Source organism: Salvelinus fontinalis, chromosome 37 (genome assembly GCF_029448725.1).
Source record: "Salvelinus fontinalis isolate EN_2023a chromosome 37, ASM2944872v1, whole genome shotgun sequence".
Lineage (NCBI taxonomy): Eukaryota > Metazoa > Chordata > Actinopteri > Salmoniformes > Salmonidae > Salvelinus > Salvelinus fontinalis.
This window is the reverse complement of record NC_074701.1, coordinates 11,000,361-11,069,178: the sequence shown is the minus strand read 5'-3', so window position 1 is coordinate 11,069,178 and position 68,818 is coordinate 11,000,361. Positions and strand designations below refer to the sequence as shown.

Here is a 68,818-nt window from a genome sequence, read left to right as displayed (position 1 = left end):
GCACTCAATGAAAAGGTGTTATTTTACATGTTCTTCACAGAAAATGAGCGAAGGCCAATGAGTCTGAGGTATCATTTTTCTTTTAGTAAACATTGAAAATGGGTCACACAGACCAGAACACCAGACAGCGGTTAAAAGGCCACTATTAAACAGAAAGACAATTTAAAAAATAACTGGAACATAATTTATAATAGCTTAGTCCTGTAATTAAAGGCTACAGATTTGTTCAAACGTAAAATCGTTTCATTTTCTGTCATCTTAATTAAGAAGGAAAAGTTCTCAAATTTAGGTTACCGTAAAATTATTTTTGTTCAAAATGTGTGGTTTTAAGAACCAAAACGCAATTACATTATGTATGCAGACAGTGCTGTTCTATGTTCTTATGAAAGAAACAGTTGGAGACCCCTGCTCTTGTCTTGCCCGAACCGTTCAAATTTGATCCATATTAACAGAGCTACATTATATTATTTTTATTGCAGAGGCGCGATTTCAGGATATATATAGCGGTCAAAAAAGAATCACATTGGATAATGCTAATTATTAATTAATAATAAGTATGCAATATTGTTTTAATGTGAACTTTTTTTTATTTATTTCACCTTTATTTAACCAGGCAAGTTGAGAACAAGTTCTCATTTACAATTGCGACCTGGCCAAGATAAAGCAAAGCAGTTTGACACATACAACAACACAGATGGAGTAAAACAAACATACAGTCAATAATACAATAGAAAAATAAGTCTATTTAGATGTGAGCAAATGAGGTGAGATAAGGGAGGTAAAGGTAAAAAAAAGGCCATGGTGGCGAAGTAAATACAATATAGCAAGTAAAACCCTGGAATGGTATATTTGCAGTGGAAGAATGTGCCAAGTAGAAATAGAAATAAAAGGGGTGCAACGTGTCAGGACCCGGTGTGAGAAACAGTCACTGATAGTCGGCAGAACCCAGAAGATGAGGCAGACACAGCAGTACTAGAGACGGTGGTTTAATCAAGGTAAAAGATCTTCAGGCAAAAAATATAAATTCACAACGTCAAAAGTAAAGCCAAGAGAAAAAATGAATATCCTCCAAAATACAATGAAAATCCACAAAGTGGTAAGAACAGCAGGGAAAAAATAAACCTCAAATGACTAATCAAAAATAAACAAGAACAAAACCAGAGTACCTCAGGAAAATCCAACTAGAGAAAAATATATGTTCACGGCATGGCTGGGGCTGGGTGCTAACATACAGACACAGAGCAAAGAACTGAGGCACGCTAAGGGTTTAAATACCTACAAGGAAATAAGGCACAGGTGCAAACAATAGAACAAGGGAAAAAACAAAAGGTTCAAAAAGGCGCAATGGGGGCATCTAGTGACCAAAACCTGAATAGTCCTGGCCAAAACCTGACAGAATCCCCCTCCTAGGAACGGCTCCTGACGTTCCTACCAGCCTTCTCAGGGTGGAGGGCCCTGAACTGACGAATGAGGTCAGGGTCCAGTAGGTCTTTGGCAGGAACCCAGGAGCGCTCCTCGGGACCGTAGCCTTCCCAGTCCACCAGATACTGCCAGGACCGCTGCACCCGGCGGGAATCCAGTATCCGATGGACGGTATAAGCCGACTGGCCTCCGATAACACGGGGCGGAGGGGGAGGTCTGCCTGCCGGGATAAGGGGAGAAAAAACAACAGGTTTTAATAAAGAAATGTGAAACGTGGGATTAATCTTAAGGGATCTGGGTAAGTGCAGGCGAAAAGTAACGGGGTTCACTCTCCTGGCAACCTTAAAGGGACCGATGAATTTCTGGGACAGCTTGCGAGACTCCACCTGTAGCGGTAAATTCTTAGTTGAGAGCCATACTCTCTGTCCGAGGCGCAGGGTAGGCCCGGGACGGCGACATCTGTTGGCTTGTCGTTGGTACCGCTGTGAGGAACGCAGAAGATTAAGACGGGCCTTCTTCCACGTAAGCCGACAGCGTCTGATGAACCTCAAGGCTGAAGGCACTCTGACTTCTGCCTTCTGGTCCGGGAACAATGGAGGAGCATAGCCAAACTGACACTCGTGCGGGGACATACCAGTGGAGGAGGAGCACAAGGTGTTGTGCGCGTACTCGGCCCAAACCATGAAGGACGACCATGTGGACGGGTTGTTGGAGACCATACATCTGAGGGTGGTTTCCAGCTCTTGATTCATCCTATCGGTTTGGCCGTTGGACTCCGGATGGTACCCTGAAGATAGACTGGCAGTGGCCCCTATGAGTTGGCAGAAGGCCTTCCAAAGTCCTGAGGCGAACTGGGGACCTCTGTCAGAAACCATATCTTGCGGAATGCCAAAGACTCGGAACACATGGTTAATCACCAACTCAGCCGTTTCCTTGGCAGAAGGTAATTTAGTCAAGGGGACGAACCTGGACGCCTTAGAAAACCTGTCGATGATGACTAGGATAGTAGTATTACCATAGGACGGAGGAAGGCCAGTAATAAAGTCCAATGAGATATGGGACCAGGGTCGGTGGGGAATAAATGAAGGGTGAAGAAGTCCTTGAGGGCGGAGGTGAGAAGATTTGCCCTGGCAGCACACGGGATAGGCCTTGACGAAAGTGGCAACGTCTTCTTTTATGGTGGGCCACCAGAACTTACGCTGGATGAACTCCAAGGTGCGACCTACGCCTGGGTGACAGGTGAGGCGAGAGGAGTGCCCCCACAGAAGGACCTGGGTCCTCGCTGCCTTGGGAACAAACAACCGATTGGCAGGACCTCCTTTAGGACCCGGTTCGATGGCTTGAGCTCGTTTCATGGTATCCTCAACTTGCCACGAGATCGGAGCCACGATCTTAGCGGCAGGAAGGACAGGCATCTTAGCGGCAGGAAGGTCAGTATCTTCTCGAATGGCAGGAGGGTAGACTCGTGACAAGGCGTCCGGTTTGAGATTCTTCGACCCGGGTCTATAGGTGAGGATAAACTGGAATCGGTTGAAGAAAACAGACCATCGAGCTTGTCTGGAGTTCAACCGCATCGCCTGCTGGATATACTCTAGATTTTTGTGGTCCGTAAGCATTTGAAACGGTTGAGAAGCCCCCTCGAGCCAGTGTCTCCATTCCTTCAATGCCATCTGAACCGCTAGGAGTTCACGATCCCCCACATCGTAGTTCCTCTCGGCCGGGGTAAGCCGGTGAGAGAAGAAGGCGCAAGGGTGAAGCCTCTTGTCTTCACCCCTCTGAGACAGGACAGCTCCAACACCAACCTCTGATGCGTCTACCTCCACCACAAAAGGTTCATCCGCCGTCGGTAGTGTCAGGATGGGAGCAGAGAGGATGCGCTGCTTGAGTCCTTGGAAGGCCGTCTCAGCTTCTTCTCCCCACAGAAACCTTGCGTTGCCACCCTTGGTTAAAGCTGAGAGAGGGGCTGCCACCAAGCTGAAGTTCTTGATGAACTTGCGGTAAAGGTTAGTGAAGCCCAGGAAACGCTGAACTTCCTTAACGGACTTGGGGGTGGGCCAATCCGCTACCGCCCCTACCTTCCTGGGGTCCATCTGGACTCGACCGGGTTCCACTACAAATCCCAGGAATTGTACTCGGGAGGAATGGAATTCACATTTTTCCGGCTTAACGTACAAATGGCTGTCTAGGAGGCGTTTGAGTACTTGTCTGACATGCTTAGTGTGTTCTTGAAGGGAGCTCGAAAAGATGAGGATGTCATCCAAGTAAACAAATACGAAAATGTTAAGCATATCCCTAAGCACATCGTTTATGAGCACTTGGAACACAGCCGGAGCGTTGGTCAGGCCGAAGGGCATCACCAAGTATTCGTAGTGACAAGTAGGCGTGTTGAAAGCGGTCTTCCACTCGTCACCGGGTCTGATCCGCACAAGATGGTATGCGTTCCGCAGGTCAAGCTTAGTGAAGACAACTGCTTCCTGGAGCAGCTCAAAGGCTGTGGCCATAAGGGGTAGCGGGTAACGGTTACGGACGGTTATGGCATTGAGTCCCCGGTAGTTGATGCAAGGACGTAATCCACCGTCTTTTTTGGCCACAAAGAAAAAACCCTGCTCCCGCCGGCGAGGTGGATGGACGCATGAGGCCTGCTGCCAGAGCGTCCTTGATGTAGGTATCCATAGCAGCTCGTTCGGGAGGAGATAGGGAAAAGATCCGACCCCTGGGGGGCAGGTGCCCGGAAACAGGTCGATGGGGAAATCGTAAGGTCTATGGGGTGGTAGTCTGGTGGCCCTCTGTTTGCTAAATACCGGTTTGAGGTCATGGTAACACTCGGGAACTCGGGACAGGTCGATGGATTCTAGAGACTCGGGAGGCGAACTCGGGGAACTCGGGAAGATACAAGTGGCTTGGCACGTAGGACCCCACTGCTTGATAGTGCCCACAGACCAGTCGATGTGAGGGTTATGGCTGTGAAGCCAGGGGTATCCAAGGACGAGAGGGAACTCGGAACACGAGATCAGATGAAAGTTCATCACTTCCTGGTGTTGGGAAACTGAAAGCCGCAAGGGGGTAGTGACACGAGTGACAAGTCCAGATCCCAAAGGGCTTCCATCCAACGTAGTAACCCTTATGGGGTCACTTAGAGGTTCAGAGGGAACGCCATTCTCCTTCGCCCAGACACCATCCATGAAGTTACCTGCGGCTCCAGAGTCTACCAAGGCTTGAAGGGGAAGCTCGTGGTTGTCCCAGGAAAGGGTAACTGGAATGAGCAGGCGGGAGTTGGATGGATGGGAGGAGGTTATGTTTCCCGTCAAAAGGTTCAAAAAGGTGCAATGGGGGCATCTAGTGACCAAAACCTGAATAGTCCTGGCCAAAACCTGACACAAAGGAGCAAAATAAATAAATACAGTAGGGGAAGAGGTAGTTGTTTGGGCTAAATTATAGATGGCCTATGTACAGGTGCAGTAATTTGTGAGCTGCTCTGAGAGCTGGTGCTTAAAGCCAGTTTCAGAGATTTTTGTAGTTCGTTCCAGTCATTGGCAGCAGAGAACTGGAAGGAGAGGCGGCCAAAGGAAGAATTGGTTTTGGGGGTGACCAGAGAGATATACCTGCTAGAGCGCGTGCTACAGGTGGGTGCTGCTATGGTGACCAGCGAGCTGAGATAAGGGGGGACTTTATCTAGCAGGGTCTTGTAGATGACCTGGTGCCAGTGGGTTTGGTGACGAGCATGAAGCGAGGGCCAGCCAACGAGAGCGTACAGGTCGCAGTGGTGGGTAGTATATGGGGCTTTGGTGACAAAATGGATGGTACTGTGATAGACTGCATCCAATTTCTTGAGTAGGGTATTGGAGGCTATTTTGTAAATGACATCACCGAAGTCGAGGATCGGTAGGATGGTCAGTTTTACGAGGGTATGTTTGGCAGCATGAGTGAAGGATGCTTTGTTGCGAAATAGGAAGCCAATTCTAGATTTAACTTTGGATTGGAGATGTTTGATGTGAGTCTGGAAGGAGAGTTTACAGTCTAACCAGACACCTAGGTATTTGTAGTTGTCCTCATATTCTAAGTCAGAACCGTCCAGAGTAGTGATGCTGGACGGGCGGGCTGGTGCAGGCAGCAATCGGTTGAAGAGCATGCATTTGGTTTTACTTGTATTTAAGCGCAGTTGGAGGCCACGGCAGGAGTGTTGTATGGTATTGAAGCTCGTCTGGAGGGTTGTTAACACAGTGTCCATAGAAGGGCCAGAAGTATACAGAATGGTGTCGTCTGCGTAGAGGTGGATCAGAGACTCACCAGCAGCAAGAGCGACACCATTGATGTATACAAAGAAGAGAGTCGGCCCAAGAATTTAACCCTGTGGCACCCCCATAGAGACTGCCAGAGGCCCGGACAACAGGCCCTCCGATTTGACACACTGAACTCTATCAGAGAAGTAGTTGGTGAAGCAGGCGAGGCAATCATTTGAGAAACCAAGGCTATCGAGTCTACCGATGAGGATGTGGTGATTGACAGAGTTGAAAGCCTTGGCCAGGTCAATGAATACGGTTGCACAGTATTGTTTCTTATCGATGGTGGTTAAGATATCGTTTAGGACCTTGAGCGTGGCTAAGGTGCACCCATGACCAGCTCTGAAACCAGATTGCATAGCGGAGAAGGTGCGGTGGGATTCAAAATGGTCGGTAATCTGTTTGTTGACTTGGCTTTCAAAGACCTTAGAAAGGCAGAGTAGGATAGATATAGGTCTGTAGCAGTTTGGGTCAAGAGTGTGCCCCCCTTTGAAGAGGGGGATGACCGCAGCTGCTTTCCAATCTTTGGGAATCTCAGACGACACGAAAGAGAGGTTGAGAGAGATCCTTGATGGACACCTGCTCCAGAGTGCTCAGGACTTCAGACTGGGGCAAAGGTTCACCTTCCAACAGGACAACGACCCCAAAACAACGCAAGAGTGGCATCGGGACAAGTCTCTGAATGTCCTCGAGTGGCCCAGCCAGAGCTCGGACTTGAACCCAACATCTCTGGAGAGACCTGAAAATAGCTGTGCAGCGACACTCCCCATCCAACCTGACAGAGCTTGAGGATCTGCAGAGAAGAATGGGAGAAACTCCCCAGATATGTGTAGCGTCATACCTACGAAGACTTGAGGCTGTAATCGCTGCCAAAGGTGCTTCAACAAAGTACTTAGTAAAGGGTCTAAATACTTATGTAAATATGATCTGTTTTTTTGTTTGTTTTTTACTTGCAATATTTTTGCTTTGTCATTATGGGGTATTGCGTATAGATTGATGAGGGGAAAATACGATTTAATCCATTTTAGAATGAAGCTGTAACGTAACAAAATGTGGGAAAAGTCAAGGGGTCTGAATAATTTCCTTTATGCACTGTTATGTCCACCCACGCTCTGACACTGGAAAAAACACAGTTCAGGCCCGGCTAATACTTATACGCTCGAGAGAGCATGCAACGGACCGAACTGGCCAGCGATGGGCTAGTTCGGAGCATCTGGCCAATCACAGGATGCATGATCCTTTACCAAAAAGTCATACAGCATTCCTGCACAAAAATAGGAAGTCCGCTAACTGCGCCACCAGAGTCTCTGGGTTCAGCCGGCCGCGACCGGGAGGTCCGTGGGGCGACGCACAATTGGCATAGCGTCGTCCGGGGTAGGGAGGGTTTGGCCGGTAGGGATATCCTTGTCTCATCGCGCTCCAGCGACTCCTGTGGCGGGCCGGGCGCAGTGCGCGCCAACCAAGGGGGGCCAGGTACACGGTGTTTCCTCCGACACATTGGTGCGGCTGGCTTCCGGGTTGGAGGCGCGCTGTGTTAAGAAGCAGTACGGCTGGTTGGGTTGTGCTTCGGAGGACGCATGGCTTTCGACCTTCGTCTCTCCCGTGCCCGTACGGGAGTTGTAGCGATGAGACAAGGTAGTAATTACTAGCGATTGGATACCACGAAAATTGGGGAGAAAATGGGATTAAAAAAAAAAAAAAAAAAAAAAAAAAAAAAAGGAAGTCCTGCAGGATATGCCAAATTGTTTTCAGGGCCACTTCCTGTGGGACAATTCCTGCAAGAATCCTTTAGGATCCTGTAGGAATCATGCAGGTAGTCTTTCAGGAAAACAATCCTGCAGGAAACCTGCAGACATTTCTCAAATAAATCCTGCAAGTTTGTTTCCTGAAGGACTATCTGCAGGAATTGTCCTACACCAAAAGGGACCCAAAATCCTGTGGGTACTGCAGGTAATTCCACAAGATTTCCAGGGTCATTTTCCTGTCGGAAAACCTGCTGGATTCCTTTCTCATCCTTCAGAGAATTTCATGTAGGACAATCATTCTTTCAACAGAATGGACAGATTGCACAAGATAAGATTGCATGGCAATTTTATTATCCCAATGAAGAAACAGCTGATGTGTTTGATTGTCCATTTCCCCCGCACTACATAAAATATTATTTGGAATAAATATGGTAAAAGCATATTTTGTAACAAGAGTGAGAGTAATGGTGACATCACATGAACAGCTTATGTGTATTCGTGTGAAGGGAAACAGATGACTGCAATGATACACTTGGTGTTAGTTAGTTGTAATGTGGCTGGTACACCAACAACATCTGTGAGTATCCATGTGTGTTAAGCTAAGTTTCAAAGGGAGAAATGAGAGGCTGAAACTGTGTGTGGTGTTACCTTCGCCTGCATTGCAGTCCAGTGCTGCCTTCTATGGTAGTCAGTCTCACTGTTTACCGGCTCTGTCTTAACTGGGAAGGACAGGAGAGAGATGAGGCAGAGTTCAGAATATAACTGCAGAACATCTTGTGAGTTACATGACAAACAGCAACAAAATAGTGTAAATGATATATTGTAAAAGACAACCTACACACCTTTATCTAGTAGACTACTGGACTAATTGATCTCATAATGAGACAATCGGAAACAGATGACTTCGTAAATGTATTATTTTCTTATGCACTTACCAACTCTAATGTGGTGTGGTCGCCTTCTGCTACACTGTTAGAAATACAAGGTAAAGGATTACAGCGAAATACTAGGTGTGTGTGTGTGTGTTTTCTGTGCTCCCTGTATTATAAGTTGTAAGGGAAAAGAAGAGAACTCACATGGTGGTGGTGAAACTGTTCAAGCAAGCAAAAAGTAAGAGAGAAAGTCATGTTGAAATGATCCATTTCTATATAAATCAAACTATTTGTATATTCAATTGTGACTTAATATATTTCAGTGAAAATAATGTGATATTTCATAAACGTTGTCTCTGTTCCACATTGCATACTTGTTCTATCTAGAGCGTATAGCTAGTACTAAAGTCAACTGTCATTTTTCAACTGCAATTCCAAACCTAAGAACGTGAAATGGCAAGTATGTACTAGATTTGCCGGAAGTTCTATAAGCATACTTGGGAGGTCTGGAAAACAAAGCCTGCATATGACCATACATTTCCGTTCCCTTCGCTATCCCATAACCCCTTGCAACACAATGAAAATTCCCCCAAACTGCTGAATTAATGGCAGACTGAAGTAGGGTTGCCAACATTCTCACTACCAAATAAGTGACAATGCACGGTGCCACTGCGGTATGGGTACGGTGTTGTGTGAATGAATATACAGTGTATATTCATATTCTTATTCAATTGGAAAGGAAAAACATTTGTATATTCCATTTAGTCTATAGCTTTACTAAAACTGTATCATTATGTAAACTTATGTGAATAAACCTCAAAATAAATGATCAAAGAAATCACAATTTGTACCTTTTACAGCAAAAAAAATACTTTTCAAATGCAAAAGGGGAAAAGAGTGGCATGAGTCATCCACCAAGTCTACTTATTTTTTGCTGCTCTTGACTGATTCAAGCAGTCCTTTCTCCTCTTGCTTAGCCAGAGACAAGTCATTACATGACCAGTCACAGTTCACAAATATTTGATGTTCATTTTTGATCAGCTCTGTGCTACATTTAATGGTCATCAGACAGAAAATCCTCTCTACAAAGGCATTTGAGCCTGGCACACTGAGGACAAATGAGACAATCCTGAACATGTTGATCAAGTTGGCTTTCCCTAGGTTTTAGAAAACTGCCACCCACTTCTCACTGGCGGATTTTGTGGTATCCTGTCTGGCTTTCTGTATTTCCTCCCGGCTAGCACAAAACTCTTCATAGAGTTGGTCCATACTGACCGTCTCTGTCATTTTGAGGGCAACCACCACCTGCTCCAGGTCTGTGAAGGAGAGCTCCTCATAGAGGCCGATCAGTTTCACCATTACATTTTCTGGTGAGAAATCAAACCACATGTCAATGTATGTAATGACAGTGTCTTAGAAATTCAAAGTCCTGTTGCTGCTTGGACCTTTATGCTGACAATTGTTTGTCCATCAGCTACTTGGTCTGGTATCGGGAAAAACTGTCCTGTTTCAGCTGAAGCATCTTAATTTTGAACTTTTGGACTTCCTCATAAACATCTGTGATGCAGAGCATTGTTTCCTCCAGCTTTTTTATGAGTTGGTCAAAAACACATCCACTTTGTGGAAAAAGCACAGATAAATCTCAGCAGCTTCCGTTTTTTCTTCATACTCAAAAATACTCTTCAGTGCCACAGGACAGGTCTCCCCAAGGGACCTGATGTATGATGTAAGAGCTGGCCAACTTTGCAGGAGACGATCGAAAGCTGGATGAAGAGAGAGCCATCGTGTGCAAACAGGTCGCAGAATTTCGCGCCACTCAATGTCAACAAAGGCAAAAAAATGCACGTAGTCCCTCTCTTCGGGAAGCAGATACTGATAAGTGGCTGTAGATCTGTAAAACAATTGTCTCAATATCCACTGACAGCTGATCGCAGGCGTGCTTGTAGGCATTATGAGCTATGTGGTGTGGGGGCTGTGCTTTGACAAAGTGGGTGGGGTTTTATCCTGCCTGTTTGGCCCTGTCCGGGGTTGGATCATTGGATGGGGCCACAGTGTCTTCTGACCCCTCCTGTCTCAGCTTCCAGTATTTATGCTGCAGTAGTTTATGTCTCGGGGGGCTAGGGTCAGTCTGTTATATCTGGAGTACTTCTCCTGTCTTATCCGGTGTCCTGTGTGAATTTAAGTATGCTCTCTCTCTTTCTTTCTTTCTTTCTCTCGGAGGACCTGAGCCCTAGGACCATGCCTCAGGACTACCTGGCATGATGACTCCTTGCTGTCCCCAGTCCACCTGGCCGTGCTGCTGCTCCAGTTTCAACTGTTCTGCCTGCGGCTATGGAACCCTGACCTGTTCACCGGACGTGCTACCTGTCCCAGACCTGCTGTTTTCAACTCTCTAGAGACAGCAGGAGCGGTAGAGATACTCTAAATGATCGTCTAGAAAAGCCAATTGACATTTACTCCTGAGGTGCTGACTTGTTGCACCCTCGACAACTACTGTGATTATTATTATTTGACCATGCTGGTCATCTATGAACATTTTAACATCTTGGCCATGTTCTGTTATAATCTCCACCCGGCACAGCCAGAAGAGGACAGTCCACCCCTCATAGCCTGGTTCCTCTCTAGGTTTCTTGCTAGGTTTTGGCCTTTCTAGGGAGTTTTTCCTACCCACCGTGCTTCTACACCTGCATTGCTTGCTGTTTGGGGTTTTAGGCTGGTTTTAGGCACTTTGAGATATCAGCTGATGTAAGAAGGGCTATATAAATAAATTTGATTTGATGTGAGCAATTAGCTTTCAGAATGCGATTGTTGGCACTGCTCAATAACTGGTAAACGGAGAGGTGTTTTCCAATTTTGTCAGTTCCCGCAGTAGACGTCACGAAGAACGCACCGATATTGCTAGCACCTTTAGCTAGCGTGGCCTTGTGCATTTCTGTGGATGCATGCTGAGTTAGGTCATTCTCCCCTTCATGACCAATTGAGAATTCCCGATGCATAAAGTACAGAAAGCTTTCGTCGAGTCACTACTGACGGGCTTTTTTGCTTCACATTGTTTGTTGTAGCTGCAGTCTTTTTTGTATGTTTATCCATATTTCCTTGATATCTCAAACCGACCGAACAATAACAGGTATGATTTTGCAGGAATTGGCACGTTTATGCTATACTGTGATTGGATGAATATACGGGACAAGGGAGGTCCCGTATGGGACAAACCAATTTAGCCGAATATAATGGACATCCCGGCTAATACAGGACAGTTGGCAACCCTAGTCCCTGCTTTGGAGAAAATGTTCCAGTGGAATAAGGAATAACTTTGTCAAATGTAAATATGTTTATTTATTCAGCAAATCATGTTAAAATGTTCAACAAATTGCTTTCATATGAATTTTGAAATGTAAATGTTAGGCCAAGCTACTTTAGCTCGTCGGACAGAATGGATAGCTAGCAGGCAATCTCATCCTGGTTCTCAGCTGTTTAGGGATGCCAGGTTATTTGTGCATTTTTTACATGATTAGTAGATACAATCATGCAGTGTCTGTTTACCTAACTTTCTTCTTGTCACTTCCCCTCTGTAACGATGTACGGTGAGAGTCGGGAAGCAAGTTCAGGGAGTGAATACATTTAATAAACAAACATGAACAGCACACCGACATGAAACAATAACATCTGGGGAAGGAACCAAAGGGAGAGACATAAATAGAGCAGGCAATCAAGGTGATGGAATCCAGGTGCGTGTCAATTAGCGCTGGTGCGCGTGACGATGTTGACAGGTGTGCGTAATAATCAGCAGTCTGGTGACCTAGAGGCCAGAGGGGGGAAGAATACGTGACACCCTCCCGTCGTGTTTCACCATTGCATACAAAGAAAATATTTTAACCTGTTGGGGATGGGGGCGCTGTTTAGACTATTTATGCTAATTTGGCTAATTTTTTAAACGGCTTCCCACAAAATCCTTGATCGTACAATATGCATATTATTATTATTATTGGATAGAAAACAGTCTATAGTTTCTATAGGAGTTGAAATTTTGTCTCTAAGTGGAACAGAGCCCATTCTACAGCAATTTCCCTGACATGGAGTCAGATTTGAGAAATGTTGGCCACTCTTCTGAAGTCAGTTAAAAGGGCACTTTCGTTGCTATGACTATACGGACACTTCTTACGTCTTCCCCTGGATGCCTTTACGTGATGACGATTCCAACGGGGTCGATATCGCGTTCACAGGCCCTACAAATGAAAAAACCCTGAAGCTAGTCATTCTTTGGGAGCTGCGTCATGAGCCTAGAGGACACCGGCGCGCACCTGTTCCAAGCGTTAGTTTAGCCTGTTATATTTCTCCGGTCATCTTTTCACTCGTTATAGGAGTTAAAAACATCATAAGGTAGTTAATTTAAAGCGTTTTATAGCAATTTATATCCGTTTAGTGCGATTTTGGGACATTTATTTTTGCAACGATGTGAAAAGTTGGGCACGCTTTTCAGTTCATCCCGAACGCAGTTGACATTTCCACATGGCAAGAGGACAGCTTTCCACCAAAAGACGATTTCTCCCAAGAAAGGATCCTTTGCCCAAGATACTGATGGAAGAACAGCTCAAGGTAGGACATTTTTATTATGATAAATCGTGTTTCTGTCGAAACATTTTAGTGGCTTAGGACGCCATGTTTTTTGACGTAGCTTCGCTTGGCGCAAACTGTATTGAAAAGTAAGGATAAATTAAAAAATGTAATAACGCAATTGTATTAAGAATTAAATTGTCTATCAATCCCTGTCCACCCTATATTTTTTAGTCACGTTTATGAGTATTTATGTATAAGAGTAGATCACTGTCTAAGTGGCGCAAGGACTTTTTCTTTACCAGCTTGTCTACATTTCACATTGTCTAACCATGATTTTGGTGGCTAAATATAAACATTTTCGATCAAACTGTATATGCATGTTGTAATGTGATGTTACAGGAGTGTCATCGGAAGAATTCTGAGAAGGTTAGTGAAAAAATTAATATCTTTTGGCGATGTTGACTTTTATCGCTCACTTTGGCTAGAATCAATGCTGGGCTGCTAATTGCTATGTGCTAAGCTAATATAACGATTTATTGTGTTTTCGCTGTAAGACACTTAGAAAATCTGAAATATTGTCTGTATTCACAGGATCTGTGTCTTTCGATTCGTGTATGCTGTGTATTTTTACGAAATGTTCTATGATTAGTAGTTAGGTAAACACGTTGCTCATTGTAATTATTCTAGTCCATTTGTGACGGTGGGTGCAATTGTAAACTATGCCATATACCTGAAATATGCACTTTTTTCTAACAAAACCTATCCCATACCATAAATATGTTATCAGACTGTCATCTAATGAGTTTTTTTGTTGGTTAGGGGCTATAAATATCTTAGTTTAGCCGAATTGGTGATGGCTACTGGTGTTGGTGGACAAATAAAAGATGGTGGATTATGCTAATGTGTTTTTAGGTAATAGATGTACATCTTTGCATATTGTGTCTTCCCTGTAAAACATTTTAAAAATCGGAAATGTTGACTGGATTCACAAGATCTGTGTCTTTCATTAGCTGTATTGGACTTTAATGTGTGAAAGTTAAATATTTTAAAAAAATATTTTTTTTGAATTTCGCGGCACTGGTTTTTCAGTGGGGGGGGGGGGGGGGTGTGTCGCTAGCGCCACGCTGATCCTAGACAGGTTAAATAATGAAATGATCAAATAAACTTGATCAAGCCTATGAATATAAAAAACTGTTTACAAAACCATTGCACATTAACAAAGGTAGTTGCGAGTCTCAGCAACTTGAACCAGCACTGAAATGTGAGCAGTGAGGTTCATTTCTCCTCCCTTGGCCTTATGTTTCTGCTCTGTTCACCTCAGGTTGAAGCACATCCCACGCCATCACCCAGACAGATGTAAACCTCCCATCCACCATGAAAATCACCCTTTCCCAGGAGTATAGTAAGGAGTTTATTCAGCAGTGTGCAACGTCACTATGTTAGAAGTAGATCCACACATGTTATTCTCTATCATGCAGAATTGTCAGCTCATTGTAACATATGACACTCATTCTAAAATACAGACGTGGGTGATTTCTGCCCCAGGGTACTGCACTGTGTGCAAGTTTTTATTCCTGCCCAGCAAACACCATGTTCAACTATTCATCGTCTACAATTTAGACCACAATGAGTTGAGTGAAGTGTACTGAACAAGCTTTTGAATGTGAATCTCCTTGATGTTCCTCACTTTGGAACTAAAAAATGTTATATTCTTTTGAGACATTTACTTTATGTTCGTAATATGTTTTATTTCTTGTTAGATCTAGAGCGAAATGGGTTGAGGAGGGGGGGGGGGAAACACACTTGTCGATCTCCAAGGCATTTCTAGTCGAACGCCAAACATTTCTGTAAAAAAAAACAACGAAAATGCCTTGTGTTCCTATTTTTTGTATTAGTCTCGGGCTATTGTTGGTAGGTGCAGACAATTCAGCTGCCCTGCGCGGCGGGTAGGCAAACTGTTGCCATTTCATGTGTCGGAAGGTACAAACTCTCCCTTCCCGGTAGGCGTGGACAAGAAATCAAGTGCACTATGCTGCCGCTGGCCAATCAGATTGCTCAGATGACCGAGTCTGCAGTAACGTAGCAGGCATAGAAGAAAGCTACGACAAAATTGATACTGTGAGATTTCAAAACTTTTAAAACCATGACTAGAGAGAGACTCAACGAATACAGCAAAGAGCTGCTGTTTACGTTCTTACTCAGCACTGTCAACACTTTGTATTCAACACTTTTATAAGCCATAAAATGCGCGTTCATCCTATTTCCACTCAGTGCTACAACAAGAGGTGCAGCAGTAATGAATAATTAGGAAAGTGTATCTATAGGCGTTGTTATCATTAGCGGCTTGGATCTTTTTTTAAATCAAGGAATATTTCACTTTCTCTGTTCATAGGAGTAACAAAATAATGCGGTGCGACTCGAGTTTCGACATCAGCTGGAAGACGGTGTGTCCCGTTTTGGTCAGTGTCAGTGGAGGAAAGGGAGAGCGGAGGGATGTTGAGAGACGGACCCTCAGTCTGCGGCTCTCTCCCTCCACTGAGACTGAACATCAGATGCAGGCACCATCAGCCCAGTAAAATAAAAAGCGAATTATTTAAATGTATGCTCACTCAGCTGTGCCTCACAAGTAATACAACAATGGATCTATTACCGGTGTGATTATATAGCCTACCTCAAATGTTGAAATATATTTTATAAAAATGTCCCGAACAACAATGCATTGTCAGGTAAATTAAAGCAAAGCCAGTATGCGGAGATAATGGCCTATAGCTTACTGCACAAACCTCATTTCTACAGTACTGTTTTTACATTTACATTTACATTTAAGTCATTTAGCAGACGCTCTTATCCAGTTTTTAATTTGTTAATGTTGCATAGGCTTACATTTTTTAAGTCATGAAATCCGAGCGGTAGATCTCGGCATGCATTTTGACTCAGTAAGTGATTTTGACTGTCACCTCCTGAACTTAGTTCCTTTTTTGTGTCTCTATTTTAGGTTGGTCAGGGCGTGAGTTGGGGTGGGCAGTGTATGTTCTTTTTTCTAGGTTGTTTGTTTTCTATGTGTTTGGTCTGGTGTGGTTCCCAATCAGAGGCAGCTGTTTATCGTTGTCTCTGATTGGGAGCCATATTTAGGTGGCCTGTTTTCCATTGTGTGTTGTGGGTGATTGTTTCCTGTGCTTGTTTCACATTTCAGGACTGTTTCGGTTTTCGTTATTATTCACTTTGTTATTTTTGTATTTTGTCGTGTTCAGTTTTATTAAACTATCATGGACACTTACCACGCTGCGCATTGGTCCGATCCTTCATACTCCTCGTCTGAAGAGGACGAGAATCGTTACATTGACTGCTTTAGCTTATGCTAATAGATTTAAAATGGGCCTAAACCACCATATTAATGAAACCCAAACTAGTTTCACGGAAGGTTGCTAAATAAGCTGTAACATTAGGTTCGTTTTAGACTTGATCGATGACGCTGATTCAGTTGACTCAGAGGCTATTATTTTATTCCTCGACTTTTGTAAAGCATTTGATACAATTAAACACAATATCCTAATACATTCGTTGTACACTTTTGGTTTCGGGACTAGCTTTGTCTCTGTTATCAATATGTTTTATAAAGATATTAATAGTTCTGTTATGATTAGTCGCCGGAGGCTCCGGACTAGAGGGCGTCGCCGGAGGCTCCTGACAGACAGGCGGCTCAGGACAGACGGGCGGCTCAGGACAGACGGGTGGCTCAGGCGGCTCAGGACAGACGGGCGGCTCAGGCGGGGATTCCTGCAAGAATTGTCATGTCCTACAGGACTTGCCATATTCTGCAGGATTATCAAAATCCTTCAGGTTTCGATTCTACAGGATTCCTGCAGGAATTGTCATGTTTGTGCAGGATTTTCAACATTTCTGCAGGATAAATCATACTCTTGCAGGATTTTGTCAATAACACAGGATTCCTGCAGGACACCTACACTATTCCTTCACAATGTCACGTTCCTGACCTGTTTTCCTTGTTTTTGTATTTGTTTAGTATGGTCAGGGCGTGAGTTGGGGTGGGCATTCTATGTTATGTGTTTCTATCTTTAGGTTCATTGTCTATTAGCCTGATATGGTTCTCAATCAGGGGCAGGTGTTTTACGTTTCCTCTGATTGAGAACCATATTAAGGTAGGTTGTTCACACTGTTTGTTTGTGGGTGATTGTTCCTGTGTCTGTGTATGTCGCACCACACGGGACTGTTTCGTTTTCGTTCGTGTATGTGTTCGTTCCTGTTAGTGCGTTATGTTCTCTAGTTCAGGTTTGTTAACATCGTTTATTGTTTTGTAGTTATCAAGTGTTCTTCGTGTTCGTCTTGTTTAAAATAAATCATTCATGTATTCATCACCCGCTGCATGTTGGTCCGATCCTTGCTCCTCCTCGTCTGAGGAAGAGAACGACTTAGACGAACGTTACACACAAAAGGTTGAAATCCTGCAGGATTCCTGTCACACTTTTTTGTAAGGGTCGGATGAACAGTAATTCTTAACACCCATTATAATCTCATGAGTCATAACTATTTAAAACTACTTAAGACAGTTTATGACAAATGCTATGTGTTATGTAGCCGTTATATAGGCTTTATAAATGCATGCATAAGGACACCTACAGTAAAGTGTTCCAGTACCCAAAAATCAAAACAGATCATCAAAATGGCAAATGTTTCAAAACTCTAACTCCATTTTCAATTGACGGAGTACAACAAACAAATTCACAAAGTCACTTGTTCACTGCACCAAATCAATCACCCGTACCACAGCTGGGTCTGAGTTGCAGGACGCGGAGATGGATTTGGTCGTTGGTTTGGGTCGAATGTCTCCCGACTCCTGTGTGCTCTGTCGCCGGTTACGGGAGGTTACTCGAAGGGAAAGGGGAACCAGGTTCTGTACAAGAAGAGAAAGGGGAACCAGGTTCTGTGGGTATTCCCCGCAGCCTGTGTCTGCCTTGGTTAAGCACCAATTTCCTCTCTTCCCAGAAGAGTTTGAGTCCCACCTCTGTGATCCGATCCTATGTGGATTTTCGAGACCAGGCTAGCTAACAAGCGCTTCATAGTGTGCTAGCCAGATTAACTAACTTGCCGAGGCAGCTAGCTATTCTGGAATCCTAATGGTGAAATTGCTTGGGTAGATCTTATGTTTAGTATACTTTACGTGGCTAGCTAGCGTTGAGTCGCTTGGTTATTCTAGCATGCATAATTTCCGTCTAATGAAGCTTACTAGCTTTCCCCCTGGCAACCACAGTCCTATTGCCAATTCCAGAAGGTGGAGGAAGTGGGGCTTGCGGGCACCTCCGATTAGGAAGAAGCCTCCGGGTACTTGGCTCGGGTAACCCCTGGAGCGAGGGCCGAGTGGCCGATGAGCCACTCCACAAAAACATTACTGGGACATCAGTGGTTATGGCCAAACGGGGTGCTATGTCAGCCTTTGCCAGAGGCCTCTGTGTCCATAAGGGGCCAGGGTTCACCCAGACTATACAGTCTCACGGACCCACAACTTAGTTTGGAAGCTTTTCCAAACTAAGCCATCTCCCAAGGGTGAGTAATAATTTGCTCTCTGTCCACAAAGGGGCAATCCCCCCCACTTGTGTAAAACGAGTCCATTGTGACAGAAGTACCCCCAAGGGGCACTGCCAATCGAGGTACATCACTGATTGTGGGAGCCACCAAACACAGAGTGGACCGGGCTTCGGCAAACCTTGGCACATAAACACAATTGTGTCAACCCAAAGTTCCAGTGTTCACGGGTGTCAAAAGGGTTGCGTCTCCCACATGAAAAGTTCCAGCTAGCACGGTGGATCTGAGAGTCGGGGAACTCGGCTGAGAGTCAGACTCGGCCGACTAAATGTATTACTTGAGGCTCGGGATGATTGTGGCTTCTCTCTGGCAGATGATTACACAGGCTGCTTTATATAATTAACATTTCATTATTTATTTATTTTTCCATATTTTCTCATTGTTTTTGTGATCAAAAAATTAAATGTACATTTAAATTAAATTCTTTAAAAGTCCTTTTTAAGTAGTATTTTAGTATTTTACCAAATAGGGCTATCTTTTGTATACCCCCCAACTTGTCACAACACAACTATTTGGCTCAAACGCATTTAAAAGGAAAGAAATTCCACAAATTAACTTTTAAGAAGGCACACCTGCTAATTGAAATGCATTCCAGGTGACTAACTCATGAAGCTGGTTGAGAGAATGCCATGAGTGTGCAAAGCTGTCATCAAGGCAAATGGTGGCTATTTGAAGAATCTCTAATATAAAATATATTTTGATTTGTTTAACACTTTTCTGGTTACTACATGATTCCATATGTGTTATTTCAAAGTTTTTATGTCTTCCCTATTAATCTACAATGTAGAAAATAGTACAAATAAATAAAAACCCTTGAATGAGTAGGTGTTCTAAAACTTTTGACCGGTAGTGTACATGTCAGTATAAACACAAAAAAGTAGGTCACATGGTGGAGAGGCGTTGTGCCGTGAGGTATTGCTTTATTAATTGTTTATTTTACCAGGTTTGCTGTTCACTTGCGCCATATGGGATGGAAGGGAGTTCCATGCAGTCATGGCTCTGTATAATACAGTATGTTTCCTTGAATTCGTTCTGGACCTGGGGACTGTGAAAAGACCCCTGGTGGCATGCCTGGTGGAGTATTTGTGTTTGTCACTGCTGTGTTTAAGTTCACTGTACAAACAATATTCATGTTTCCTGAACTCTTAGCCAAGAGACACTGGCATGTATATTGATATTAGCCCCGTGATTACAATGAAGAGCAAAATGTGCCGCTCTGTTCTGGGCCAGCTGCAGCTTAAGTAGGTCCTTCTTTGCAGCACTTGACCATATGACTGTACAACAATCAAGATGAGATAAAACTAGAGCCTGCAGTACCTGCTTTGTGGAGTGTGGTGTTTTGATCATGACAGTTTACAATCTAAGGTAACACCAAGTAATTTAGTCTCCTCAACTTGCTCAACAGCCAGACCATTCATTACCAGATTCAGCTGAGGTATAGAACTTAGGGAATGATTTGTACAAAATATAATGTTCTTAGTTTTAGAGATGTTCAGGACCAGTTTATTACTGGCCACCCATTCTAAAACTGACTGCAACTCTTTGTTTAGTGTTGCAGTGATTTCACTAGCTGTGGTTGCTGACACATATAGGGTTGAATCATTGGCATGGACACACAGGATTTGCTTAATGCCAGTGGCAGGTCATTGGTAAAAATAGAAAAGAGTAGAGGGCCAAGAGAGCTGTCCTGCGATACACCACAATTTACATGTTTAACATTAAATTGGCATTAAAGAAAACCCTCTGTGTTCTATTTAATAGATAGCTCTGAATCCATGACATGGCAGTGGTTGAAAAGCCATAACGCATACATGTTTTTCAAAAACAGGTTATGGTCAATAATTTCAAAGGCTGCACTGAAATCTAACAGTCCAGCTCCCACAATCTTCTCATTTGACATTTGTGTCAGTGCAGTACATGTTGAGTGCCCTTCTCTATAAGCATGCTGAAAGTCTGTTGTTAATTTGTTCACAGAGAAATAGCATTGTATTTGGTCAAACACATTTATTTTCCAACAGTTTGCGAAGAGCTGGCAGCAAGCTGATAGGTCAGCTTTTAGAACCAGTAAAGACCGCTTTACTATTCTTAGGTAGCGGAATGACTTTGGCTTCCCTCCATGACAAATCTATGCACAGTCACTTTAATAACTCTACCTACATGCACATACTACCTCAACTAACCGGTGCCCCCGCACATTGACTCTGTATCGGTACCCCTCTGTATATAGTCTCGCTATTGTTATTTTACTGCTGCTCTTTAATTATTTGTTACTTTTATCTCTTATTCTTATCCTTATTTTTTTTTAAACTGCATTGTTGGTTAGGGGTTCGTACATAACATTTCACTGTAAGGTCTACACTTGTTGTATTCGGCGCATGTGACTAATACCATTTGATTTGATGCCTGAGGACAAACACTTTCCTCTAGGCTCAGATGAACGATATGACAGATAGGAGTGTCTAGAGTCAGCTACTATGCTCAGTAGGTTTCCATCTAAGTTGTCAATGCCAGGAGATCGATAACAATCATTTTTCCACCTCTCCCCCACACTAACTTAACAAAATTAAAACTTACAACGCTTTTCTTTCGTTATTTGTTTTGGAATGCATGAGTATGATGGCTCACCGTTCGTTGTGGCATTTCCTGCCTAAGTTTGCACACTGCCAATAAAGTAATAATTTAAATAATTGGTCTTGACTGAATAGGAGTTTTAATTGTTCTGGTTAACACACTAAATCATTGATAACAGCAACAGTATTTTATTTTCATTAGCCAGTAATGTGTTTTGCTCACTTATTGCCCCCTATTGACAGACTCAGTCCACTTCCATACGTACTGTAGTTGATGTTCTATTCCATTTCCTGCTATCCCAGTCATAGACCTAGTAATATCTCAGTCCCCTTATCTTGATCTGTTGAACGCGAGGTAAATCGTTAAGATACAAATGACTGTTACTGTCCGTTAGAGATGCAGTGTGGACTTAGAACTTTGTCAATGAGTAAGTGTTTGTCTTTTAGCTACCACTACTGTCATTCGACATGTGCAAGTTCAGTTGTAGACAGAACTTCAAAGTTACATTTTTAGGTAGGTAGACGCGAAAATGCCGCTGCAAGAGGCCACGGAGAAGGAATCGTTGAATTTTAATCAACTGTGCACGTTTGAGCACTTCGAGGAAGTTTGGAGTCATTACGGTTATAAGAGTGACTTCAAAGACGTAATAGAACGGGAGTTCTCAAGGACTAAAGGTACAGTACGTTTGCGTGGGGCTTCAGTCACAGCGCCAAACCTGTTTAAAGTTAGTAAATCAATTTATGCTGAATCATCGCAAACCGGTGCAGCATATTGTAACACAGGCCTACTGTATATGTTGTTGTGTCCTTATGGCAATACGTCTACTTACCACTAAGTGGTGCAAGTGTTGTTATTCGATGCACTTAAGTGATTATCCACAAAGAAACTCATTACTAAGATTTCTCAAATTCAAAAACCAACTTTTTGACAGGCATTACATACCTGGATCATGCTGGAACAACACTATACCCTGAGTCACTGGTGAGAGAATTCTATCAGGATATCTCCAGGAATGTATATGGTGAGTCTTTCCTCACATACCAAATATAATTAGGTTCAACGGATATAATGTGCTGAGTTGTTAAAAGTGTTGAAAAAAAGACATAATTCTATTAAAGGGGAAATCTGGAATTGCTACATACATTTTTGGACTGTTTATGTAAATGATGCCCTTGTTTTCATTAACGAGTTAAGTATTGGCCATTGCATGTCAATTGTATTACCATTCAAGCATATTAGTCATTTAGCAGATGCTGTTATCCTTAGCAACTTACAGGAGCAATTACAGTTAAGTGCCTTGCTCAAGGGCACATCGACAGATTCTTCACCTAGTCATCTCAGAGATTCGAACCAGCGACCTTTCAATTACTGGCCCTACGCTTTTAACTGCTAGGCCCTACGCTCTTTAACTCTGCCAAACTCAGATGTGTGAGTTTATGGGCGTTTTGCCCTGTGTTCAATTTTTTGTCCAAAATTTTTTTGTCAACTATTTTTCAGAATACACTTTTTAAATACTGAACTTTGTATCCAGTCTTCTTCATCACTTCCTGCACTGTAAATAAATGCCTCCTATTTTTGCACCTGAACCTCCTACTCTGAGACTGTTGTTGCTACTTATCAACTAAATAGGCTGCCGGGTCCTCTATTAACACATCATTTGACTCAATCGGAGGTGTACCTGTGGATGTATTTCAAGGCCTACCTTCAAACTCAGTGCCTCTTTGCTTGACATCATGTGAAAATCAAAATAAATCAGCGAAGACCTCAGAATTTTTGATTTCCACAAGTCTGGTTCATCCTTGGGAGAAATTTCCAAACGCCTGAAGGTACCACGTTCATCTGTACAAACAATAGTACGCAAGTATAAACACCATGGGACCACGCAGCCGCCATACCATTCAGGAAGGAGACACGTTCTGTCTCCTAGAGTTGAACGTACTTTGGTGTGAAAAGTGCAAATCAATCCCAGAACAATAGCAAAGGACCTTGTGAAGAAACAGGTACAAAAGTATCTATATCCACAGTAAAAAGAGTCCTATATTGACATAACCTGAAAGGCGACTCACCAAGGAAGAAGCTACTGCTCCAAAACCGGCATAAAAAAAGCCAGACTACGGTTTGCAACTGCACATGGGGACAAAGATCGTACTTTTTGGAGAAAAGTCCTCTGGTCTGATGAAACAAAAATAGAACTGTTTGGCCATATTGACCATCGTTATGTTTGGAGGAAAAAGGGGGATGCTTGCAAGCCGAAGAACACCATCCCAACCGTGAAGCACGGCTGTGGCAGCATCATGTTGTGGGGGTGCTTTGCTGCAGGAGGGACTGTTGCACTTCACAAAATAGATGGCATCATTAGGTAAGAAAATTCAAATAGTGGTGATCCTAACTGACCTAAAACAGGGAATTTTTACTAGGTTTAAATGTCAGGAATTGTGAAAAACAGAGTTTAAATGTATTTGGCTAAGGTGTATGTAAACGTCTGACTTCAATTGTGTGTATGAATACACCTGTATCCCGATTTTAATATATTCTTCTATTCTTTCAATATTTTTGTCTTTAGGCAACCCTCACAGCCATAACCCCAGCAGCAGACTGACGCATGACACAGTAGAGCATGTCAGATACAGGTAAGCCTCTCTTTTCACAGAAAGAATTACTCATCATTATTCCATCCGAATGAATGTGACTGTGTGAACACTTATTTATGCCCTGCTATTGAGGATATGTCCTGAACAGAAATGTATTTTCTTGCAGGATATTGCAGCATTTTAACACCACTCCTGAAAAATACTCTGTGATTTTCACCTCTGGCTGTACGGCAGCTCTCAAATTAGTCGCTGAGAGCTTTCCCTGGAGGCCTCCCACTGCTACGGAGCCAGCCAGTCAGTTCTGCTATCTGACTGATAACCATACCTCGGTGGTCGGCATAAGAGGAGTTACTTCAGCACTGGGTGTAGTTTCTCTACCTGTCTCCCCCGAGGAGATAGAGGCCAGAGCCAAAGATGTAGCCCAGAGTGAATGCAGAAGTGGCCAGACACCACACCTCTTCTGTTATCCAGCACAGAGCAATTTCTCTGGCAGAAAGTACTCCCTGGGGTACGTGAGGGGCATCCAGGCAAGGAAGCTCTACCCAGCGTGTGACAGCCAGGGCCGGTGGTTCGTCCTGCTGGATGCGGCCTCTTTTGCCAGCTGCTCTCCGTTGGATTTGCAGGAGCACCCAGCGGACTTTGTTCCCTTCTCCTTCTATAAGATGTTTGGCTTCCCCACAGGTTTAGGGGCTCTTCTGGTCCGGAATGATACAGCTGCCCTCCTAAGAAAAGCATACTTTGGTGGGGGGACAGCAGCGGCCTACCTAGCGGGGGAGAACTATTATGTGCCAACGCCAAATATGGCGAACCGGTAAACTATTCCATGAGCCTTGAAATGATATTATGGTTGTGAATGTACAAAAATTCTTTATGAAGTTGAATGAGCCTGGCTTAGAGAGGATAACATTGTATTGTTTGCTACGTTTTTTGTGATCAACCCTGTTTGTTTTCTGATTTAAGGTTTGAAGATGGCACGGTCTCTTTCCTGGACGTCATTGCTCTAAATCATAGTTTTGACGCTCTACACACACTCACAGGTATGTACATATGAATAATTTAAAGGCACGGTTGAAACGAAACGAAGTTGCTCATATAATGCATCAATATCATCTGCCATTACATTAAGTGTCAAAGTAAGACCTGTGCATTTAAAATAATTCAATTGGTTGAGTGGTTGTTCATTACATCAATATGACAGAAATCTTTTGAACATCAGTAAAGGATGGACCAATGTTCTACAGCGATTGAATTGAGTCAATAAAACCTTTTAAAACTATTGTAATGTAACCTTGTTTCCTTGTTTTCGCCTTCAGGAGGCATGGACAAGGTCCAGCTGCATACATTTGGTTTAGCACGCTATACTTACATGTTGCTGTCGAGCCTTTGCCATGGCAACGGACAACCAGTTGCTCAGATATACTCCGACAGCGAGTTTGAGAACCCGAGCACGCAGGGAGCCATCCTCAACTTCAACTTGACGGACTGTCACGGACAAATAGTTGGATACTCTCAGGTTCACTCAAATGAGCCTATTTGATTCACTGCGCCCTACAGTGTTTGTGTTTAGTAATTTCGCACATCCAAACATATGTGAAAGAGGAGTTTACCAAGTCAATTCATAATTAACATAGCCTGGGTATTATGAATGCCCCCCCCAAAAAATTCTGCTGATTGATTAACATTTCCAACCATTTTTCTTTTTCTCTTCTCAGGTGGACAAGCTGGCTAGTCTTTTCAATATCCATGTGCGGACAGGTTGCTTCTGCAACACAGGTGCCTGTCAGCTCTTCCTTGGCATCACCAATCAAGACGTGAAGAGCAACCTACAGGTGAGTCGTGGATTTGAGGTGTCGTTGCGCATGTGTTTGTGCAAAAGACGATAAAAGACGATAAAGATAATAATTCATCCTAATATACTGTTGTCCTCTCCTGTTTTCTTCAAGGCGGGTCATGTCTGTGGAGACGACATAGACCTGGTTGATGGTCGTCCAACAGGATCTGTGCGTGTGTCCTTCGGTTACATGTCAACCTTCCAGGACTGCCAAAACTTCTTGAATTTCGTGGTGGAGTGCTTTGTGGAGAAACCAGTTGAAGTGGACCAGGTGAAACTAGACAGACTGAAATCAAACACCTCTTCTAAAGGCTCCAGTCAGTGTCTGCTTACCAATGGGAAACCTAAACACATAGACAATAGAGAGCATGCCTCTACAGATCCAGTTGTGAACGAATATGGAGGCAAGGCCATCACCAAGGAAGCAAAGAGCCAAGGGAAGGCCCAGTATCTGACTAATATCTACATATATCCAATCAAATCCTGTGCAGCGGTTGAGGTTTGTGCACATTTCTCTTTCAGTATTGTTTTGCTCTCGTTAAATCGACAATGCAAATGATGATCATTCTCCAATACCCATGTTATGTTTGGATAAAAGTCACCTGTTGTTGGATATTTGTGGTAAGAATGACTTTCATCAACTAAACAGAATTACAATGTGTGTGCCTATCGGTATACTGTATCAATTGACTTGTTACTACTTCTGTGTTTTTAATTGTGATGTGTGTTTATGCAGGTGACTGACTGGCCAGTGGGCCCTCTGGGTCTGCTCCATGACCGGGGCTGGATGGTGGTGAATGGTAATGGAGTGTGTCTGAACCAAAAGAGAGAACCACGCCTATGCCTCATTCATCCGCAGATCTACCTGTCCTCGAACACACTGCTCCTGCAGGCCTCAGGTCAGACATTATAAATATATCGTCTTTTTTGTTGTTGTGACACTCCAGGAGTCTTTATTCAGCAGCAACCCTCACATATATTTCAGTAAGACATTGTTTTTAAAACTCTTCTAAAGGAGTTCCTCTTATCTTTCAGGAATGGACACTATTTCTGTCCCTTTGGAAAACCACAATACGCCACACCAGAGTCATGGGGTGTGTCAAAGCAAGGTGTGTGGTGACAGGTGAGTTTTTTTTATTTATAATAATAATGAAACTACTAGCTATGTCTTTGAAAGACATGTATGATCAGTGTCAGGAATGACATACAGTATTTGTTATGATCCATTTTTTTTTCATAATCATTGGTCGACCAGAAGTCTGCCACTTTGACTTCAGATGGTATAACAGATCACTTAAAATAAGTATACAGTGGCTTGCGAAAGTATTCACCCCCCCTTGGTGCTCCGTGAGATGTTCAAAGTTTCAAATATTTTTTTATAACCCAACCCTGATCTGTACTTCTACACAACTTTGTCCCTGACCTGTTTGGAGAGCTCCTTGGTGATGCCCCTTGCTAAGTGGTGTTGCAGACTTTGGAGCCTTTCAGAACAGGTGTGTATATATGCTGAGATCATGTGACACTTAGATTGCACACCGGTGGACTTTATTTAACTAATTATGTGGCTTCTGAAGGTAATTGGTTGCACCAGATCTTATTTAGGGGACTCATAGCAAAGGGGGTGAATACATATGCACGCACCACTTTTCAGTTTAAATTTTTTTAACTTGTTTGAAACAAGTTCCTTTTTAAAATTTTCACTTCACAAATTTGGACTATTTTGTGTATGTCCATTACATGAAATCCAAATAAAAATCCATTTAAATTACAGGTTGTAATGCAACAAAATAGGAAAAACGGCAAGGCGGATGAATACTTTTGAAAGGCACTGTATTTGACCATCACCTTGATTCAGAAATGTTGTAGTGGTTGTTATTGTATTCTCTCCTTCCCAAGGGTGCAAACAGTAGATTGTGGCGATGAAGCTGCATCATGGCTTTCAGAGTTCCTTGGACAGCCTTGTCGTCTGATAAGGCAAAGTCCTGATTTCATTCGCAACATGAAAAAGGGCCATGAAAAAGGTGAAAGGGAAATGTCCTTGGTAAACCTAAGTTCAGATACCATACTAGGGTATCCATCATAATGGTTTCTTCAGTAATTCCTATTGTCTGCAAAAATCTATTTTGTATGCATGAATGTTGGAATTTACTTTACCCCAATGGGATTTCTTTGCTCTCTTTAATTCATAATGATTTAGACTTTTTTGTCATTGCCCCAGGGGTCTCATCCACTGCCCTCTCCTTGGTGAATGAAGCCCAGTACTTAATGATCAACCATGCCAGTGTTGATTTGCTTCAGAGACACATCACCAGCAGGTATAGTATAACATGTTATTATGCCTACGGGACTCACACATTCCTGGTGGAGCACATTTGGAATTTGTGACATACTAAATTATACAGTATGTAGGCCTAGTGAATTACATGTACAAAGATCGTCATAGGTAAACCTTTTGCTATTGGTTAATGTGAGCCATCCTTTTTTCTTGTTCCTTGTGGTTTGTCTAATCACTACGGGACAGACAGGAATCTTCTGACCATCAGCCTCTTGACATCCATGAGCTTATCAGTCGGTTTCGTGCCAATTTAGTCATCTCTGGATTGGAGCCATTTGAGGAAGATGATTGGTCCCACTTGATTATTGGAAACACCCATTTCCAGGTGAGGATGCAAATTGGTTTTCATATATGGTGACACGTATTACTGAAATGGTAACAAAAATCTATAACTGCATCAACTCTTTGTGATATGACGTGAAGGTGGAAGGTCGCTGTGGCAGATGCCAGATGATCGGGGTTGATCAGAACACAGGAGCCAAGACCAAAGAGCCTCTTCTGTCTCTCTCTGCCTATCGCAAGGGGAAGGTCAGTGCGGGGGGGGGGGGGGTTGAGTTTTCAGATAGTCCCTATCCCATGACACGTTATCTGACTTACTACTGGGTCGACTGCATTTGCAACGGTCCGTGTCATTGACCTTAGACTAGAGGTAGGTAGAGTACATAAAAAACAAGAGCATTAACTGACAAGGAAACACACAGCAGAGTATTCAATATACAGTATCCCTTATCCGAGAAGGACCCCATTTTGGATACATTTTTAGGTTTGTTGTCTGTTGTTCTCACTACCATTCTGGCCATTCAGTGAGTATGCTGTAAATGTGTTGTGATTTTGTTTTTTAGGTGACCTTTGGTGTGTACCTTGTCCACCAATCACTGGATGGCTCTAATGCAACCCTATCTGTTGGCGCTCCTGTAATGCCTCAATGGTCAGGATAAGGTTACCATTTCCAGATGTTTTTATTTGTCTGCACTCAAAATTATTTTAAGAAAAAATGGTAACCGAACAATGTTAACTTAAGTGTTTGCATATTGTAGGAAGACAACCCAGGTAATCACAGAGCTCATACAGACCAAAGTGTAAATCAATTACTGTACCTTTTAGTTTACATGATTTTAATGTTTCGTAAATTAACACAAAAAAAAACAGTTTCTGTTGTCTTTGAATAACTGATTTGGTTGACTTTTTGTTTTAAATAAGTTGAGTGTGTTTGCCTTCCCAAATAACGTTTTTTATCTTTACCAGGGTGCCAACTTAAAAAGCAATCACACCGTTCTCGTCATGTTGCCATCCCCTCTGTTCCCGAACCCAGTTAGAAAGACTGGGGACTTGCCTTTTAAAATAATTGTATTAAATTCACTGGAGGACATTACTTTAGGAAAGTAATGCCTTCCCTTTTTTTGAACGTTCCACCATAAGCATCCTGCACCTGACCTAGGATTATGATGGGTTTTCCAACCACCTCACTCCCCGCTGTGTATCCCAGCTTCCTTGCACTTGGCTTCCCATTGATCCAAACCTGACTGAGTCCCGTGGCGGAGTCCCAGCTCCCACACAGAGACATCCACATGTTCTGCTTGCCTGGCAGCCCTGTGAATGCACTTCCCACATATCTGACAGGTAGCTCCATGGCACCATTGGACTCTTTGAACAATACAAAGTCATTGGTGCTTGTTGGAGTTGCCATGGAGAAGAGAGAACACCCTCTTGACATCTGTGAAATATATTTAAGAGGTTCATAATACAAACATTAGCTAGGCCTTGGAATTACATTATGCAGCTGAAATTAACTAAATGCTAAATATACATATTATTAACACCTTATTTACCAAGCACTACCACTGATAAAGCCAATAATAATTCCAAAGGTTTTTGACTGCTGCTCACATCATGGTATTTGCCAATATGCATTGCAAAGCTTTCTAATGTGAAATACAAAAACGTATGGAATATCACATTGATTACCTTAGACATACAGTCACAGAAGAATAGTTTTCTCACTTTTTGTCAGTAGCCTCACATGATCAATGTCAGACTCCTTTGGAAATGTGAACATTTTACCTGACAGAGAGGACATGGTAAATACTGGTAGCCTCTGTACGATGAACCAAATATTTACAGTACAATGTATGCTCTGATATAAATGTCAATGGCCTACAGGATGGAGATATATCTGAATAATTATCATATTTGCCATGTGGAGAGAGTGATGTCAAGCACCAACACCATTGAGAGAATGTATTCATTTTAATTAAGTATTTTAATTATTCATCTTTGCATTTATTGCCTTCATTTCTAACCTGTTTTCTCCAGAGCTTTTGGATATTTTGGCACCTACTTTCTGTCTCAGAAAAAGGATGCATACATAAAGAAATAGAATACATAGACAATATACATGTCACATGACAAACTTTAGGGCACATTGTAAACAGGACATGAAATTGAAGTACATTTATTTTTCTTAATAGAAAATTACATAAAAGAATACAAAATATACATTACATTATATTTACACATCTGTACACATATATAGTGCATTCGGAAAGGATTCAGACCCCTTTTTCCACATTTTGTCACATTACAGCCTTGTTCTATAATGACAAAGCAAAAGCAGGTTTTTATACAAAAAAGTCTTAAAAATAAGAAACAGAAATACGTTATTTACATACAGTACCAGTCAAAAGTTTGGACACACCTACTCAATCAAGGATTTTTACTATTTTCTACATTGTAGAATAATAGTGAAGACATGAAAACTATGAAATAACACATATGGAAACATATAGTAACCAAAAAAAGTGTTAATTAAGCAAATCTAAATATATTTCAGATTATTCAAAGTAGCCACCCTTTGCCTTGATGACAGCTTTGCACATTCTTGGCATTCTCTCAACCAGCTTCACCTGGAATGCTTTTCCAACAGTCTTGAAGGAGTTCCCACATATGCTGAGAACTTGTTGGCTGCTTTTCCATCACTCTGCGGTCCAACTCATACCAAACCATCTCAATTGGGTTGAGATCGGGTGATTGTGGCGGCCTCCTCATCTGATGCAGCCCTTACACAGCCTGTAGGTGTGTCATTGTCCTGTTGAAAAACAAATGATAGTCCCACTAAGCGCAAACCAGATGGGATGGCATATCGCTGCAGAATGATGTGGTAGACATCCTGGTTAAGTGTGCCTTGAATTCTAAATAAATCACAGTGTCACCAGCAAAGCACCCCCACACCATCACATCCTCCTCCTAATTCACGGTGGGAACCACGCATGCGGAGATAATCCGTTCACCTACTCTGCGTCTCATAAAGACACGGCGGTAGGAACCCAAAATCTCACATTTGGACTCATCATACCAAAGGACAGATTTCCACTGGTCTAATGTCCATTGCCTGTGCTTCTTGGCCCAAGCAAGTCTTTTCCACTTAGTGGTTTCTTTGCAGCAATTCGACCATTAAGGAATGATTCACGCAGTCTCCTCTGAACAGTTGAGATGTGTGTGTGTGTGTTACTTGAACTCTGTGAAGCATTTATTTGGCCTGTAATTTCTGAGGCTGGTAACTCTAATGAACTTATCGTCTGCAGCAGAGGTAATTCTGGAGATGTGTTGGGTCATTGTCCTGTTGAAAAACATTTATTTTTAAGTGTATTTTTTATTTCACCTTTATTTAACCAGGTAGGCCAGTTGAGAACAAGTTCTCATTTACAACTGCGACCTGGCCAAGATAAAGCAAAGCAGTGCGACAAAAACAGCAACACAAAGTTACACATGGGAAAAACAAATGTACAGAGAGATACTGGGGTGCAAAATAGCAACAAAAAAATAACAATGTGGGGATGAGGTGTGCTATTTACAGATGGGCTGTGTACAGGTACAGTGATCGATAAGCTGTTCTGACAGCTGATGCTTAAAGTTAGTGAGGGAGATATGTCTCCAGCTTCAGTGATTTTTGCAATTCGTTCCAGTCATTGGCAGCAGAGAACTGGAAGGAAAGGCGGCCAAGGGAGGAATAGGCTTTGTGGATGACCAGTGAAATATACCTGCTGAGGCACGTTCTACAGATGGGTGTTGCTATGGTGACTAGTGAGCTGAGATAAGGTGGGGCTTTACCTAGCAAAGACTTATATATGACCTGGAGCCAGTGGGTTTGGCAACGAATATGTAGCGAGGGCCAGCCAACGAGAGCATACAGGTTGCAGTGATGGGTAGTATATGGGGCTTTGGTGACAAAATGGATGGCACTGTGATAGACTGCATCCAATTTGCTAAGTAGAGTGTTGGAGGCTATTTTGTAAATGACATCGCCGAAGTCAAGGATCAGTAGGATAGTCAGTTTTACGAGGGCATGTTTGGCAGCATGAGTGAAGGAGGCTTTGTTGCGAAATAGGAAGCCGATTCTAGATTTAATTTTGGATTGGAGATGCTTAATGTGAGTCTGGAAGGAGAGTTTACAGTCTAACCAGACACCTAGGTATTTATAGTTGTCCACATAGTCTAAGTCAGAACTGTCCAGAGTAGTGATGCTAGGCGGGCGGGCAGGTGCGGGCAGCAATCGGTTGAAGAGCATGCATTTAGTTTTACAAGCATTTAAGAGCAGTTGGAGGCCACGGAAGGGGTGTTGTATGGCATTGAAATTCGTTTGGAGGTTTGTTAACACAGTGTCCAACTCTATCAGAGAAGTAGTTGGTGAACCAGGCGAGGCAGTCATTTGAGAAACCAAGGCTATTGAGTCTGCTGATAAGAATGTAGTGATTGACGGAGTCGAAAGCCTTGGCCAGGTCAATGAAAACGACTGCATAGTACTGTCTTTTATCTATGGCGGTTATGATATTGTTTAGGACTTTGAGCGTGGCTGAGGTGCGCCCATGACTAGCTCGGAAACCGGATTGCATAGTGGAGAAGGTAACGTGGGATTCAAAATGGTCGGTGATCTGTTTGTTCACTTGGCTTTCGAAGACTTTAGAAGGGCAGGGCAGGATGGATAGTTTGGGTCTCCCCCTTTGAAGAGGGGGATTACCGCAGCAGCTTTCCAATCTTTAGGGATCTCAGACGATACGAAAGAGAGGTTGAACAGGCTAGTAATAGGGGTTGCAACCATTTCGGTGGATAATTTTAGAAAGAGAGGGTCCAGATTGTCTAGCCCAGATGATTTGTAGGGATCCAGATTTTGCAGCTCTTTCAGAACATCAGCTATATGGATTTGGGTGCAGGAAAAGCGGGGTCTATAAGGGGGTCTATAACAAGCGGCAACAGTGAAAGACTTATTAATGGAAAGGTGGATTTTTAAAAGTAGAAGCTCGACCTGTTTGGGCTCAGACCTGGATAGTATGATAGAACTCTGCAGGCTTTCTCTGCAGTAGATTGCAACTCCACCTCCTTTGGCAGTTCTATCTTGACGGAAAATGTTGTAGTTGGAAATTTCTGAATTTTTGGTGGACTTCCTAATCCAGGATTCAGACACGGCTAGGACATCAGGGTTGGCGGAGTGTGCTAAAGCAATGAATAAAGCAAACTTAGAGAGGAGGCTTCTGATGTTAACATGCATGAAACCAAGGCTTTTACGGTTACAGAATTCAACAAATGAGAGCGCCTGGGGAATAGGTGTGATGCTGAGGGCTACAGGGCCTGAGTTAACCTCTACATCACTAGAGGAACAGAGGAGGAGTAGGATAAGGGCACTGCTAAAGGCTATAAGAACTGGTCATCTAGTGCGTTGGGAACAGAGAATAAAAGGGGCAGATTTCTGGGCGTGGTAGAATAGATTCAGGTCATAATGTACAGACAAGGGTATGGTAGGATGTGAGTACAGTGGGGGTAAACCTAGGCATTGAGTGACGATGAGAGAGCTTGCATCTCTGGAGACACCAGCTAAGCCAGGTGAGGTCTCCCATGTGTGGGGTCTGTGACAAAAGAGCTATCTAAGGCATATTGAGCTGGACTAGGGGCTCTACAGTGAAATAAAACAATAATTAACCGAATTAACATAGTAGCGACAGAAAGCTAGCGGGCCGGGGCTACCGGATGGGTGACATCGCAACGGAAAAGCCTGTTGAAACCACATCGGATGATTACGTCGGCAGACCAGTCATGATGGATCGGCGGGGCTCCGTGTCGGCAATAAAGGGCCCAGGCCAATTGGCAAAAGAGTTATTGTAGCCCACGAATTAGCGGGTATACCTCTTCAGCTACCCGGGAGATGGGCCTAGCTCGAGGCTAGCTCAAGGCTAACTGGTGCTTGCTTTGGGACAGAGGCGTTAGCTAGTGGTAGCCACTCGGTTGCAGCTAGCTAGCTGCGATTATCCGATGTAATGGCCCAGAGCTTGCGTCAGGAATCCGGCGATGTGGTGGAGAAAAGCAGTCCGATATGCTCTGGGTTGATATTGCGCTATGCAGACTGGCAGGTATTGACCGAGCTAAAGCTGGCTGGTGTCCGAGCTAAAGGTGAAGACCGCTAGCCATGGTTAACAGTGACTATTAGCACGTAGCTAGTTAGTTGGCTAGCCTCTGATGGAGGTTCCAGTTATAACGTATAAAAATAGCAGATCTGTACCACATTGGGTGAGGCGGGTTGCAGGAAAGTATATTTAGATCGTAGGTAGAAAGTGGGATTCAAATATATGAAAAAAACGATAAAACCGACAATTTACATGGGACAAGACAAACACACGTCCGACTGCTACGCCATCTTGGATGCTAGTTAAGTGATAGTACCACTAAGCCAAAACCAGATGGGATGGCGTATCGCTGCAGAATGCTGCGGTAGCCATGTTGGTTAAGAGTGCCTTTGAATTCTAAATAAATCACAGACAGTGTCACAAGCAAAGTACCCCCACACCATAACACCTCTACCTCCATGCTTTACAGTGGGAAATATACATGCGGAGATCATCCCTCACAAATACACTGTGGTTGAAACCAAAAATGTCCAATTTGGACTCCAGACCAAAGAACAAATTTCCACCAGTCTAATGTCCATTGTTCATGTTTCTTGGCCCAAGTAAGTCTCTTCTTATTGGTGTCTTTTAGTAGTGGTTTCTTTGCAGCAATTCGACCACGAAGGGCTGATTCACACAGTCTCCTCTGAACAGTTGATGTTGAGGTGTGTATGTTACTTGAACTCTGTGAAGCATTTATTTGGGCTGCAATTTCTGAGGCTGGTAACTCTAATGAACGTATCCTCTGCTGCATAGGTAACTCTGGGTCTTCCTTCCCTGTGGCGGTCCTCATGAGAGCCAGTTTCATCATAGCGCTTGATGGTTTTTGCGACTGCACTTGAAGAAACTTTCAGTTCTTGACATTTTCTGGATTGACTGACCTTCATGTCTTAAAGTAATGATGGACTGTCATTTCTCTTTGCTTATTTGACCTGTTCTTACCATAATATGGACTTGGTCTTTTACCAAAGGGCTATCTTCTGTATACCACCCCTACCTTGTCACATCACAACTGATTGACTCAAACGCATTAAGAAGGAAAGAAATTCCACAAATGAACTTTTAACAAGGCACACCTGTTAATTGAAATGCATTCCAGGTGACAACCTCATGAAGCTGGTTGAGAGAATGCCAAGAGTGTTCAAAGCTGTCATCAAGGAAAAAGTTGGTGTAACAGTCCTGACCTATTTATGTTAGTTTTTATGTGTTTATGGTCAGGGCATGTGTTTTGGGTGGGCAGTCTATGTTATCTGTTTCTATGTTGGTTTCGGTTTGCCTGGTATGGCTCTTGATTAGAGGCAGGTGGTTTGCATTTTCCTCTAATCAAGAGTCATATTTAGGTAGGGCATTCTCACTGTTTGTTTGTGGGTGATTGTCTCCTGTGATGTCTTCGTTATGTTAGATGTATTCACTTTTGGAGCTGTTTGGCTGTTCGTTCGTTTTGATGTACGTTCCTGTTCGTGAGTTTACGTTTGTTGATGTGAGTTTATGTTCAGGTTGCGTGTACGTCGTTTTGTTATTTTGTAAATTTTGAAAGTGTTTGTTTTCGTGTCATCGGTTTTCGTTATTAATAAATAAAGATGGCATATTTTACTGTAACAGTCCTGACCTATTTATGTTAGTTTTTATGTGTTTATGGTCAGGGCATGTGTTTTGGGTGGGCAGTCTATGTTATCTGTTTCTATGTTGGTTTCGGTTTGCCTGGTATGGCTCTTGATTAGAGGCAGGTGGTTTGCATTTTCCTCTAATCAAGAGTCATATTTAGGTAGGGCATTCTCACTGTTTGTTTGTGGGTGATTGTCTCCTGTGATGTCTTCGTTATGTTAGATGTATTCACTTTTGGAGCTGTTTGGCTGTTCGTTCGTTTTGATGTACGTTCCTGTTCGTGAGTTTACGTTTGTTGATGTGAGTTTATGTTCAGGTTGCGTGTACGTCGTTTTGTTATTTTGTAAATTTTGAAAGTGTTTGTTTTCGTGTCATCGGTTTTCGTTATAAAATAAAGATGGCATATTTCCCTGACTCCGCATTTTGGTCCGAAGATCCTTCTCTCCTCGCCTCATCCGAGGATGAGGAAAGCGACAGCTCTTACAGAATCACCCACCAAGCTAAGACCAAGCGGCAAAGGGAAACTAAACGGAGTAAAGGACAGGAGAGAAAGGAGCAATGGACATGGGACGATGTTTTGGATGGAAAGGGTGTCTACACATGGGAGGAGATCCTAGCTGGTAGAGATCGCCTCCCATGGGAACAGCTGGAGGCACTGAGGAGAGCGGAGGCTACCGGAGAGAGGAACCGGAGCTATGAGGGAACGCGTCTGGCACGGAAGCCGAAAAAGCCCGTAAGTAATTCCCAAAAATTTCTTGGGGGGGGGCTAGGAGGTGGTGGGCCAAGGGCAGGTAGGAGACCTGCGCCCACTTCCCAGGCTTACCGTGGAGAGCGGGAGTACGGGCAGGCGCCGTGTTACGCAGTAGAGCGCACGGTGTCTCCTGTACGAGTGCATAGCCCAGTGCGGGTTATTCCACCTCCCCGCACTGGTAGGGCTAGATTGAGTATTGAGCCAGGTGTCATGAGGCCGGCTCAACGCGTCTGGTCTCCAGTGCGTCTCCTCGGGCCGGCATACATGGCACCTGCCTTACGCATGGTTTCCCCGGTTCGCCTGCATAGCCCAGTGCGGGCTATTCCACCTCGCCGCACTGGCAGGGCGACCGGGAGCATTCAACCAGGTAAGGTTGGGCAGGCTCAATGCTCAAGAGAGCCAGTACGCCTGCACGGTCCGGTATTTCCGGCGCCACCTCCCCGCCCCAGCCTAGTACCTACAGTGCCTACACTACGCACTAGGCTACCAGTACATTTCCAGAGCCCTGTTCCTCCTCCACGCACTCTCCCTATAGTGCGTGTATCCAGTTCAGTGCCTCCAGTTCCGGCCCCACGCACTAAGCCACCTGTGCGTCTCCTAAGTCCTGTACACACTGTCACTTCTCCCCGTACTAGTCCTGAGGTGCGTGCCCTCAGCCAGGTGCCACCAGTGCCGGTACCACGCACCAGGTATAGAGTACGCTTTGAGAGTTCAGTGTGCCCTGTCCCTGCTCCACGCACTAGTAGGAAGGTGCTTATCATTAGCCCGGTGCCTCCAGTTCCGGCACCACGCACCAGGTCTACAGTGCGCCGTATCCGGCCAGAGCCATCCGTCTCCCCAGCGCCATCTGAGCCATCCGTCTCCCCAGCGCCATCTGAGCCATCCGTCTCCCCAGCGCCATCTGAGCCATCCGTCTCCCCAGCGCCATCTGAGCCATCCGTCTGCCAGGAGCCTGCAAAGCCGCCCGTCTGCCATGAGCCTGCAAAGCCGCCCGTCTGCCATGAGCCTACAGAGCCATCCGCCAGACAGGAGCCGCTAGAGCCGTCAGCCAGACAGGAGCCGCTAGAGCCGCCCGCCAGACAGGATCTGCCAGAGCCGCCCGCCAGACAGGATCTGCCAGAGCCGCCAACCAGACAGGATCTGCCAGAGCCGCCAACCAGACAGGATCTGCCAGAGCCGCCAACCAGACAGGATCTGCCAGAGCCGCCAGAGAGCCATGAGCAGCCAGAGCCGTCAGCGAGCCATGAGCAGCCAGAGCCGTCAGAGAGCCATGAGCAGCCAGAGCCGTCAGAGAGCCATGAGCAGCCAGAGCCGTCAGTGAGCCATGAGCAGCCAGAGCCGTCAGAGAGCCATGAGCAGCCAGAGCCGTCAGAGCGCCATGAGCGTCGAGAGCCGTCAGCCTGCCATGAGCGTCGAGAGCCGTCAGCCTGCCATGAGCGTCGAGAGCCGTCAGCCTGCCATGAGCGTCGAGAGCCGTCAGCCTGCCATGAGCGTCGAGAGCCGTCAGCCTGCCATGAGCGTAGAGAGCCGTCAGTCTGCCATGAGCGTCGAGAGCCGTCAGCCTGCATGGACCTGCCAGAGCCGTCCAAACAGGACCTGCCAGAGTCCTTCAGCCGGGATCTGCCCCTTGTCCCGGTGTTGCCCCTTGTCCCGGTGTTGCCCCTTGTCCCGGTGCTGCCCCTTGTCCCGGTGCTGCCCCTTGTCCCGGTGCTGCCCCTTGTCCCGGTGCTGCCCCTTGTCCCGGTGCTGCCCCTTATTCCAGTGATGGTCCTTATCCTGGTGCTGCCCCTTGTTCTGGTGCTGCCCCTTGTCCCGGTGCTACCCCTTGTCCCGGTGCTGCCCCTTGTCCTGGTGCTAGCTGTTTATTTAGGGGAAGGTAGTGTTAGGGTGGGCATTAGAAGGGGTAGAAAGAAGAGGGGAGTGACTATGGTGGTGCGGGGACAGCGTCCTGAACCGGAACCACCACCGTGGTCAACTGCCCACCCGGACCCTCCCCTGGACTTTGTGCTGGTGCGCCCGGCGTTCGCACCTTGGGGGGGGGGGTACTGTAACAGTCCTGACCTATTTATGTTAGTTTTTATGTGTTTATGGTCAGGGCATGTGTTTTGGGTGGGCAGTCTATGTTATCTGTTTCTATGTTGGTTTCGGTTTGCCTGGTATGGCTCTTGATTAGAGGCAGGTGGTTTGCATTTTCCTCTAATCAAGAGTCATATTTAGGTAGGGCATTCTCACTGTTTGTTTGTGGGTGATTGTCTCCTGTGATGTCTTCGTTATGTTAGATGTATTCACTTTTGGAGCTGTTTGGCTGTTCGTTCGTTTTGATGTACGTTCCTGTTCGTGAGTTTACGTTTGTTGATGTGAGTTTATGTTCAGGTTGCGTGTACGTCGTTTTGTTATTTTGTAAATTTTGAAAGTGTTTGTTTTCGTGTCATCGGTTTTCGTTATAAAATAAAGATGGCATATTTCCCTGACTCCGCATTTTGGTCCGAAGATCCTTCTCTCCTCGCCTCATCCGAGGATGAGGAAAGCGACAGCTCTTACAGTTGGCTACTTTGAAGAATCTCAAATATAAAATATATTTGGATTTATTTAAAACTTTTTTGGTTACTACATGATTCCATATGTGTTATTTAATAGTTTTGATGTCTTCACTATTATTCTACAATGTAGAAAATGGTAAAAACCAAGAAAACCCTTGGATGACTAGGTGTGTCCAAACTTCTGACTGGTACTGTAAGTATTCAGACCCTTTATTATGAGACTCAAAATTTAGTTCAGTAGCATCCTGTTTCCATTGATCTTCCTTGAGATGTTTCTACAACTTGATCGGAGTCCACCTGTGGTAAATTCAATAGATTGGACATGATTTGGAAAGGTACACATCTGTCTATATAAGGTCCCAAGGTTGACAGTGCATGTCAGAGCAAAAACCAAGCCATCAGGTTGAAGGAATTGACCGTAGAGATCTGAGGCATGATTGTGTCGAGGCACAGTTTTGTGGAAATGTACCAAAACCTTTCTGCAGCATTTTAGGTAACCAAGAACACATTGACCTCCATAATTTTTTAATGGAAGAAGTTTGGAACCACCAAGACTCTTCCTAGAGCTGGCTGCTCGACCAAACTGACCATTCGGGGGAGAAGGGCCTTGGTCAGGGAGGTGACCAACAACCCGATGGTCACTCTGATAGAGCTCCAGAGTTCTTCTGTGGAGATGATGAGAAACAAGATTCTCTGGTCTGATGAAACCAAGATTGAACTCTTTGGCCTGAATGCCAAGTGTCACGTCTGGAGGAAACCTGGCACCATCCCTACGGTGAAGCATGGTGGTGGCAGCATCATGTTGTGGGTATGTTTTTCAGCGGTAGTGATGGGAGACTAGTCAGGATCGAGGGAAAGATTAACGGAGCAAAGTACAGAGAGACTACTGTACAGTAGTTCCCTGATGAAAACCTGCTCTGGACCGACGGTCCACCTTCCAACAGGACAACGACCATAAGAACACAGCCAAGACAACGCAGGAAGTCTCTGAATGTCCTTGAGTGGCCCAGCCAGAGCCCGGACTTGAACCCTATCGAACATCTCTGGAGAGACCGGAAAATACCTGTACAGCAACGCTCCCCATCCAACCTGACAGAGCTTGAGACATTCTGCAGAGAATAATGGGAGAAACTCTCCAGATACAGGTGTGCCACGCTTGTAGCGTCATACCCAAGAAGACTTGAGGCTGCAATTGCTGCCAAAGGTGCTTCAACAAAGTACCTTGTAAAGGGTCTGAATACTTATGTAAATGTGATATTTCAAACTGTTTTTGTTTTTTCATTATGGGGTATTGTGTGTAGGTTGAGGAAATGCACTGTATATTACAGATTCCAAGAACACAGGATGAGATGTTACTATCCTTTGTGCAAGCACTTCCAAGAGTTTATGAACAGTGAGACTGGTGAAATTTGGGGAGCGCATCGTCAGTAGTGTACCTTTGGTTCCTAGGGTGTTTCGTCCTTTCACACTATACACCCTCCCCAAAGGCGGCCAGCGACAGGGTGATCAATCCTACGCTTGCGTCCCATTCCCAATTAGTCATAGGAGTTGCCTTGTTGTTGATAGCCAACATCCCATGGGACTATGCATGGCAGGGGCGTCTTCCTCCCTGAGTCAAGCATTGTTGACCGCATACCTCCGGGCCCTCTCACTTCGGGGCCCAGCTGGGGTTTTTCCTCTTCATCCAGAGCCATTGACTGCTGCCTTCTGCCGCCTCTGATACAGCTTTGATTGCCGAACGCTGGCTCTGGCCCTTAATTCCCAGGTCTCTAAGCAGTCTGGTTGTAGATGTTGCCACAAAACCTCTGCAGCCCACCTCCACTGGTCGGACTTCTGTGTTCCAGCAATGATGCCGTGCTTCGGCAGCTAGATCGGCATAGCGCAGATGTTTCCGCTCATAAGCCTCATCTACTGAGTCCTCCCAGGGTACTGTGAGCTCAATGATGAAGACCTTCTTGAGCGAATGGGACCAGAGCACCATGTCAGGTCTTAGGGTGGTGGTTGCGATCTCCGGAGGAAACACAAGTTGCCGGCCAATGTCAGCTAGCATTTTCCAGTCGCGGGCCAAGCGCAGCTGGTCTCGCTCTAATGGTGTAGAGCCGCTCTTTGGTGGTTTAGCCCCTTCGCGGACAAAGGTCGTCCGTAAGGGTTGTGATGCTGCTGGGGGTGGTAGGGAGTTGGTGGCAGCTCGCTTGTCCTCCAGGGCGGACGCAAGGTTTTTAAGTACTTGGTTGTGACGCCAAGTGTAGCGTCCTTGGGTGAGGCTTGTTTTACACCCTGTGAGAATGTGCCTGAGGTTGGCTGGCATGGAACATAGGGCACAGTCCGGATCTTCACCATACCATTGGTGAAGATTAACTGGTGTTGGAAGGACGTCATATGTTGCTCTGATGGAAAAGCTCAACCGCCTCGCTTCCATGGCCCACAGATCCTTCCAGCTGATCTTCCTCTTCTCCACACTGTCCCATCGAGTCCACTGTCCCTGTTTTGCAAGAGAGACTGCCTTGGCCCACCTTGCAGCCTCCTCCTGATGGCGTACTTCCTGCACTACCATCTTCCGCCGCTCTGGTGCAGTGGCCTTACTCCAAGCAGCACGGCTAGTTAGCCCAAGGCCTCCTCTCCCTTGCTGAACATGACCCACAATGTCAGCATGTCTGAGGGCTGCTGTTGCCTCCTGGACTGCTTTTCCTGGCATCCATTTGCGCCCAGTTGCCAAGGTCGGCGCGTTGTTGCTCACCACTGGGTCTCGAGATTCATTCAGTGTCATCTGGAGCCTGGTTTTTGCACATTTGAATTCCTCTGTTAGACTGGTGAGGGGCAGCTTGAGGACACCATCTCCATAGAGGCCTATGGTGGTAAGGCATCGTGGAACTCCGAGCCACTTTTTTAAGTAGCCTGTGACTCCTCTTTCCATCTTCTCCACTGTTGAGATTGGAACCTCATACACTGCTAGGGGCCACAACACCCGGGGTAGGAGACCAAACTGCAGACACCAGGCCTTTAACTTTCCAGGTAGCTGGGTGTTGTCGATGGACTGTAGGCTACTACAGATGTCTTTGCGCAGCTGTTGCACCCGGTCTTTGTCCTTCAGGCTTGCATCATACCACCTTCCAAGGCTTTTTACCGGCTGCTCAGACACTGTTGGGATTTGGTCATCTCCGATGAAGAATTTCAGGTCAGAGAGTACTCCCTTCACAATCGAGATGCTGCGTGACTTGGATGGTTTAATCTTCATACGGGCCCAGCTGATGTTCTCCTCGAGTTTTCTGAGCAGTCTCCTGGTGCATGGGACAGTGGTGGTCAATGTTGTAATGTCGTCCATGTAGGCTCTGAGTGGAGGGAGGCGGAAACCAGAGTCGACTCGCTGTCCACCAGCAACCCATTTTGAGGATCTGATGATAACCTCCATTGCCATTATGAATGCCAACGGAGAAATGCTACATCCCGCCATTATACCTACATTCAGGCACTGCCATGAGGTGGTGAACTCTGAGGTGGTGAAGCAGAACTGCAGATCCTTGAAGTACGACTTCACCAGCGTTGTGATGGTGTCCGGTATGTGGAAAAATCTGAAGGCAGACCACAGGAGTTCATGGGGCACAGAGCCAAATGCATTGGCGAGGTCGAGGAAGACTACATGGAGGTCCCTTTTCTCCACCTTGGCCATTTGGATCTGGTGCCAGATCATGCTGGAGTGTTCCAAGCAGCCAGAGAACCCTGATATGCCTGCCTTCTGTACAGATGTATCGACGTACGCATTCCTTTGCAGGTACTCGGACATCCTCTGGGCGGAATTGGCTGATGTTCACTGCATCCTTCTCCTTAGGGATCAGGACCCCACCTGCCCTACGCCACACTTTGGGTATTATCTTCTTCTGCCAAGCTGTTCTCATAAGCCTCCAGAGGACCCTCAGGACGTCTGGTGCGTTCTTATACACTTTGTACGGGACTCCATTTGGCCCCGGGGCTGATGCTGTTCTTGCCCGTCGAACTGTGTTTTCCACCTCTTTCCATGTCGGAGGGCTGGTCTCAATATGATGTTCCGGGGGTTCAATGGGTGGGATATCTGATGGGATGGCCAGATGTTCATGTCGCTTTGAGTCAAAGTTTGTTGTTATCAGGTGCTCCTCTAGGTCTTTCTTTGTTGTTTTTAGAGCTCCACTTTTTTCCTTCGTGAAGTGACTTTTAAGGAACTTGAAGGGATCTTTATAGAATCGAGTTCTAGTTTGTTCTTTCTTCCTTCTGCGTTTCCGTAGGTTCTCTGCTCTACGGAGGGATGCCAACCGGGTTTTAATGTCAGCCTGAAGTGCCTCTATGCCCTCCTTTTCCACTTCCGAGGCCTTCTTCCACTGTTTCTTAAGCTGTCTCCTTTCTTGAACGAGGCGCTTGATTTCTTGTTGCCTCCTGGAAACTGGTGGGGTTGGAACCTTTCTCCCGCCTTTTGCCTCTTGCACTCCAAAGCTTTCTGCCCCGTACTTATAGATGATGTCCCCCATCCTCTCCAACTTCTTCTCCACTGTGCCTCGAAGTTTCTCGAGGGTCAAGGTAAGGTCAGTATTCACTGCTTCCCACAACTTCTTGTCACTGGCGCCAGGCCACTTCACATACGGTCTGTGCCCTGGTAGTCTCCTCTCGACTGCAGGTCTGGGAGGCTGGGTGAGTTCCACTCCTGTTGTTGGTTCCACCTCAGTTGTTACTTCGGTGCTTGAGTTTACGTCCTCCATGACAGTGGTACTGATGCACTGCAATCTATGGTTTGCGTCCAGTTGCTGTGCTTCATTCGACTGATTTGATTGCTTTCGCAGAAAGTGATCAATGCGAGGCCTCCGTCTCTCTTTACCCAAACACCCCTTCTTCCCCTGGTGGATCCTCAACCCATGGTGTGATGTAACTTTCCTCCAACCACAGACACATACCTGCATCTGTTTGTGGCCCGCTGTTGCAGCGGAACTTGTGACAGTTGCTGTGGTGTTCTCTTGTGCTGTGCTCTCATTACTCATAGTCGTTTCCGGTCCAGTCGTTACCATGTTGTCAGCCAATGAGTCATCTTCCGCCCCCGCTCTCGCAGACTCTAGGGGTATTCTCGTATGTTGACTTTCTGTAGCTAAAAGCGGGTGTTTCCAACATACTGCGAAGTATGGGAAACTACAGAAATGGGAAGCTACCCCATGACTGTCCCAGTGGGGTCTATTCCCTCCTGTCAGCCGTCTCTCCGTGCCGCCACAAGGACTTTCCCCTGTTGTCAGCTGATCTTTCTCAGCAGTCACTGGACTAGTCCAGATATTCAGATTCCAAGAACACAGGATGAGATGTTACTATCCTTTGTGCAAGCACTTCCAAGAGTTCATGAACAGTGAGACTGGTGAAATTTGGGGAGCGCATCGTCAGTAGTGTATATAATATAATGCTTATATAATGCTTTAAATATGTTCATGTTATAATAATGTTATCTTAATGTTATGATATGTTGCCTACCTTGTAGGTTTTGTGAGATGTAGCTTAGAGGATCCCTTCTCCTGTTATTTAAATACTCATCATCATTCATTGCATAACAACATGCAAGGGAGTAGCCTTTATTGTAAAAAGCCCTTGGCTGGCAGTATTTACATTTATCAAGTTATGCGCTTTCACACAGAAATAGTGTGGTTTGAGCCAGTGCCTAAAAATGATGGTCAAGAAATAGTTTTCTGACTTCCCCATTACCATTAACCATGCTACAGTAGGAGTTCTAATGTATCTTCAATTGTATGATGGTCTTTTTCTGACATTTCCTGGATCAGGTTTTTGACCATATAATAGAACAGAATAGAGATTAGTAAAGTTTTAATCTTGGTTATCCCAGAAAACAAATATTGAAACATTTGGTCAGATGCTCGTAGTGTATCCGCGAGAGATTGGTAAAGTATTATATTCCAGTGGATTATTTTATTCTATATAAACACATACAAAACAGCACATAGTAGTAGTGTACATTTAACATGTTTACATTTAGCAGATGCTCTTATCCAGAGCGACTTACAAATTGGAAAGTTCATACATATTCATCCTGGTCCCCCCATGGGAATTGAACCCTGGTCCCCCCGTGGGAATTGAACCCACAACCCTGGCGTTGCAAGCGCCATGCTCTACCAACTGAGCCACATGGTCTACATCATATGCCTACACTGTAGATGGACGACTGAATTGTATATGTGCCATGTGAAAAGATCCCTCTAACAAAATGATGTTAAAACCCCATCTAGTGTACAAACTGAAGTATGCAAATAGGCCTTTGTGCTTTGGGATTGTGTTCCATGAAAGACTGTTTTCCTTACTTTCAATGATTGCCACACATACAGTGGGACCACTGTACAGTACTTTCACCCACATCAGAGACGGAAGAGGAAGCGAGACATTCCACTCCCTCATTTCTTCTGTTACAAAGCAGGTCAGTGAACTAAGTAGACCAGACCCAGCTGCCATTGCATTGGTGCCTATGGGAGAGCCACCCCCTTAACTTAAGCAGACAGGAACTGACTTTATCCGCGATCTTTGACCACATATTATAGAGCCTATGAGTTATGCTGCATTCATAACCAATTGGGAAGTGGGAATGTACCACCTTAGAGTTAGATAGAGGAGACTAGATAGATTAAACATGTTTTCACATGGACATTACAATTGAGGGCTTAAACCATTGTAAAGTAGTCAACTGGGTGGGACTTCCTATGTTTGAAGGAATGATCCCATTATTCCATCCGGGTCACCATAAGGGATCAGCAAATGAATTACACTTGTGAGCAAATATTCCATAATTGTGGGTGGTAGTAAATCACGATCCTTGGCTTCATAACTGTTCAAATAACGCACTCTAGGTGGCAGTATTCAACCTTTCAGTTTGTTTACCAACTCATAGAAGCAGTAAAAGAAGAAACCGGACTACTTTGAAACGGAGATAGCCTCAATGGCGCTGCTTGTGTGCTCACAAATGCCATCATAGGACATATATAAAAATTATATCTCGTTGGTTCTGAGGAAAAATCCATTTGTATGGCCCTCTAACTGGAAATTGCTAGTGGGAAATGGTGGAAGTCCTCAATAACAAACAGGTTTTATCATCTAGAGTCCTCTAACTCTATAGTGCTAACTTCCCACTTGGTTACGAACGCAGCATTCGACAAAAGAACAGACGTACAGTTGGCGACAAAGACAAAGTCCAGTAGTTAGTCACATAGCCTATATGTCGATCTAGATCAGACCATATTGTCTCACGACAGTGTTTTTACCGGCTGCATTGGTTATGCAGAGGACTCGAGGCTCATATAGTAAATAGTTTTGTAAACGTCTCAGGATGAGGAAAAGGACTGGTGACCGTGACTCCAAGAAGCAGAAGACTGCGGGAGATGAAGCTGGTGTGTCATCGAGTACGCAGCCGAGGTACAATTGCGTAAAGTTATGCTCTCTAGACTAGAGTATAGTAAATAAATACGCCTGTTAGGAGCACGCCAGTTTGTAGTCCTAAAAAACAGAAATGAAACCTCGGGTTCGTTCAGCCATTCCTATGCGGGAAATTAATGAGGTTTTGGGATAAAGGCCGAATGAAAATAAGGTCTGAGCAGTGGCGATTTATAATGTAAATCTTGGTGGAGCAAACGCACCATTTTTTTGTTGATGCATGCCAGCAAAGCCACTACACTATACAGCACTAAACAATACATTAATTGAACTATAACGGTGACAAACGGTTAGAGCCTACATAAAGCTGTCCTAACAGCAGCCCAAACACGTTACCACTGCTACACTGGCAGCGAAACAATTCATTCAGCCTCATTTACTGCCTTAAAAAAAACATTGCTGATATGACTGACTTGCTTAAACAAATGTTGTTTCTACTGAAAATTGAGATGTACAAACAGTGGCATAAGGGGACGATGAGAGGCAATCCGTAATTTCGATGAAGACATTAATGAGCGAGCTAGGATGGACAGTCAAAATAGGTATTTGTTCAGCACTTTTGAAATGTAGAGACAGAATTCAGAAAATGGGTCGTTCTTACAGTATTCTCCGTGTGCACCAAGTCAGAACTGTACGATAAATAAAGGGGGCAAATAAGCAGACAATGAAAGCTCTTACAATATTCATTGATGACATTTCTCTAAAACAGGCTATAGGCTACATGTGCACCACCAAGTCAGAACAGTAGGCTAAGTTATGAGGAGGAAAGGGACTAAATTATTAGGGTGAGGATCATGGGTTACTTACAGCTTACTACATAACAGGTAGCCTAGGGGTTAGAGCATCAGGCCAGTAACCAAAAGTTGCTGTATCAAATCCCAGAGCTGACAAGGTAAACATCTGTCGTTCTGCCCCTGAACAAGGCAGTTAACACACTGTTCCCCAGTAGGCTCTCATTGTAAATAATAATTTGTTCTTAACTGACTTGCCTAGTTAAATAATGGAAAAATAAAAAAACATACACTCAGCATTACTTTCTTAGCTATGGTATACATGTCTCCCTGGCATATTACATAATTAATGCAGCAGCATACAATATATTTTTGGACTCACCTTGTTGTGCTGTGCTCACTTGAACAGGAAGGTGGCACGGCTGTCCTTCGTGGGCAAATTTGTCATCAAACTTTGTCACCAAAGTCTGGCATTTTCTGGATTTATGGTGCTTTCAAGACTGGGAACTCAGAATAAAACAAGATCTAATCATGACGTCAGTGATCTTCAGATCGGAGCTCTTGAAAGAGGCCAGAGTTCCCGACTTGGAATTCTGAGTTGGATGACCATTCAAAACTTATTTTTCCAACCTGAGCTTGTTTTTTCTCAGTTCCCAGTTGTCTTGAACCCACTGAAGTCTGAGATTTCCAGTAGTTTTGAACGCAGCAGAAGTCATGCTGGATTGACAGCATGGCCAATGTTGAATGTTTATCCTTTTAAGCTTGGAAAAGAGATCCTTAATCCCAGACTAAAAAACACCTGCCAAACACCTGCCTCTAATTAAGAGCCATACCAGGTAACCCAAAACCAACACAGAAACAGAAAACATAGAATGCCCACCCAACCTCACGTCCTGACCAAAACACACATAACAACTAACATAAATAGGTCAGGAACGTGACATTACCCCCCCCACAAGGTGCGAACTCCGGACGCACCAGCACAAAGTCTAGGGGAGGGTCTGGGTGGGCATCTAACCACGGTGGTGGCTCAGGCTCCGGGCGCGGTTCCCACCCCACCATAATCCATCCTAGCTTCCTCCCTCCAAGAATGTCCACCCTCTTTTTTCCCCCACAAAATCCTCTTAATAACCTACCTAATAAGGACAACACCGGGACAGAGAGATAAATCAAGACAGAGGGATAGATAAGAATATAGAGGTAGATGAAGATAGAGAGGGAGATCAGGATAGAGGGGCAACTCCGGACTGAAAGGCAGCTCCGGACAGAGAGACAGCTCTGGACTGATGGGCAGTTCTGGGTATCTAGCCTTTTCAGGCTGAAGGGCAGCTCATGGCTGACTGACGAATCTCGACGCTCATGGCTGGCCGACGGCTCTCGACGCCCATGGCAGGCCGACGGCTCTCGACGCTCATGGCAGGCTGACGGCTCTCGACGCTCATGGCAGGCTGACGGCTCTCGACGCTCATGGCAGGCTGACGGCTCTCGACGCTCATGGCGCTCTGACGGCTCTGGCTGCTCATGGCGCTCTGACAGCTCTGGCTGCTCATGGCGCTCTGACGGCTCTGGCTGCTCATGGCGCTCTGACGGCTCTGGCTGCTCATGGCTCTCTGACGGCTCTGGCTGCTCATGGCTCTCTGACGGCTCTGGCTGCTCATGGCTCTCTGACGGCTCTGGCTGCTCATGGCTCGCTGGCGGCTCTGGCAGATCCTGTCTGGTTGGCGGCTCTGGCAGATCCTGTCTGGTTGGCGGCTCTGGCAGATCCTGTCTGGTTGGCGGCTCTGGCAGACCCTGTCTGGTTGGCGGCTCTGGCAGATCCTGTCTGGTTGGCGGCTCTGGCAGATCCTGTCTGGCTGACGGCTCTAGCGGCTCCTGTCTGGCTGACGGCTCTAGCGGCTCCTGTCTGGCTGACGGCTCTGTAGGCTCATGGCAGACGGGCGGCTTTGCAGGCTCATGGCAGACGGGCGGCGTTGCAGGCTCCTGGCAGACGGATGGCTCAGACGGCGCTGGGGAGACGGATGGCTCAGATGGCGCTGGGGAGACGGATGGCTCAGATGGCGCTGGGGAGACGGATGGCTCAGATGGCGCTGGGGAGACGGATGGCTCTGGCCGGATATGGTGCACTGTAGACCTGGTGCGTGGTGCCGGAACTGGAGGCACCGGGCTAAGGATAAGCACCTTCCTACTAGTGCGGGGAGCAGGGACAGGGCACACTGTATTCTCAAAGCCCACTCTATAACTGATGCGTGGTACCGGCACTGGTGACGCCGGGCTGAGGACAAGCACATCAGGATTAGTAGGGGGAGAAGATACAGTTTGTACAGGGCTCTGGAGACGCACTGGTAGCTTAGTGCGTGGGGCCGGAACTGGAGGCACCGGGCTAGATACACGCACTACAGGGAGAGTGCGTGGAGGAGGAACAGGGCTCAGGATACGCACTGGTAGCCTAGTGCGTAGTGTAGACACTGTAGGTACTAGGCTGGGGCGGGGAGGTGGTGCCGGAAATACCGGACCGTGGAGGCGTACTGGCACTCTTGAGCATTGAGCTTGCCCAACCTTACCTGGTTGAATACTCCCGGTTGCCCGACCAGTGCGGGGAGGTGGAATAACCCGCACCGGGCTATGTAGGCGAACCGGGGAAACCATGCGTAAGGCAGGTGCCATGTATGCCGGCCCGAGGAGACGCACTGGAGACCAGACACGTTGAGCCGGCCTCATGACACCTGGCTCAATACCCAATCTAGCCCTACCAGTGCGGGGAGGTGGAATAACCCGCACTGGGCTATGCACTCGTACAGGAGACACCGTGCGCTCTACTGCGTAACACGGCGCCTGCCCGTACTCCCGCTCTCCACGGTAAGCCTGGGAAGTGGGCGCAGGTCTCCTACCTGCCCTTGGCCCACTACCTCCTAGCCCCCCCCCCAAGAATTTTTTGGGAATTACTTACGGGCTTTTCGGGCTTCCGTGCCAGACGCGTTCCCTCATAGCTCCGGTTCCTCTCTCCGGTAGCCTCTGCACTCCCCAGTGCCTCCAGCTGCTCCCATGGCTTTTCGGGCTTCCAGCCACATCTCCTTGCTGCCTCCTCAAACCACCGCTCCTGGGCTTTAGCTGCCTCCCTCTCCTCCTGAGAACGGCGATTTTCTCCTGCCTTAGCCCAGGGACCCTCTCCATTCATTATCTGCTCCCATGTCCAGAAATCCTTGTTTTTCTCCTGTCCCTTACTCCGTTTATTTTTCCCTTGCCGCTTGGTCTTAGCGTGGTGGGTGATTCTGTAACGGCTGGTGCTCTCCTCATCCTCGGATGAGGTGAGGAGAGAAGGATCTTCAGACCAAAACGCAGCTTGCGGGAAATAAGCCATCTTTTATTTATAACAACGATGAAGATGGCAACACGAAAACAAACACTTTAACAAACTTACAAAATAAGAAAACGACGTAGAACGAAACCTGAACATAAACTAACATAACTAAACATAAACTCACGTACAGGAAACAGACGACATCGAAACGAAACGAAACAAACAAACGCTACAGTCCCGTGTGGCACGAACATACATACTGACACGGAAGACAATCACCCACAACGAACACTGTGACAACGCCTACCTAAATATGACTCTTAATTAGAGGAACGCCAAACACCTGCCTCTAATTAAGAGCCATACCAGGTAACCCAAAACCAACACAGAAACAGAAAACATAGAATGCCCACCCAACCTCACGTCCTGACCAAAACACACATAACAACTAACATAAATAGGTCAGGAACGTGACAACAAGAGGGGAAATTTGCAAAGGCAAACTAGTAAATGACCCACCACCTTAACATGTAAATTACCCACCAACATAACTTGTGAATAAGAAAAAATATATATAATACAGAAAAACGTGTTCACCACCAACATCTACACAAATGTTTTGAGCACCCAACATCCGTTTTTGGGGAGACCTGGGTTCAGTTTTGGGGTTGAGATGTAGGCCGTCGCACTCGGAACTGGACGGAGCCGACTCAAGGTACTGTTAGATGATCCTGAAAAAGTTCAATGTCATGTCCCTGACAAATGCAATATGGTTGTCAGGAGGAAGACGCGCCATCCATGGTTCAATGGCGTCAGAGGGCACTTGCTGGACTCTGTCGCCGTTGCATTATTTCAGCTTCCAAAGGACTCTCATCTGTCGTCCTCTTCGGCCACTGGAGCTGGGTCGGGCAGATGGGGCGGAGGTCAGAGAGCGATGGCGCGTCTGGAAGGTGCGTTGGTGAGAAGGGCCAGGGAAGTGATGAGCCAGGTCGGGGAGATGATGAGCCACCTGTTGATGAACCATTTGGCCTCTGCTCGGTCTCTTGGCTGTCCTCAATCTTCGTTTCATCAGACTAGAGAATCTTGTTTCTCATGGTCTTAGAGTCTTTAGGTGCCTTTTTTCAAACTCCAAGCGGGCTGTCATCTGCACTTTACTGAGGAGTGGCTTCCGTCTGGCCACTCTACCATTAAGGCCTGATTGGTGGAGTGCTGCAGAGATGGTTGTCCTTCTGGAAGTTTCTCCCATCTCTATAGAGGAACTCTGGAGCTCTATCAGAGTGACCATCGGCTCTTGGTCACCTCCCTGACCAAGGCCCTTTTCCCCCGATTGCTCAGTTTTGCCGGGCGGCCAGCTCTAGGAAGAGTCTTGGTGGTTCCAAACTTCTTCCATTTAAGAATGGTGGAGGCCACTGTGTTCTTGGGGACCTTCAATGCTGCAGACATTTTTTGGAACACTTCCCCAGATCTATGCCTCGACACAATCCTGTCTCGGATCTCTACGGACAATTCCTTCGACCTCATGGCTTATTTCTTGCTCTGACATGCACTGTCAACTGTGGGATCTTATATAGACAGGTGTACCCCTTTCCAAATCATGGCCAATCAATTGAATTCCAAGTTGTAGAAACATCTCAAGGATGATTGTGGCGGAAGAATCAGAATTAGTTGGGTAACATAGATAATTAAGATGTCTTATCTGCATAATATGCTTATGTGATATACTTGTTATTAGAATGTGTCCCTTCGGACTATGGTGTTGGCAGTTGCACTTCTTCCTCTCAGCTTGGGCTCAGTCACCTGGGGCCCAGAGTGTGGAGAGGTCAGGCTTGTCTTTTACATGTCCCTGGTGTAATGCAGAATATCAGAAAGGGAAGAGGACAGGAGGGAACATTGTCTTCATATGTGAATGTGTCTTTACCTATTCTAAACCATATGAAGGGATGGCGTGATGAATGGGGAACCAATTACTGGTCTCCACAATGTTTGTGTGCCAGTCACTCCCTCCTTTGGCCTTGGGGGATGTGTGTGGTAGTGTCTGGAGTTGACCAATGGCATAAATCAATTGTCGAGTTGGTGTTTTTGTGCTAGGAGTAACAGGTACGAGATAGGAACCTCGTCTTAGGGACCAAACTGAACGATAATTTATAGCGAATGCTATCTGGCTACGGGATACTCCTTTCTCATTAAAAAAGTATCACCTTGTGACCCATTCTATGTATCTGTTGTTCGTCATGTATGTTGGAAGGGGTGTATCTTGGCTATAAAAGACTTTGTACTTTTGTCTTGCCACTCTCAACGGATCATTAGAAATGGTGAATCGTTGACAAGTCATTGCTATTGCAAAGCTCTCATTATTAAAGATTTAGTTTAAGTATAACTCTGACTTGTGTGATAAATTTGTCTCCTCATTTGATAGTAAATAAATGAACCACCACATGATCAATGGAAACAGGATGCACCTCAGCTCAATTTCGAGTCTCATAGTAGTCTGAATAATTATGTAAATAAGGTATTTCAGTTATTTATTTATTTCAATTAGCAAACATTTCTGAACCAGTTTTTGCTTTGTCATTGTGGGGTATTTTGTGTAAATTGATGAGGGGGAAAAAATCATAATTGAATCCATTTTAAAATAAGGCTGTAACGTAACAGAATGTGGAAAAAGTCAAGGGGTCTGAGGACTTTCAGAACTCACTGTAATTGAGTGTAGCGACAGTCGAAAATACAAGCAAAGCAGAGTAACAGTAGGAGCATGTCCATTGCTTCCGTGTTTATAAATACCATACGGGTTGTGATGTAGACACAGGGACAGCACTTCCGTTGCAAAACTTCCTCAATACTGCCCCTCAAGTCTGCTCAAGGAGCTATACGCTGTGTTCCACATTTCTTGGGTCGCACTTGTGCATACAAGGAGCAGCCCATTTTGTGACGTAAAATGACACTGCGCTGCTCCGTCGGCTCCGTAGAGGCCTTTAGGAGGTCTTATTCGGTTTTATTCTATCAGATCATATCAGCCAGTTAACATGACCTTTATTAATTATGAAGCCTTTATGTGCTTATTTTGATTACATAAGCTTCAAAATTAAAAAAAGTGATGTTTGTTGTTGAATACTATCTCATAGAACAAAACGTATAAGACCTTCTAAGCTTATGTTTGCCACAGACCTTATTCTCTGTGTTTATCCAAAAGCCCATTTATTTCTCCATAGGCTTTGGCCAACGAGCCATCACGGAGTTAGTCTCCATTAGCGCCTACAAAAAGACTCCATAACTATTGCGCCCTATTATTGGCCTAAAATGCGCTTCAATGCCACTATCCAGTAAGGTCTGCTGACGCAGCATGGACCTTTGTCATTGCAATGTTGACGCTTTTTGTCTCTCTCTCTCTCTTGTCTCTCTATCTCTCAGACCTAGCTCCCGTTTGTTGTGGTGGGTCAAAAGAGGTCTCCTGGTTGTATGTGTCATTTATGTTTCTGTGCCTTTCATGATGCGACTGTTCCCTGACATCATAAAACACCTGGTGTATTCTCACAGAGGTGAGTGTAAGCTAATCATGATCATTTTCCAAAATACTGGACAAATCAGGAATAACAAATCATATAACATATCGTCTGTTTCTCTCCTTGTTTTTAGTCAGGGTCCCATTCTTCGTCAACCTAAGCCAGCCAGCTGACCTGTATCTTAACCACACTGTGAACATGTACCTTAAATCTGAGCAAGGGATCTCATTGGGTGTTTGGTGAGTAGGCTTTCTCCGGGTTACTTTGTGAGTAGGGTAATGTAGCCTACCTACCTTACTTTGGAAGTACACTCACTGCCATTGGACAGTATAGCTTTTATAAAGACAGCATTGAACTTTAAACATCAACGTCTATACATCGTCCCATCCACGTGTTGTCACTTCCTAATGTTGTTGCTTACAAGTGTTGTCTCACTGTACAATATCTTCAAGGCACACAGTCCCTGAAAGTCAGTGGAAGGAGGCACAGGGAAAGGACTTGGAATGGTACCAAGATTCTTTGGGAGCTGGAATTCCGATTATCATTTATCTCCATGGCAATGGAGGCACAAGGTAGCAAGAACAATGGATTCCTATACAATAATATTGTTCTCACTTTGAATCTAAAAGTACACATTCTTTCAAACAGGGCAGCAAGTCACCGCGTGGGATTAATACGTGTAAGTGACTGTCGACTACATCCAAAGTTACTTCATCGTGGCAGAAAATGACATTGGTGATTGATAAATTGGTGATTGGTCTTTGTGTCCACAGGTGCTGAGTGCAATAGGTTACCATGTTTTGGCTTTGGACTACAGAGGTTGGTTAAACTTACATTTGACTAGACTGTTGAAACATATTTGCTTTATTTATTTAGTCTGAATAAATTTGTATAATCGTTACACACATCCTTGATAACCGAGCATTAGTCTACATTTTGTGGTGTGACAGTGTTATTTTACCTTGCTTGCTGTGAAGAGAGTCCGATAACCAACTCCCAATTCCTTACACTGCAGTAGAGCTCACTCTCTGGTGTGGGTTCGCTGTGACTGCCCCCTTGTGGTCATATACAAATCATTGCACAACTCTGCATTTGGTTTACCTCAGGCAGACAGACATGACATGATAGGCCTATACATAGTCTTGTATGTTTGCATAATGAACAACCATTGATATATGAAACTCTAACAGGTTTTGGGGACTCCACCGGAGAGCCCACTGAAGTTGGTCTAACCACTGACGCCCTCTACTTGTACCAGTGGGTAAAAGCCCGCAGTGGAAGCAGTCTGGTGGTATTATGGGGACACTCTCTTGGCACTGGGTGAGTGACCAAACTGGTGCCTTCAGGTGAATGGTTCAGTTTGTAGAGATGAGATAAGCGAGTGGAAATTATTATTTATGTCATTGCGCAGCAGACTTGGGCAAACAATAGTTGTATTTGGAAGTTTATTTTCAAATACTAACTTTTCAAATACTCAAGGTAGTCTAAAATAGTTTATAGAGAGTTACAACTAAAAGGCAACTATTTTCTTTAATATTCAAATACATGTCTCAAAAAAACATAATATTTTAAAGTATTTTGAATACCTCTCAGAAAACCAAATAATATTTGAAGGTATTTGGAGGAAAAAAATGATGCATTTGATGGCTGCCAAGTATTTGATGAAGAACAGTTAGTTGAATTAGTCTAAATATATCATCATTAGCACGTGGTTTGGAGGGCTCTCCGATATAGATATGAATCTTAATATAATTTATAGCCTAGAATTAAATACATGAGGGACATGGAATCAATCCCCTCAACATTAGAGTAGACCACTTTTGCAGCTTCAAAATTACTAACAAATGTATTTTCATAGTGAGTGAGACATCAAGTTCTTATACATGTGTAGTACTAGTCACCTTTGTGATTATTAAAATAGCAACAAAGTTGTTACATAGAACTTTGGAAATTGCTTTATAATTGAATAATAATGGAGTGATTGCATAAGTTGAATAAGGAACAGTCACTTTTCCTGTGTACTGTACTTTCAAAAATGCTCAGCTCATTGCTATGTAATTAAAATGCAATTACCAAAGTATCATGTAACAGCATACTAATACAATGTTGCTCTAGTAAGTATTAAAAAATATCCAAAAACGGCCTTCTTGAATTAACTACAGCCAAGGTGGGTGGAAAATCATGTTAGTTTGTATTTTGAGTGAAATTCAGTGTAAAGTATCCCTTTAAAGATGGTATAGTGTGTGTTTGAAATAAGAACCATTCCCCTCAGATGGACAAAGAAGTTCTAAGTTGCTAGGCATCCAACTTGCTGTTTGCAAAAATTCCTTTGAATTTCTCTTCAGTATTTTCAGGTATCATAAAATGAATTGCTGCTTTTGACCTTTTTTCAGTGGCATGTTGAAAGAGTCACTCACAACTTATTTATACATATGTACTAAATATAATTGGTTAGACTTGATTATGTACACCAGAGGCAATGGACATTCAGGAGAATTTACATTTACAGAATGTTCCGATATAAATGTATTGTGTAGATCAAATATGACTGTCAGATTGGAATACCATAGAAGATTGTGTTCTATTCATTCTCTTTCTATATGCAGTTCCATACAACTGTGCCATTAGTTGAAGGCAGCCAATTCCAATAGTTTCTGAAAAGTAGTCACTCCCAGTGTAACGGCTGTCATAGTCGTTCTCCTCCTCAGACGAGGAGGAGCATGGATCGGACCAACACGCAGAGTGGTTAGTGTTAATTATTTAATGAAAGTAAAACAGAACACTTCAAAACAACAAACGTAACAAAACCGAAAACAGTCCCGTGTGGCACGAACACTGACACGAGATACAAACACCCACAAAACACACGTGAAACCCAGGCTGCCTAAGTATGATTCTCAATCAGGGACAACGATTGACAGCTGCCTCTGATTGAGAATCATACCCGGCCGAACACAAACATCCCAACATAGAAAATCACACATAGACAAACCCACCCAACTCACGCCCTGACCAACTAAATAAATACAAGACAAAAGAAAACAGGTCAGGAACGTGACACCCAGAAGTCTGTATTCAAATGTTTTTTTAAGTAGTTGTTTTCTCATATCTGTATTCAAATAGTTTTAAAAAGTAGTCATTTTTTGTGATTTGTATTCAAACAGTTGTACTCAAAGTAACTATTTATTCCCCCCAAAACGAGTTACTTTCCACAAAGCATAGTTAAAACTATACAGTCCATTCAGAAAGTATTCAGACCCCTTCCCTTTTTCCACATTTTGTTACGTTACATCCTTTTTCTAAAATGTATTAAATAAAACATTTTCTTCATCATTCTACACACAATACCCCATAATGACAAAGTGAAAACAGGTTTTTAGAAACTTTTACAAATGTACAAATAAAAACAGAAATACCTTATTTACATAAGTATTCAGAACCTTTGCTATGAGACTCAAAATTAAGCTCAGGTGCATCCTGTTTCCATTGATCATCCTTGAGACGTTTCTACAACTTGAATGGAGTCCACCTGTGGTCAATTCAATTGATTGGACATGATTTGAAAAGGCACACACCTGTCTATATAAGGTCCCACAGTTGACAGACGTGTCAGAGCAAAACCAAGCCATAAGGTCGAATGAATTGTCCGTAGAGCTCCAAGACAGGATTGTGTCGAGTCACAGATCTGGGGAAGGGTACCAAAAAATGTCTGCAGCATTGAAGGTGAAGAACATAGTGGCCTCCATCATTCTTAAATGGAAGAAGTTTGGAACCACCAAGACTCTTCCTAAAGCTGGCCGCCCAGCCAAACTGAGCAATCGGGGGAGAAGGGCCTTAGTCAGGGAGGTGGCCAAGAACCCAATGATCACTCTGACAGCTCCAGAGTTCTTCTGTGGAGATGGGAGAAACTTCCAGAAGGACCACCATCTCTGCAGCATTTTTTTCAGCGGCAGGGACTAGGAGACCAGTCAGCATCGATGGGAAAATGAACGAGGTAAAGTACAGAGATCCTTGATGAAAACCTGCTCCAGAGCGCTCAGGACCTCAGACTGGGGCGTAGGTTCACCTTCGAACAGGACTACGATCCTTAGCACACAGCCAAGACAACGCAGGAGTGGTTTCGGGACAAGTCTTTGAATGTCCTTGAGTGGCCCAGTCAGAGCCCGGACTTGAACCCGATCGAACATCTCTGGAGAGACCTGAAAATAGCCGTGCAGCGATGCTCCCCATCCAACCTGACAGAGCTTGAGAGGATCTGCAGAGAATAATGGGAGAAACTCCCCAAATACAGGTGTGCCACGCTTGTAGCGTCATACCCAAGACGACTTGAGGCTGTAATTGCTGCCGAAGGTGCTTCAACAAAAGTACAGAGTAAACAGTCTGAATAGTTATGTAAATGTAATATTTCATTTTTTGTGTGTATATTGATAAGAGGAGGGGGGGGGGGGGGGGGGGGGAATATTTATTCAATTTTAGAATAAGGCTGTAATGGAACAAAATGTGGAAAAAGTCAAGGGGTCTGAATACTTTCCAAATGCACTGTAGTTATCCCAGATCTGATGCAATGTTTCAAACAATTCTGAGGGGTGGGAAAAAATCAAATGAAACAAGTAAGCTTTAAATTAATCTATATACTGGAGTCTCTTAAATAAGCAATGTGAGCTTTCAAATCAAACAAATAACAGTCAAATCATATTACCACGATTCGAATCATGAAAAACCTTCAAATTAAATGTAATGAAATTGGGGTGTAGAGCAAAGGTACAGATGTAGGATTCTGAATTTGATCACTGTTTTGTTGCTGAGAATTTTCCTGCTCAGCAGGAAATGCAAACTTGTAGTGTATTTGAGTGTTATAAAGACTTCTAAAGTTCGTGATTTCCACTTTAAAATGTTAGACTTGATCTGACCTAATAAAAAATGAATCAACCACTAGAAAATGTCCATTAATTATAATCCACATAATAATTCACATTTCCTGTTACTGCAGGATTATTTTCCTGATGTAGCTGTCACGCCCTGACCATAGAGAGCCCTTGTTTCTCTATGGTATAGTAGGTCAGGGCGTGACTAGGGGGGTGTTCTAGTCATTGTATGTCTATGTTGGCGAGTTGTATGGATCCTAATTAGAGGCAGCTGGTAATCGTTGCCTCTAATTGGGGATCATATTCAGGCAGCCATTTCCCCACTGTGTTTTGTGGGATCTTGTTTATGTGTAGTTGCCTGTGAGCACTTCATTTACTTCACGTTTCGGTCGCTCTTTATTGTTTTTTTTGTGCGTTTCATTCAATAAACATGTGGAACCCATATCGCGCTGGGCATTAGTCCGAATGTTATTATGACAAACGTGACAGCAGCAAACTGGCTCAAATGAAGATCCTTTATCTGTAAAGGTAATGTCGCGGAAATTCTTACACAGGGACACTCAAAGTCAATCTGAAATTAATCTTTCTTTATTGTCAGCGCGCTGGAGAGGTTCCAACCAACTCAATGCACCACAGTACACATGTCAATCAGGAGCTCTACCTGGGCACACCCAGCAGTTGTCTTATATACGGCGATACACAGACAAGTTATATTTGCATGATTTAGCATAATTAATTAATCATTATCCTTTTTTGTTTCAGCCATGTGACAAACCATTACTGTTTCATAACATGTGACTGACCAATACTTGACCAGGCCTCTCCTCTCTAAGCTGAGACCTTGAAACTGAGATATCTTTCATTCTCAAAACAAGGTCTGGGCGTACTGCCAAATTGCAGCTACTGATAGTGAGGATTTGTACAGTCAGCCACTTGCACGAACACAGAAATTGGTCTATAGAACAGCACATGAATAGAACACAGAAATTAGTTATAAGAAAAGCACAAACATTAAAATTATAGTAATCAAAGGTAATATTGTGTCTGTTACTAAGCAAGCAAACACAATATTACCTATGATTACTTTGAACGTTTTTACATTTACCTTGATTAGCTTGACCTGTACCTTTGACTACCTTTGCCTTACACTCCAAATAGATATGTATTTAATTCCACTGGTAGGCTTTTCATGATTTTAATCATATCATATTTAACTGTTTGTTTGATTTGAAAAGTAAGCATTGTCCATTCGAGAGACTGGACGGCAGTTATCCTAGGAGTAACCAAAAGGTTGCTGGTTCAAATACCCAAGCCGACAAGGTTAGAAATCTGTGGATGTGCTCTTGAGCAAGGCACTTAACCCTAATTTGCGCTAGGGGCACCATACTACTATGGCTGACCCTGTAAAAAAACAACACATTTCCCTGCACCTATCAGGTGTATGTGACAACTTTTTTATTTTATTAATACTTATTTGTTTCATTTTTTGCTTGTTCCACCCCTCATACACAATATACAGTGGGGAGAACAAGTATTTGATACACTGCCGATTTTGCAGGTTTTCCTACTTACAAAGCATGTAGAGGTCTGTAATTTTTATCATAGGTACACTTCAACTGTGAGAGACGGAATCTAAAACAAAAATCCAGAAAATCACATTGTATGATCTTTAAGTAATTAATTTGCATTTTATTGCATGACATAAGTATTTGATCACCTACCAACCAGTAAGAATTCCGGCTCTCACAGACCTGTTAGTTTTTCTTTAAGAAGCCCTCCTGTTCTCCACTCATTACCTGTATTAACTGCACCTGTTTGAACTCGTTACCTGTATAAAAGACACCTGTCCACACGCTCAATCAAACAGACTCCAACCTCTCCACAATGGCCAAGACCAGAGAGCTGTGTAAGGACGTCAGGGATAAAATTGTAGACCTGCACAAGGCTGGGATGGGCTACAGGACAATAGGCAAGCAGCTTGGTGAGAAGGCAACAACTGTTGTGGCAATTATTAGAAAATGGAAGAAGTTCAAGATGACGGTCAATCACCCTCGGTCTGGGGCTCCATGCAAGATATCACCTCGTGGGGCATCAATGATCATGAGGGATCAGCCCAGAACTACACGGCAGGACCTGGTCAATGACCTGAAGAGAGCTGGGACCACAGTCTCAAAGAAAACCATTAGTAACACACTACGCCGTCATGGATTAAAATCCTGCAGCGCACGCAAGGTCCCCCTGCTCAAGCCAGCGCATGTCCAGGCCCATCTGAAGTTTGCCAATGACCATCTGGATGATCCAGAGGAGGAATGGGAGAAGGTCATGTGGTCTGATGAGACAAAAATATAACTTTTTGGTCTAAACTCCACTCGCTGTGTTTGGAGGAAGAAGAAGGATGAGTACAACCCCAAGAACCCATCCCAAACGTGAAGCATGGAGGTGGAAACATCATTCTTTGGGGCTTTTCTGCAAAGGGGACAGGACGACTGCACCACTGCTGGCTTGCTTCTGAAGCTAAGCAGGGTTGGTCCTGGTCAGTCCCTGGATGGGAGACCAGATGCTGCTGGAAGTGGTGTTGGAGGGCCAGTAGGAGGCACTCTTTCCTCTGGTCTAAAAAAATATCCCAATGCCCCAGGGCAGTGATTGGGGACACTGTCCTGTACAGGGTGCCGTCTTTCGGATGGGACGTTAAACGGGTGTCCTGACTCTCTGAGGTCATGTTCCCGTGTGGCTCAGTTAGTAGAGCATGGCGCTTGCAACGCCAGGGTTGTGGGTTCATTTCCCACGGGGGGACAAGGAAGAATATGTATGAACTTTCCAATTTGTAAGTCGCTCTGGATAAGAGCGTCTACTAAATGACTTAAATGTAAAGATCCCATGGCACTTATCGTAAGAGTAGGGGTGTTAACCCCGGTGTCCTGGCTAAATTCCCAATCTGGCCCTCAAACCATCATGGTCACCTAATAATCCCCAGTTTACAATTGGCTCATTCATCCCCCTCCTCTCCCCTGTAACTATTCCCCAGGTCGTTGCTGCAAATGAGAACGTGTTCTCAGTCAACTTACCTGGTAAAATAACGGTAAAATAAAATAAAATAAATAAATATTGAGGGGAGGATGGATGGGGCCATGTATCGCGAGATCTTGGCCAACAACCTCCTTCCCTCAGTAAGAGCATTGAAGATGGGTCATGGCTGGGTCTTCCAGCATGACAACGACCCGAAACACACAGCCAGGGAAACTAAGGAGTGGCTCCGTAAGAAGCATCTCAAGGTCCTGGACTGGTCTAGCCAGTCTCCAGACCTGAACCCAATAGAAAATCTTTGGAGGGAGCTGAAATTCCGTATTGCCCAGCGACAGCCCCGAAACCTGAAGGATCTGGAGAAGGTCTGTATGGAGGAGTGGGCCAAAATCCCTGCTGCAGTGTGTGCAAACCTGGTCAAGAACTACAGGAAACGTATGATCTCTGTAATTGCAAACAAAGGTTTCTGTACCAAATATTAAGTTTTGCTTTTCTGATGTATCAAATACTTATGTCATGCAATAAAATGCAAAGGAATTACTTAAAAATCATACAATGTGATTTTCTGGATTTTTGTTTTAGATTCCGTCTCTCACAGTTGAAGTGTACCTATGATAAAAATTACAGACCTCTGCATGCTTTGTAAGTAGGAAAACCTGCAAAATCGGCAGTGTATCAAATACTTGTTCTCCCCACTGTATATATTTGTGGGATGTTTAAGTTAGAGAATCTGTCACTACTACTACTACTACTACTACTACTACTACTACTACTAATCTACCACCACTAACGGTGATGATTGAAATACTCCAATCAATAATTAGAAATATGACAAAACATTTTGTCAGTGACTCAAAGTACGAGACATGATCAGTAAACACCATTTTACCCCTCATGTTTATACAGAGTGGCCACTAACACTGCAGTCAAACTAATTGAACAAGGTAGGCTTTACTGAACCCATTCCACTTTTTATACCCTCTAGTTACAGTACAATACACATTTCATGAATGTTTTTTTGTGTGACTCAGTTCATGGAAGTTGATCTGATGTACTTTAGACTCAGAATATTTTGCTTTTATCAGGGATTGTTGTTGATGGTGTGATCATTGAGGGAGCATACACCAACATTCGACAGGGGGGTACCCATCATCCGTTTGGCTGGGTAAGACTCACATACCCTCCTCTCCATGGCGATACAGTACATCTTAAAACGCCACGATTTAGAATTTATTCACGTACTAAACTGCACTTCTCTTCCTCTTTAATTGTCCTTGTGTCCTCAGTTTTATTGGACGTTCCCAGGTTTTGAGTACTTTTTCCTGGACACAATGGGAGAAAACAATATCATCTTCCCTAATGATGAAAAGTACGTATTTTCTCGATTTGGATTCAAATGAAAACAAAACATTTTGTTGTAAATTTATTTGGGTTTATGCAACTTTTCAGTGTACTTATCATCCTTTATTCTGAGATTATTAATACAGGTTTGCAATATGCGATAACAAATCAAATCAAAATAACTAACTGTTACGGTGCCTTCAGAAAGTATTCACACCTTTACTTTTTCCACAATTTGTTGTGTCATAGCCTGAATTCAAAATGGATTAAATTGAGATTGTATGTCACTGGCCTACACACAATACCCCATAATGCCAAAGTGGAATAATGTTTTTACAATTTTTTACAAATTAATTCAAATGAAAAGCTGAAATGTCTTGAGTCAATAAGTATTCAACCCCTTTGTTATGGCAAGCCTAAATATATTCAGCAGTAAAAATGTGCTTAACAAGTCACATAATAAGTTGCAATAAGTGTTTAATGTGATTTTTGAATGACTACCTCCTTTCTGTGAATTGCAAACACAGATTTTTCCATTTCTAGCAAAGAAGGGCACCCATTGGTAGATTGGTAAAGAAAAGCAGACATTGAATATCCTTTTGAGCATGGTGAAGTTATTAATTACACTTTGGATGGTGTATCAATACCCCCAGTCACTACAAAGATACAGACGTCCTTCTGAATTTAGTTACCGGAGAGGAAGGAAACTGCTCAGGGATTTCACCTTGAGGCCAATGGTGACTTTAAAACAGTTACAGAGTTTAATGGCTCTGATAGGAGAAAACTGACTATGAATCAACAACATTGTAGTTGCTCCACAATACTAACCTAAACGACAGAGTGAAAGGAAGGAAGCATATACAGAATAAAAATATTCCAAAACATGCACCCTGTTTCCAATGAAGCACTAAAGTAAAACTGCCAAAAATGTGGCAAAGAAATTAACTTAATGTCCTGAATACAAACATTATGTTCGGGGCAAATCCAACACATCACTAAGTACCACTCTTCATATTTTTAAGCATGGTGGTGGCTGCATCATGTTATGGGTATGCTTGTCATTGGCAAGGAATAGGGATTTAAAATATATATATGTATATATATATTCTAGCATGTATTGACTCACAGTTGTGAATACTTATGTAAATTAGATATTTCTGTATTTAATTTTTAAATAAATTTGCTAACATTCCTAAGAACAAGTTTTCACTTTGTCATTATGGGGTAGATGGTTGAAAGAAATGTTGAATTCAATTAAAATCAAATCAAATTGTATTTGTCACATGCGCCGAATACAACAGCTGTAGACCTTACAGTGAAATGCTTACTTACAAGCCCTTAACCAACAATGCAGTTTTAAGAAAGATACATAAAAAAAGAAAATAAATAAAAGTAACATATAATTAAAGAGCAGCAGTAAAATAACAATAGCGAGGCTATATACAGAGGGTACCGGTACAGAGTCAATACCAAATATTTTCAGTCTCCTGAGGGGGAATAGGTTTTGTCGTGCCCTCTTCACGACTGCCTTGGTGTGCTTGGACCATGTTAGTTTGTTGGTGATGTGGACACCAAGGAACCTGAAGCCCTCTACCTGCTCCACTACAGCCCTGTCGATGAGAATGGTCCTCCTTTTCCTGTAGTCCACAATCATCTCCTTAGTCTTGATCACATTCAGGCTTTAACACAACAAAATGTGGAATAAGTCAAGGGGTATGAATACTTTCTGAATGCACTGCAACCAAATGTGTTTGAGAATCGTTCTGAGAGATTGAGTTTGACTGTTCATGAAAAGCCATGCTTCATCAATTCTCCACAGCTTGAAGAGGATGAGGAGTCGTCTTCTGATCCTTCATGCAGAGGATGACCACATAGTGCCCGTCCACATGGCTCAGCAGGTGTGGCATGATACTTTTACTGTAACTCACAATCATTTCTCTATTGTCATCTGTCCATAGTATCCCAAGCAACATTTCTGATATTATCTGTATGGGTTGAATGAATATATATCAAGAAGAGTTCCTGGAAACATGATATTTACAATAAAGAAAGTTTCCACCCCTAATTCTTTGTTGTGTTCCTATCAAGCTGTATGAAATAGCACAGAGCGCCCAGAACTCTGAAAATCAAGTGAAGATGATACCGTTTGCCGGATCCCTTGGGTACCATCACAATGGATTATACAAAGACCCTCACCTGCCAGACATCATCCGGTTAGAAAATCTTGTCAACTCTTCAGTTGCAATTTCTATTTGACAAAAATTGCAATTCTGATTCTAAATCATTTCATTCTAACAATAAACGTAAAAATGTTTTCATCCATATTGTTACAGGGAATTTGTACATACATTGGCCCACTAATCCAGTGACCTATGCAGAAGAGCCTTTGGACATCAAGTGTTTCAACACATCTAGAGGACCGCAAATCCTAGATGCACAGTTTGCACATAAATGTGTCACTTTACCTTATGGCAAATCAGTAGGATGACCTTCAATCACATGGTCCAATCATTGACCTAATATCAGATAAAAGTTACATTGTTAGTAAAGTTAAGCAGTTACATAGCCGAAGGGGGGGGGGGGGGGGATTCATTATTATCCAATGCATTATTATCTAGCTGTAGCCTATGTGCAAATGACAAAACCTCAGAGATGGAAGCAATGAGTTTGCTGACTGTCGGTTTATGAATGACAAATGTGAAGAATGATGACTAATCAATGTTTAAAGTGTCAAATTTAGGTGAATTCTTTGTATTGATTACAGAAAAGTTACTGCTGAAAACTATTATTTTTGGCTAGTATTATCCCCAGATTCCAAAATCATGTTTGCAAGTACAAATAAAACCTGATCGATGCTCATGAATCTTACTCCATGACTCCTGCTTCTTTGTTGATTATGAACTTGTTTGTTTACCCAACCGTGGGAAAGACCACCCACTGGGCAAAAACTGGTTGAATCAATGTTGTTTCCATGTCATTTCAATCAATAATTCAATCTGAGGATGTTGAATCAACATGGAAAACTGGTTAAATGAGCAAAAATGAAATTGTTTGTTGATTTCAATTTGAATTCACGTTAGTTGACAACTGACGCCTGTTGAACTGACGCCTGTGCCCAGTGGGAATGTTTGTTTCCACACTCACGACTCTGACTCATGGTTACACAGACAAGTCCTTCCATCCTATTCTAACCACCTCTCGCCGGCTTTGTATTCATGTTACCTGATGAAATTGCTGTACAATATGATCTTGTTGCCATCTGATGCACATTCAAATGTCATAAAAAAATCTACACTGCAAAGCTCTCCCTGTCTTCTGCTGTGCCCTGATTGTATTACTGCTGATGATATCTGGAAATGTGCATGTACACCCTGGCCCGTCTATTGTTGATAGCCCCAATAGAGAGCAATAGTAATGCTGCCTTTTTGTAGGCACTATAATGCCACCATGGTTCATTGGACAAAGCCTATGGGAAAATGAATGGAATTTTTGGGGGGTTTTGGATAAGCTCCCACCGTGGCTATCTGGAAGGCCAAAGTCAGTTACTTTAAGGAGCTGTTCTGGGTCTAACCCCAAGAAGTTCTGGAAAATGGTGAGATACCTGGATAATTAACCCTCCTTCCTACAGCTGCCTATGTCACTAAATGTTGATGTGGTTGTTACTGACAAGGAACGTATGGCTGAGCTCTTTAATCACCACTTCCTTAAGTCAGGATTTCTATTTGACTCATCCACACCTCCTTGCCCGTCCAACACTTCCTCATCTCCCAGCCCTTCTAATGTGACTAGCCCTGATGCTCCTCCCTCTTTTTCCCATGCCAAGCTTCTCCCTGAAGACGGTCACAGAGTCTGAGGTGCTAAAGGAGCTCCATAAATCTGACCCTAAGAAAACATCTAGGTTAGATGGTTTAGATCCTTTCTTCTTTAAGGTTGCAGCCTCTATTATCGCTGAGCCTATCTCACCTTTTAAACCTGTCTCAACCGCCCCGCAAGGGACCCACCAATCCTGAAGTTAAGGATTTCTCACTGCAACCTTAAGGCCCTAATGTCACCACTGCCCTTGACTCTAAGCAATGTTGTGCTGTTATATTTATTGCCTTTGCCAAAGTTTTCGATACAGTAGACCATTACATTATTGTGGGTCGGATAAGGAGTGTTGGTGTCTCTGAAGGGTCTTTGGCATGGTTTGCTAACTACCTCTCTCAAATAGTGCAATATGTAAAGTCAGAACATCTGCTGTGTCACCAAGGGAGTACCCCAAGGTTCGATCCTAGACCCCGCGCGTTTTTCAATTTACATCTACAACATAACTCAGGCAGTAGGAAGCTAGCTCATCCACTTATATGCAAATGATGTAGTCTTATACTCAGCTGGCCCCTACCCGGATTTTATGTTGAACGCTCTACAACAAATCTTTATTAGTGTCCAGCAAGCTTTCTCTGCCCCTAACCTTGTTCTGAACACCTCCAAAACAAAGCTCATGTGGTTCGAGAGGAAGAATGCCCCCCTTTTTTGTACATAATGTATCCGTCATCATTCCTATGACCGAAAACAGCTTCTGGACATCAGAACAGCGGTCACTAACCTCAATTTGGACGAACATTTCTACATACCACAACCAGAAGCCGTGGATTACAGGCAACATCCGCACTGAGCTAAAGGCTAGAGCTGCCTCTTTCAAGGAGCGAGACACTAATCCGGCCATCTAAAGGAAATCCTGCTACGACCTCCAGCAAGCCATCAAACAGACAAAGCATCAATACAGGACTAAGATCGAATCCTACTACATCGGCTCTGATGCTCGAAGGATGTGGCAGGGCTTGCAAACTATCACGGATTACAAAGAGAAACCCAGCTGAGAGCTGCCCAGTGACGCGAGCCTACCAGACGAGTTAAATGTCTTCTATGCTCACTCCAAGGCAACACTGAACCATGCATGAGAGCCCCAGCTGTACCGGATGACTGTGATCTCACTCTCTGTAGCTGATGTGAGTAATCCCTGTAAATGTGAGTAAGACTTCTTACTGCAGTGGGCTAAATCAGGGTCACACAGAGTGTTTGTTCGGGGTCTTAAACAAATCTACTTTGATACAAAAATATACACTTTACACATGTATATGGGCTTTAAAATAAATAATACCTGTACCATTTCAGATATAGAGTTGAAATGTATTCAATTTTGAGTTTGCATCCCTATATTACACTTTATATACATCACAGAAGACTGAAATAAAACAAAACTGTTTGACATAGAAACACTGGATTGTCAGCGTTAAAAAATGAAACGTTTATTAATTATGGAATTATGAAAAATATTAATAACATTCCACCTAAGAGGCCACTAGGTCATTTGACAGCAGGAAAGGGCTACACAGGTTAACATTCGCAAGGTCGCGGGGCCAGACGGAATACCAGGATGCGTACTCAGACCAGGCGCTGACCAAGTGTCTTGGCACCCTGCAAGGCACCCGACTGCAAAGCACTACAGAGGGTGGG

At 44.1% G+C, this 68,818-nt stretch overlaps 2 protein-coding genes across 4 annotated transcripts; both read left to right on the top strand.

The window, feature by feature from the left end:
* Nucleotides 1-21,301: 21,301 nt before the first annotated feature.
* On the top strand, nucleotides 21,302-30,074 carry LOC129836126 (molybdenum cofactor sulfurase-like). 2 transcript variants are annotated; one of them, XM_055901941.1, is made up of 15 exons: nucleotides 21,302-21,722; nucleotides 21,980-22,069; nucleotides 23,612-23,678; nucleotides 23,806-24,450; nucleotides 24,600-24,676; nucleotides 24,953-25,152; nucleotides 25,352-25,468; nucleotides 25,583-25,969; nucleotides 26,207-26,369; nucleotides 26,506-26,593; nucleotides 27,367-27,491; nucleotides 27,689-27,785; nucleotides 27,992-28,130; nucleotides 28,229-28,333; nucleotides 28,648-30,074. In XM_055901941.1, exons 1-15 carry the CDS (start codon nucleotides 21,578-21,580, stop codon nucleotides 28,741-28,743), a joined length of 2,541 nt encoding a protein of 846 aa, XP_055757916.1. In that variant the 5' UTR covers nucleotides 21,302-21,577; the 3' UTR covers nucleotides 28,744-30,074. The 2 variants fall into 2 exon arrangements, with proteins under 2 accessions (XP_055757916.1, XP_055757917.1); XM_055901942.1 differs by lacking the exons at nucleotides 21,302-21,722; nucleotides 21,980-22,069 and adding an exon at nucleotides 22,533-23,407.
* A 16,202-nt stretch (nucleotides 30,075-46,276) lies between these two features.
* LOC129836125 (lysophosphatidylserine lipase ABHD12-like) lies at nucleotides 46,277-66,190 on the top strand. Of its 2 annotated transcripts, XM_055901939.1 has the most exons (13): nucleotides 46,279-46,548; nucleotides 54,004-54,131; nucleotides 54,229-54,334; nucleotides 54,548-54,667; nucleotides 54,744-54,774; nucleotides 54,869-54,914; nucleotides 55,286-55,415; nucleotides 62,888-62,925; nucleotides 63,067-63,146; nucleotides 63,268-63,350; nucleotides 65,142-65,220; nucleotides 65,411-65,535; nucleotides 65,656-66,190. In XM_055901939.1, exons 1-13 carry the CDS (start codon nucleotides 46,463-46,465, stop codon nucleotides 65,681-65,683), a joined length of 1,080 nt encoding a protein of 359 aa, XP_055757914.1. In that variant the 5' UTR covers nucleotides 46,279-46,462; the 3' UTR covers nucleotides 65,684-66,190. The 2 variants fall into 2 exon arrangements, with proteins under 2 accessions (XP_055757915.1, XP_055757914.1); XM_055901940.1 differs by lacking the exons at nucleotides 62,888-62,925; nucleotides 63,067-63,146; nucleotides 63,268-63,350 and having other exon boundaries at nucleotides 46,277-46,548.
* The last annotated feature ends 2,628 nt before the right edge of the window (nucleotides 66,191-68,818 follow it).

Bases quoted from the DNA above. Each gene is read 5' to 3' on its own strand.
- LOC129836126 (XM_055901941.1), top strand. From the start codon at position 21,578: ATGCCGCTGCAAGAGGCCACGGAGAAGGAATCGTTGAATTTTAATCAA. The intron at 25,469-25,582 runs GTGAGTCGTGGA...GTTTTCTTCAAG, and splicing joins ACGTGAAGAGCAACCTACAG to GCGGGTCATGTCTGTGGAGA. The intron at 27,492-27,688 runs GTGAAAGGGAAA...TCATTGCCCCAG, and splicing joins GAAAAAGGGCCATGAAAAAG to GGGTCTCATCCACTGCCCTC.
- LOC129836125 (XM_055901939.1), top strand. From the start codon at position 46,463: ATGAGGAAAAGGACTGGTGACCGTGACTCCAAGAAGCAGAAGACTGCG. The intron at 63,147-63,267 runs GTAAGACTCACA...TTGTGTCCTCAG, and splicing joins CCCATCATCCGTTTGGCTGG to TTTTATTGGACGTTCCCAGG. The intron at 63,351-65,141 runs GTACGTATTTTC...AATTCTCCACAG, and splicing joins ATCTTCCCTAATGATGAAAA to CTTGAAGAGGATGAGGAGTC.